Consider the following 72,089-nt stretch of genomic DNA (forward strand, 5'->3'; position numbering starts at 1 on the left):
TGAAAGAAGTTGCCATGACTGATGTCAAAGAAGTTACTACTTGTATTCTCTTCTAGGATTTTGATGGTTTTTAGTCTCACATTTAGATCTTTCATCTATTTTGAACTGATTTGTGTATATGGTGTAAGAAAGTGATAAAGTTTCATTCTTCTTCATGTTGCTGTCTGGTTTTCCCAACACCATTTGTTGAGGAGACTGTCTTTTTTTTTCTATTAGATGTTCCTTCCTGCTTTATCAAAGACCATATAATTAGGAGTTTATTTTCTATTCTGTCATATTGATCTAGGTCTCTGTTTTCATGCCAATATCATACTGTTTTGATTACTAGAGCTTTGGAATATGACTTTAAGTCCAGAATTGTGATGACTCCAGCTTTTCTTTCCTTTCCTTTCTTTTCCTTTTCTTTTTTCTTTTCTTTTCTTTTCTTTTCAGTTTTTATTTATTTATTCATGAGAGACACATAGAGGCAGAGACACAGGCAGAGGGAGAAGCAGGCTCCCTGGGATTTCGACCTGAACCAAAGGCAGATGCTCAACCACTGAGCCACCCAGGTGCCCTGCTTTTCTTTTTCAAGATCACTTTTGCTATTCAGAGTCTTTTGTGATTCCACACACATTCTAAGGTTGTTTGTTCTATAGCTCTATGAAAAATTCTGTATGTATTTTGATAGGGATTGCATTAAATGTATAGATTGCTTTGGGTAGTATAGACATTTTAAAAATATTTGTTCTTCTAGTCCATGAGAATAGAATGTCTTTCCATTTCTTTATGTCATCTACAATTTCTTTCATCAGTGTTTTACAGTTTACAGAGTACGTGCCTTCCACCTCTTTGGTTAGGTTTATTCCTAGGTATCTTATTATTTGGGGTGTATTTTAAATGGGATTGTTTTCTTAACTTTTCTTTCTGTTGATTCATTATTGGTGTATTGATATGCAACAGATTTCTGTACATTGATTTTTATATCTTGTGACTTTAATGAATTCATTGATCTGTTCTAGCAGTTTTTTTGGTGGAGTCTTTCGGGTTTTATGTATATGTATCATGTTATTCCTTATCTCTGTGTTAAGGGTCCCAGTCATGTCTTCCAATCTTTCCTCGTGTCCAGTGAGTATATTTATGATCATTGCTTTAAATTCTCTATCAGGCATGTTGTTTCTATCTCTTTCACTTAGACCTCTGGCTGTCGTCTTGTGCTGTTCTTTTATTTGGGATAAATTTCTCTGCTTCCTCATTTGTCTCCTTCTCTGTGTCTGTTTCTCTGTGTTAAGAAAGTCAGTTGTGGAAAAAAAAAAAAGGAGAGTCAGCTGTGATGTTGGTAAGCATGTAGAGAAAGGTGAACACTCCTGCACTGTTGGTGAGACTGCAAACTGGTACAGTCGCTCTGGGAAACATTATGGGTTTTTGTTTTTTGTTTTTTGTTTTTGTTTTTTTGTTTGTTTGTTTTTTCTGGGAAACATTATGAAGGTTCCTCGAAAAGCTAAAGATGGAGCTACCCTAGGATCCAGCAATTGCACTACTGGGTATTTACCTAAAGACACAAAAATAGTAATTCAAAGTGATATAGATGCACCACGATGCTTATAGCAGCATTATCTATAATACCCAAATTATGGAGATGGCCCAGTGTGCATCAATTGATGAATGGGTAAACAAGAATATATATATAAGGATAATATAGACATAGATATAGTGGAATATTACTCAGCCATAAGAAAGAATTAAATCTTACAATTTGTGATGAGGTAGATGGAGCTAGACAGTATTGTACTAAGTGAAATAAGGCAGTAAAAGACAAATACCATACTGGAATTTGTCTTTGGACAAATTTGGAATTTAAAAAACAAAACAAGTGATCACAGGGAAACCAAAGAGAGAGAGAGGCCAATAAGGAAGAGACTCTTGGGAATCCCTGGGTGGCTCAGCGGTTTGGCGCCTGCCTTTGGCCCAGGGCACGGTCCTGGAGTCCCGGGATCGAGTCCTGCGTTGGGCTCCCTGCATGGAGCCTGCTTCTCCCACTCTACCTGTGTCTCTGCCTCTCTCTCTCTCTCTCTCTCTATGTCTATCATGAATAAATAAATTAAATAAATAAAAATAAATAAATATAAAAATAAAAATAATTTTTAAAAAAAGAAAGAGACTCTCAACTATAGAGAAGAAACATGGTTACCAGAGGGCAGGCAGGTGAGGTATGGGTTAAATAGATGATGGTAATTAAGGTACTTGCTTTTTTATGATGATGAACATTGGGTATTGTATGTAAATGTTGAATCACTAAATTGTATACCTGAAATTAATAATGGTTTAACATGTTAACTAACTGGAATTTAGATAAAAACTTAAAACAAAAGGTCAGCTCTGTCTTCTGCTCTTCAATGTAGTGATTTTATGAAGAAGAGGTCTTGGAGTGCCTCGCAGCACAGTGTCTTCTGTTTACCAGGATCTGGCCCTTCAGGACATATCCTAGGTTCCTAGGGTGTTGCTTACATCCTGCTATTTTGTCTGAGTCAATTTTCCTTTCGATTAAGTCAACAGTATGCCTGTCATAGGCTGTGCTTGCTCTCTATGGTGTTAGTGGGACCCAGCCAGGCCAGCTTTGGGTAGGGCTTCCCCACTGGGGAACTGGGCAGCAGAGCGGCTATGTTAGCAGAATATGTGCTGGGCCACTAGTCCTATGCTAGATCCCTGAAGCCCTGTGGAAGTTGGGCCTGTGCACCTGGATGGCTAGGGGCACAATGCTGGGCACGGAGTGTGACAGTGGCTGATGGCATGGGTGTGGAGTGGCCGTTGGGCTCCAGCTGTGGTAGCTGTTTACCTAGTGGTAGACACAGAGTGCAACACGGCCTGGGGCACCCACCTGAGTGCAGCAGGGTGGATGTGTGCAGGATGGGGTGGCAGCTATGCACAGGTGCTTGGGCAGGGTACCCTCAGGACTTGAATAAAATTTGACCTGAGCTTAAGTCCGAGGCCAGCAGGGTTGGAGTGAGTGAGTCCTCAGGAGAACCTGTGAGCAAGGTGCACTGCTAGCAGGTTAGGTAGCAAGTGTCTGTACAGCTCCACCTCCTGCAGGTGTCCTGTGTTTATCCTGGGAGTGGGAAGGAAAATGGCACATGCTGGTTCTCCAAGAAGTCCCCTAACAGGCTCAGAAGTCAGTGGGAACAGATCTGTCTCCTGTTGGCCGCCGGCATCCTATAAACTGCCGGTTTTATGCTTCCTTTCCTCCAGGCTGCTCTCTCTTTAAGGGAGGCAACCCAGCCCTCACAGGCCTTTTGGCTTCCCAGGGCTGAGTCAGCACTGTTAAAGCTCCGCTTCCAAGTTCCACTGGTTATAGAAGCTCACAGACTCCAGCCCCTCTGGGGTTTTTTTAATATGTAAATTTATTTTTTATTGGTGTTCAATTTGCCAACATATAGAATAACACCCAGTGCTCATCTCGTCAAGTGCTCCCCCCAGTGCCTGTCACCCAGTCACCCCCACTCCCCGCCCATCTCCCCTTCCACCACCCCTAGTTCATTTCCCAGAGTTAGGAATCGCTCATGTTCTGTCTCCCTTTCTGATATTTTTTTAAAGCCGAATGTGATGGAGATTAGTCTCCCCCGCGGGAGCTTCCTGCTGGGGGTGCCTGATGCTGGGGCTCTCCATGCGCCTCGCACCTTGCTCCTCCCGCAGCCTCCCTCGGCCTCCCTCGGCCTCCCTCAGCCTCTGACCTTCCTAACCTCTCAGATGCGACTTCTTCTCCTCTGTAGTTGGTTGCAGAGTTAGTTCTGCTAGTCTTTGGCCAGCTGTCTGATTTATTGACTTGGATGTGGCTGAAACCCAGATGAAAATGCAGGATGAAGTGAACTCAGCTTACTCCTACTCCACCGTCTTCCCAGCTCTTCTCCCCTGTTCCCGTTAATCGATCAAATAAATGCTGCTATTTGTCCCCGTGACATCTGGTCGTTCTCTCTATGCCTGTCCTACCCGCGCTGGTTGTTCCCATGGCCCAGCCCATGTCTGGGCTCCCTTCTGCTGCCTGGGCCTTCCCCCTCCTTATGGAACAGGCCCTGCACACTCCCGTGGGAATGAACACATCAGCTGCTGCCTTCCCCACCTCCCTCGCAGCTGGGGCACAGCCAGCCTGCCAGCAGACGCTCCTACACCCACGAGGGGACCTGGGGCACCCTCTCTGTGGACACTTAGGCAGTTTCAGCAAGAATGGTTCTTAGGGAAGCAACAGTAGCAGTGATGGTGGTGGTGTCCAGTGTCTGTCCAGGGTCAGTGGGTGGGGCAAGCCATTCTGCGGTGTGATTTGGGCAATGTTTAATTTGCCTCCAATCTTAATTCTCCAAACCCTGAACAGTTCAGTGAATTTCCCAACACTCTCCTATATAATTGTTTTTCCGTTTAAATTAGCCCGATGGGTTTCTGTTGCTTGCAACAATGGCACAGCCAACAACGTACGGCCAATATACCTACTTGTGATATTTACTCTTTCACGGTATTGGAATTAATGTAGTTATAAATTCTGCACTTTTTTGGTATGTCTTTTATTAGAGTTCGATTTGCCAACATATAGCATAACACCCAGTGCTCATCCCGTCAAGTGCCCCCCTCAGTGCCCATCACCCAGTCACCCCCACCCCCTGCCCACCTCCCTTCCTACCACCCCTTGTTCGTTTCCCAGAGTTAGGAGTCTCTCATGATCTGTCTCCCTCTCTGATATTTATTTAATATTATACCATGTGTATTTTTCAGTTTAGCATAATATTTTATCTTTCTATGATGATGCTATTAGTATACATAATAATATTATAATACATGTTAATTATGTATAATAACATTATATATAGCTACTACTAGTGCTGCTGCTGCTACTACTACTACTAATAATAATAATTTTAATTCTTCTCCTTCCCTCTGATCGGCAGTTTTACCAGCCTAGTAGGAGTGCTGATTTGCATCTCATCCATTTATGGGGGATCAGGCTTTCCTTTATGACAGATGACTTGCAACAAACACAATGTTGAGTGTAGGGGACAGAGAGAAGGTCATGATGCTAGAGCTAAAAGAGCTTTAGAGAAACTCTAGTCCAAGTTCTTCACTGCTGGTTGAGGAATTTAAGGCTAGCAGAGGGAATTCATTTGATGGGGTAACTCAGAGAACCAGTGTTGGAGGTAGGACCAAACCCAAACCTGCCCGCTCCATGCCAGAGCAGAGCTTTTTTTTCATTAGGGCTGTGTGTTTCCTACAGAACAATGTTAAACTTAGTGCTCTTATCAGGAGCACTCAGGACACTGGGGTCGGGATTGGATGGTATGAGGTAGGCAATATTGGCACTCAGATTTTTTTTTTTTTTAATTTTTTTTTTTTGGCACTCAGATTATTATCCAAGACTCTAAGAATAAGGTTTAATCCTTCTTTCTATAAATATTATCCAGGGACCATCACAGCACCGACCACATACCAGGCAACTGATTAATCCATGTTGAGTGAATGAAAGAAGGACAATACTAGGCTACTCAAACCTTGTGATAATTCTATTTTTTAAGTATTTATTTATTTATTTATTTATTTATTTATTTATTTATATTTATTTATTTGAGAGACAGAGTGTGTGCATTCATGGGCAGAGGGACAGAAGGGGAGGGAGAAGCAGATTCCTCACTGAGTGGAGAGCCTGATGTGGGCTGGATCCCAGGATCCCAAAATCATGACCTGAGCTGAAGGTAGACGCTTAACCGACTGAGCCACCCAGGTGCCCCTACACCTTGTGTTAATTTAAAGATGACTGATATCACATATTGCAATGCATAGTAGTGAGATGTATTAGTAGTAAATAACATAATTAACTTAAAAGCATTAATTTGATTCTCCCGCTAGTATAGTCATCAGTCAATAGGGTGAGTTCTCTTTGAAGCTCTGTCCATGCTGCAGAGTACCTGGAATGAAAGGTGTTAGCTTAGCCACTCTCTAGTTTTTCAATTCTCTTTTTAAATATAGAGAATCCGTCTATTATGTATATAATGGCTGTGGCATGGGGCTCCAGAAAATACTCCCTTTCAGAAAGCAGGTAGTTGCCATTTCTGTATTTATGTAGCACTGTTTATGTGGTAGGGTTTATGTTAAGGAATTCAGTAGGCAAAATAGACATAGTCTCTGCCTTCATGGAATTTATAGTCTCATGGGGGAGAAAGGAATTAAACAAATCAGATCCTTACCACAAATTATAACTATACATGTTTTGAGAGCTAAAAAAGAAAAAGAAGGGATGCAATGAGAAAGTAGCAAAAGATGCCTATTTTGAGGGGGGGATCAGGGAAGAATTCTTTGAGGATGTTGCTTTCAGAAAGTTGTCTCTGAAATTCAAACCAGAATAAATGAAAGTTTTTGATCATTTTAATTGCACAATTGAGAAATCATCTCAAGGACGTCTTGCATGCAGTCAACACTCAGTACGTATCAGTGATCACTATTGTAAGTACTTCCACATCCATTACCTCACGGTCTTGTCACAATGATACAGACCCATGAGTAGGCTTGTTGAGTATCGTTATTACCATTGTGCAACTGAAGATTCATCTGAGGCTCAAGTGGTTAAGTGAAATGGGTCATTTCACTAGTCAAAGACACGTCTGAGATTGAAACCTAATTTTCCTTACTGACTGCTACATCAGGGCTCTTTTCTCCAAAGCTATTTTGGAATGGAGTCTGCAGCGGTTGGGTTCTATGCATCATCTTTGTGAGCATGCAAATTGCTTTGGGGAGCCTCTCTCACAATTCTGAAAAGCCGTCAAGCCCTTGTACTGAGCTCTGGGGTGCTCCACGTGCACCATGTTAAATTCAAGGACGGTGTGAGCCTTTTGGGAAGCATATGGAGTTGGGCACAAAATGCCTCTTCCCTTTCCCTTCTGACGCTGTCATTTCTTAAAGATTATCATAAAACTAATGACAGGATAAGGCAAGAAATCACATTACACTTTATAATGGGCTAATTAGGTAAATATGTTAAAAACTGTTCCCCATAGTGCCATTTCATGGCTGCACTGTTGGTAATCAGCACTTGTCTTCAAAGTGTCAGAATTTTAAAAGCAAATCTGCCACTTTGCTGGGTTATGTCACATTAATGAAATGAGTTAAGTGGAGTACTGGGAGTGCTCTGCCTCTTTGATCACTCAAGTCCTTTGAAGGAATATTTTGAGGCTAGTACTTTGGTCCTGGCTTATTCTTTGAGCATTTGAGTAAACATAAAATCTTTTTAAGAGATCCCTCCAGGAATGCCTGGGTGGCTCAGTTGGTTAAGTGTCTGACTCTTGGTTTCGGCAAGAAACCAACCACATTAGATTGTGATCTCATGGGTTGTGGGATCGAACCCCTCCAGGCCTCCCCACCCATCAAGCCCCTTGTGGAACCACACGTGGAGCCCCGTGTGGAGCTCTGCACTCAGTGGGGAGTCTTCTTGAAGACTCTCTCCCTCTGCTCCCCTCATTTATGCACTCTCTCAAATAAATCAATCAATCTTTAAAATGAATGAGTATAAATATTTGGGGAAAAAAAAAGCTCCTTCCAGCCCCAGATATAGAGTTTCTGTGCCTAGAAGAGATGTTTATATGCCTGTGTTGGGGAGTTGTGGTTCAGGTGAGATTTTGGAGGTCAAGATGGGCTTTGCTGGCTCTGAATCATCCATATACACCAGGTACATCCATCCATGTACATCATGTTCCTAGACAGATAATGGGCATAATAAGATTAGAAACTAGCGGACCTATTTCCCAGAAAGGGAGCAAAATCTATGACACCGTTTGTCTTCAATATGCTTTAGGTTGCAAACATAAATAGCAAGGATAGTAGATTGTGGGTGACTGGACCATACAAAGGCAAGAGTGGCAATGAGGGAGCACTTAGAACACATCCTAGGCTCAGGATACTTGATGAGCACTCTCAGGCCCACTGTCAGCTCATCCTCATGATCTGCTAGAGTTCCTACTTTGCAAACAACAGAGGGTCACTAATTTGAGCAAAAAGGAACTTAATAGGAAGTATGATGAAGGTTTGGGAATAAGTAGGACTGGAGGAGTTAGAGATGCCCAAAGGGTGAAAGTTGTAGTCTTTGTCATTGGCCAGCAACAACTGAGCCACTGCTACCACTGCAATGGACAACTTGAGTCATTCTGGATTCTAAATATCCCAAATTCTGGGGCACCTGGGTCGCTCCGTGGTTGAGTGTCTGCCTTTGGCTCAGGGCATTATCCCGGGGTATCGAGTCCTGGGATCGAGTCCTGAGTTGGGCTCCCACTGCCTGTGTCTCTGCCTCCCTCTCATGAATGAATAAAAATACAATCTTAAAAAAAATTTAAATAAAATAAAATGATTAGCTCTTACATAACTTTTGCCTAAAGAAGAATTTATTATTTTGTCATAAATGAGATATTGAGCATTCATGGGTGACAGTAATTAATAATCACATATTTTGTAGGGTCAGAGTTTAAAAGATTCCCATGAGCTCTTTTGCTCCTCAAACACTCTTGCAGAATTCAAGGCAGGGAAGAGATTTGAATCTTTAGGCCTGTTCTGGAACTAAGAATACATTTCAAAAAACTTTTCAATTTATTTATTTATTTTTTAAACTTTTCAATTTAAATACAACTGTGGCTCAGGTGTTTAAGTAGCCTGCCCTCTAAACTCACACAACTAGTGCAAAGTAAGACTGGAATTTGAACCCCAGGCTTCTAGCTTCTCATTCAGTGCTCAACCCTAATGTCCTCTTGGTCACTGCAGGCGAATTGCTGCCTGGTTAGGTTCTCTTCGTCCCCATCCTAATGGCACTGGGAAGCCAAATATCACACGATGGGTCCAGGAGAGGGTCAGAGGAGGCTTAAGTATGGAAACAACAGGTCAGGGAGCAGGTGCTTGATAGTAGGAGGAGGCCTCGGGGACGCAGTCAGGGTCTGCTGGGCAGGGCCTTTCTTGACCTCAACCTGTTTACTGGGCCTGATAACTCCTGCTCTAAACGCTTACGAGGTAATTAGTATAAAGTTAAAACTGGATAATAGTAGGAAAGCCCTTTACCAAAGCTCATGCCTATACATAAGGCATGATTGTTACAAGGGGCACTGGGTGGGAGGAAAAATATTTCCATTCCTGGAAATATAATTCAAAATACTATCCTGGGAATGGTGGCTGAGAAAGGACGTCGTGTGGACAATATCTCCGTGTACTGCTTTGTCCAACACGTAGCTGGCGACCTCGGCCCGCGTCTTGACGGTATGTTTCGAGGAGGCAGGGGCTTTGCCATGTGCACATACCCAGCAGGCTCACGTTATCAGGCTAGGCCGCTGGAACACATCCTAAAGGGAATTTATTTAAAGTGGGATGAACATTGCACTCTAAATGCAACCAAAATATTTGTTTGAAACTTTATCTTACGAAATAAATATTGAAAGCAAATTTGTCTTATACAATCTTTGTTGGTTACAGTCACGCACAAAAGAACAAATCCATTTTTCTGAATATCTAACTAATAACTAACTACAGAAAACATCTTAAGGAGATCAAGCTCTGCCAAAAAAGTTTTAAGAGTTATCAATTTCCCTGAGAGCTTCTGAAGACGTCTTTCTCTTTGGTCAAATCATCATTTTGTGGTCTTTTCTTCCGCAGTATCTGCCCTAACTGTGCCTTATCCTCATTCGTCATTGATTTAAGTGGAATTCAAAGCAGTCTCCTTTGTTACTTTCATTGACTTTGTCAGTCTTGCAGAAGATGCAGGATTTCCCAATTGCATTTGGCAATTGATCGGCATTGCATTTGCATCGTATTGGCAGGCACCCGCCACACTGGATCATCCGGGATCTTCTGAAAGATACTCCTGGCTACTGTGACTGGTCTGGAGTATGAGCTTCTTAGTGGGTCAGGAGGTTCTTGTCAGACCAGTTTTTAAAAGTGATCAGGTTATTAAAGAATTCACCATTTGTTTCCGTTTGGAATCTTGTAACCAACTGCATAGACTCCGACAACAAACAGTCAGGAGAGCATATGCTCCTGCACTCTGTCCAGGCTGGGCCAGATGGGGAAGGTGGTGCCAGCATGTCATTAAGAGTGATATTAGGATCAATGCACTCCTGAGTGCTAATTAAAATAATCTATTTTCTCCTGTGACCTTGGGCAAACCATTTCCTCCTCTGGATTTATGTGTAATATATTCGAATTTCAGTACAGCTCTACCCATCTCTGGACAAACACTGGTTCTCAGCTCTCCGGCCTCCTCCCTGCGGGCTTCCAGCTCTGGCCTAGGCCACAGTGCAACCACAGTGCACGTGGTTTAGGAGACTGTGATTTTTGATATATCAGGGGACGTGGAAGAAAATATGAGAAGCTGTGGGACGAGCACCTGGATGTTTGTTTAGGCAAAGCGCCAAGGGGAGCTTCATACACATTTTGTCTGGTGTGGTCTGAACAGGTTACAGTCAGACCAGAGAACTAGATCCAGAGGGTCAATAGGATTCCACGGAGTAGATGTTGGACATTTTTTTTTTATCGTGGTAAAAAATTCATAACAAAATTTGCCATTTTAATTATTTTTCCACTTTTAAGTGTACAGTTCCATGGCATTAGGCACGCTGACACTGTGCAGCCATCGCCACCGCCCTTCTCTAGAACTTTCTCTTCACCCCAAACTGAAACTCTATATTGTTTAAACAACAAATCCTCATTTCCCCTCCCCGGCTCCTGGTAACCACTCTCCTGCTTTCCGTCTTTATGAACTTGATTACGCTACTTACGTTATAGAAGTGAGATCAGGCAGTATCTGTCCTTCAGTGTGACAGCATTTCACTGAGCATAATGTCTTCAGAGGTCATCCAGGTTGTGACATGTGTCAAAATGTCATTCCTTTTTAAGGCTGAAAACTATTCCATTGCATGCTCATATCACAATTTTGCTTATCCATCCATTCAGCAGACACTTGGTCTGTTTCTATCTTTTGGCTTTTGTGAATAATGCTGCTATAAACACGAACTAGGGGTGGTGGAAGGGGAGGAGGGCAGAGGGTGGGAGTGACTGGGTGACGGGCACTGAGGGGGGCACTTGACGGGATGAGCACTGGGTGTTATTCTGTATGTTGGCAAATTGAACACCAATAAAAAATAGATTTATTATTTTAAAAAAATGTGTGTGCAACTACAGGCTTCAGTCTGCTTTCAGTTCTTTTGAGTTAGCTTTGGTTTTGTCAAGCTTAAACCCTAAAATATGTTTGCTTTCTCTCATTTGAAAATATCTTTGAAAAACTGGGTATAGGGGAATCCCTGGGTGGCTCAGTGGTTTAGCGCCTGCCTTTGGCCCAGGGCGCGATCCTGGAGACCCAGGATCAAGTCCCACGTTGGGATCCTTGCATGGAGCCTGCTTCTCCTTCTGCCTGTGTCTCTGCCTCTCCCTCCCTCTCTCTCTCTCTCTCTCTCTCTCTCTCTCTATGTCTATCATAAATAAATAAATAAATAAATAAATAAATAAATAAATAAATAAACAAACAAACAAACAAACAAATAAATCTTTAAAAAAAACTGGGTATAGAGTGATATTAATCTGTATGCTGGCAAATTGAACACCAATAAAAAATAAATTTATTATTAAAAAAAATCTTCCTTGAGAGTTAAAGCTCATGAAAGAAAAGACTCGAGGGTTCATGTGAACTTCCTCCATATGTCTTGGGGAAGAAGAAATTAACTTAGAAGTGTTCTCCAGAAGGAAGGGGAACGAGACCTTTCAGGAGCCAGTTTTCAGAGGAGCTTGCTAGGGGTTAGCGTTATCCTACAAGGGCCTGGACAGGCGAGGTAGTGAGTAAACTGTCAGAGCCTGCATGCGGCGTGTGGAAGCTCCATGGTGCTCCCATGACTAGGTGTCTCCAGATATTATCACCCTTCTCCCCAATCCTTTCTCCTTTTTCTGAAATACTTCCTACTCATGATTGTTCATCTTGTACTTGATTTCATATTCTGCTGTGTAGAGCCCTAATCACCTAATGTATGTAAATCTTTGACTTCCAATGTTGGCAAGACTTCCATGCATACGTTTCTTCAAACTCTGTGAGCCCAGTCAATTTATTGAAATGTCATGTGGATGAGAAATTGGAAATGTTATATGAGGGAGAGGGAGAGAGAGATTCTATCCTAATGCTCTTTGAATGGAACAGGAATAGTCTTGTTTCCCTATTTCCTTTCTTTCTTCTTCTTCCAGGTACTTCTGATCTTTTACTATCTTCCATTCTTCTTTCCTCAAGGAAGAAGAACAGATAATTATTCACCTGTGATATCAGGGAATCATTATTAGTCCAAGAAGCTGCCCTCCAATCCTTCAGGGAGTGCTTGTGTTAGGGGAGATTGTGCATATAAAGCTTTCTAAATGATGTGGCTAGAACTCCCCCATGTCTCCCGTTAGCAAGGAGAGGGCTTGTTTTTGGAGAGCTGCCAGTGAAGCATTTCAAAGATAATTGGCAAATGATGTCTTAGAGACAATGCAAAAAAATTCACTGAATTTTCCTAGCCTGCAATTGGAAGCAGTCCCCTCTCTGCAAGGCAGCCCAATGGCTTATAATAATCACCTATGGAAAATTGTATTTTCAAGCCCCAATTAATTTCCTACCCACTGGAGATTACGAAAGGACTGTCAGCCAGGAAATAAAAATAACTTGATGGAGTGTCTTTTTTTTTTTTCCAACAGAAAAATCATGTTGTTTCTTTTGCTGTTTTCAAAACAAAACAAAACCCTGGATATGGGCCCAGATTATGGGCAGGACTGGAGCAGTGGCATAATAATAAGGAGAGAGTGGTCTGCTCATTTATACATTTGATCTATTGACTGATCTGGAGCATAATTAAAGGCTCCCTTCAGGTTGTCTGCTGGAGCATCGCTGAGGCAGGAGATGCATGGCTCTGGTCAGCGGCTGCCAAAATGCTCACCTGCCTCAGGGCCAAGTCTGAGGAGTGGGCATCTCCTGGAGGCAGGTGTTGGCTGCTGGTCCCCATTCTCTGGCTTTTCTCATGAGTTTTATTCTGGTCTCTCTATGCACAGTCTTTGAGACGTCCTCATGGTCTCCTAATTTCAGCTCCTTCACAGGCCGACCCCGAGACAACCGTTTGAGTGCAGGTAGCTTCCAAGGAAGAACAACGAGGGAATGAGAGAGCAAGACCAGCAAGAAAAGAAAGACGAAGAGCTACGTCGTGCTCGGGTTACCATTGTGGGCAGCTGGGGCTCACCTCGTTGGGAACTCTGATGACTTTTTGGAATATCCCGCAGAATGTTTCCCCGGGGGGCTGGGGAAGCCCGAGTACCTGTTTATCATTCCTCATGGGTCAACTGGCTGGCGCTTCTGGCTCCCCTTGCATCCAGGGACCAGAGAACATTCTCAGGCAGAGACCCAGAGAGCCACCAACATGAACCGGAACTGTCGGTGAACACCTCCCTGGATAGGTTGAGAGGATGCAAGTGTGGCAACGACAGTTACGGCGCCTTCTCCAGCTTCTCGTCTCCCAATTATCCCGCAAACACAGGCCCAAACAGAGCTCCCCGGTCCCTTCCTACATTGTCGTTTTCCTCTCTCTGGGACATGTCACTACCTTGTGTAGCTTCTGCAGTTGCTCATCTGTAAAATGGGGTGATGACAGCTTCCTGTTGGAGACACATCTTGATTTGTCTGTCCAGCTCTTTATCTTTTCTAGGAAATAACCCATCTCCCCTCCATAGTTGGGGAGATGTTGCTCTATCTTCCTTCCAGCCACATGATTTCCCCGCGTGTCCCTACCCCCTGGCTGCAGGGGATTGGTTCATCACAAGCTGGGCCAACTGAATCATTTCCCTAAAAATTCATGCTTGGGGCTGAGAAAGTGCTGGCCCACATCAAGCTTGGGAGTTGTTAGCGGTCGTATTCCGTTAGATGAACTAGGCCCAGGGTGAGCTGCTCTACTGCTGTGAGGCACAGGAGAGGAGGACAGATAGGAGGTGGAGGAACAGCCTGGAGGGGGTGAAAGTGTGCTTCCAGTTCTTCCCAGAGGTCATGCAGCGTCCTTGCCCATGGTGTCTACTAGAAAGCTCTCTTTCCTCATCAACATTCTACGTTACACTAACTGAAGTGAATGGGAGGAACAGGGATCCCACTTGAAATAAATGTACTCAGTGTTTACGGAACCCTTATAATAGCCCTACGAAATGGAAGTGCTTAGCACAACGCTTGGCATACGACCAGCCCTCAACACACGGCAGGTATTCTTATTTTTAATAATGACTCCTGTATCTCCAGGCCTACCTGACCTCACCTTGACTTTTGGTAGTTTCCTGATAAATGTCTCCAATCCCCCAAACTCAATACAACTGCTTTTCCCATGTGCAATACCACACTCATTTTATATAAATGATCACCACATACCCAGCCTGAGAATGTCCTGCACTCTTTCTTATGCCCCACAGCCAATCAATTGACACATTTAGTGGATTTGCTTCCATAGATATTTCTCAAGTCCATTCATTTCTTTGCACTCATGTAACTACCACTCTGGTCCCTCCCTTATCATTTCTCATCTGAATTACAGCAACCATGTCTAATAAATCTCCCAACCACCAATTTTTCCCCTTTCAATATGATGTTTTTTTCAGGCTTTCTGTTAAGGCAGTGGAGTCCTGTGTTCACATCAAATCTTACAAGAAACTCCAATGTATAAAGCACACAAAATTGAAGCTACTCTGGTTAAAAAAAGGAGAATGGAGGATACTTGAGCCCTTTCTACCCAACCTGCCCCCCATACTTTGGCCCTTGTCCATCTCAGAAGATGACATGGGCAAAGAGAGAAGGAGGAAGAGCATTCAGTCCCAAAGATATCAGGGAGAAGAACATTCCAGACAGAAATAACACTCAGTGCATAGACCCTAAGGAGCTGAGCAAGTTTGAGGAGCAGCTGGGAGGTCAGTGCAGATGGAGCAGCAGTCGGGGAAGGACACGGCCCGGGCATGCAGGATCTTCTTGGACATTGGGAGAACTTCGGCTTTTACACTGAGTGAGATGGGAGCCACTGAAGGACTCTGAGGGCAGCTGTTAATTGTTCGCACTTGTACCCTAAAAGGATCAGGAGGACAAAATAAATAAACAAACCAACAAAAAGCAGAAACAGTCCCACAAATACAGAGGACAAACTTCTTGTTGCCGGGGGCGGCGGGGGCGGGGGAAGAGGAGGATGGAGGAAGGGGACTGGGAAATACAGGCTTCCCATTACAGAATGAATATGTCATGGGAATAAAAAGCACAACATGGGGAATATAGTCAATGGTATTGTAATGACGTCTGGGGACAGATGGTAGCTACACTTGTGAGCAGAGCGTAACATATACATTTGTTGAGTCACTATGTTGTGCATGTAAAACTAATGTAACATGTGTCCGCTATACTTCAACTTAAAAAATGAAAAGAAAAAGTAAAAAGAGAGGATCACTTGGGTCATCAGGTGGAGAACAGACTGTAGGGAGGTGAGTATGGCAGCAGAGAGATGTGTGAGGAGGACCAACCCAGTGGCAGGGGAGATGGGGCTCCAGATTCTGTGTGTATTTTGGAAGTGGAACCAACAGTATTTGGTAAGGAATTGTTATGTGGAGTGTAAAGGAAAAAGAGGTATTAAGAAAAATGGCACTTTTTTTTTTTTTTTTTTTTTTGCCTGAATGAGGCAAAAAAAAAAAGGATGAGTTCCCTTTAGTGTGGACAGAGAAGGCTGCAGGTAGAGTGGGCATTAGGGGCCACAGTAGTGACTTTATCACAGGTGAATTTTGCATAATACTCTAGTGACAATACCTCAGACTTCTTTTGCATGAAAGTATGATACCCAAATATCTGGTTTCAAATATCAAATCTATTAAGAGAAATATTCGCCTTTCAGAAAAATTTAGACTCAAGATTGATTTAAGTAGTGAAACAGTAAACCCTCATAGCATACCTAAAATGTGACTCAATTTGACATAGATTTTTAGAAACACAGTTATTACATAAAGGTCAGTCAAAGTAAGTAAAGATGAGGCTGAGCAGTGTTTGGCGAGAGTGGCGGCCTCACTGCTTCATTACACACTGACCTTGGCAGGTAGCCTCAGGATGTCCTCCTATTCCAGAATGTTCCGCTTTTATCCTCAATAAAATGATGAGCACACACCACAGGTAATGCCATGCAGCAGAGAAGAACCTTCTCAGGGGCTTAGGTAGAGGAGGCTCCTGGCTGTGGCAGCCAGAGTAGGACACTGTACACTTTGTAGACATTGAATCTACAAATATTCATGTTTTTAATCAACTGTAGAATAGTTGTATTGTTGCATCGACAGCATCACACAGCCAATGTCTGACACATAAGCATAACCATTGTCCCCTGAGAATGAATTAATGAGTGATCATTGCCCTAAAGGCACTCGCAGAGGGGATCGTGATAGCCCACACTGGTCTCACCTGCTTTCCACGCTCAGCCGCCGCCTCATGGTGTTTTCGGATAGGACTGCTGACACTGGGCATCCTTCTCTGTTCACCTTCCCAGCTCTACCTACCGGGCGTGCTTTCAGCAGCAAGTCACGGGAAAACCTAACTAGAGAACCTTAATTGGGAGGTGAACAGCCAAGGGATTGGACAAAAAGGATCCAGGCCCTTCTCCAGCTCTGTTCTGCCATCCTTAGGTTGGATTTCATCCTTTCCATTATCACCTCATGTTTCAAGACAACAGATGCGCTTTCAGAAGTTGCATGCGTATCCCAAGCGGAAGGAAGAGAGAAAAGACAAAAGAAAACAATAACCATATCTATTTCCTTTTATTAGGAAAAAATATACTTTTTTTTTTCCCAGAAACTCTGAAGCAGACGTCCTTTTAGGTTTCTTTAGCCATAACTGCGTTATAAGACTGACTTTCACAAAAAGGAGTCTGGCCAAAAGATTGGTTTTTGGCAGATCATGTTGCTGCTTCAACAAAACCAGGGTTCTGTTAAAATGGGGGAAATAGATATTAGGTAGGCACCTAATAGATGTGTTATACCAAATGGACGTTAAAGTCCTTGGCTCCTGGGTCCATGTTTTCTACTTTGGTCTTTATTGAGAACCGCCAAATACCACAGAGAGAACGAAGCACTTATTGGCCGGGTGGATTCCAGTGACAGCAAGCCAGGGAGTCTGTCCAAGGCTACAAATCCTGAAAAGTTTGTCCTTTTGATCTCTGGTACTTTCACTAACAACCAGACCTTCACCTTGAGATGAAACCACCGTGCTTCTGCCAAAGAGTGCTGCTTGGCTCGTTAAGGGCTCCCTTTAGCTGCCAAGACTCATCATCAAACTATCCTTGACAAATTTTAATTTTAGTTAGAGTAATTGGCCTAATACAAATCAGACTGACGGCCAGCTCTCAGAACAGCCTCTAATCGTTCATAGTATCCATGCTACCCGAGGGATTCAAGATGACATCGCCAAAGATAATTATTAGAGGATGTAGGAGCTAATAATGAGGGCTAATTAAAGGTCTTGTTTCATGTATATTTCCTGCTTAAAGGAAGGAGATAGGGAGCTCTTGAGAGAAGCAATAGGCTTCTGGGGAAGGTAGCTTCCCTTAGAAATTTAAAATGACGTCAAGATTTTAACTACAGCAAGTTTCTGCACAGGGATAACCCTCATGAAGAAGAGAGTATAAATATTTAAACAACTTGGGAAAAACAGATTAATTAAAGGGAAAAGGCTCCCATGAGAAGCAGTGTATCATATTATTAAAAGCATAGGTGTGGCGTAAACGGACCTGGATTCGGATTCTAGCCCTAACACTAGTTTTTGACACCTTAGGCAATTTATTTTATTGTTATTATTTAATTATTATTATTATTATTTATTATAACCCCTTGTAGTTGGTTTTCTAATCTGGAAATTAATTTAATCTGGTAGGCGATGGCGGTATCTTCACCGAATTGAGGTAAGAGCTGACATGAGATAATAAATGAAAAGCACATAGCCCAGAGCTTGGCAAATGAATGTTCAGGGTAATTCCAAGGGACCAAAAGTGATTCATTTTGACTACAGCCTCGCTGGTCACAAGGGAGAGCATCAGGGGCCGTTGTGGTCATGGCAGGTTGAGATTCACTTACAGAAAGGCCTCCAATGCCGAACTCAGAGGGGCAGGAAAAGGAGCGGATCTGAAGGCAGATTTGTAAAGTGTGGGTGGCCCATTCTGGGGGGTTATGCCCTGCGGGGATCCCGGAGTTACAGAAGCAGAGGCCCCACAGGGAGCATGTCAATTTACCTTTGGAAACAGCTTAGACTAAAGCCTCTCTCTGCTGGTGGAAGTAGTGGTTGTACGTGCCCTGGCACATGGGACTGGTAGCTTTTCTCCTCTTTCAAAGAGCAAAGCTTATGCTTCTATTGTTTTGTTTTGTTGCTTCCTCTCAGTCATCTCCTAATTACCTCTGCACGTCGTGAAAATATCATTGAGTGGCGCATGGGAAGGTTAAGAAGTTCCATCAAATGTCAGAATGTGCCTGCCCTGTCTTCTCCTGCAGACTCCTGCCTCCTGTTTTATGAGGTACACCGGGCACAGACAGCAGTCAAAAATGTGCAGGGAGTTTGAAGCCCAGATTTGCTGCTCCCTGAGTAGTTGATAAATCACATGCTTGTCTCCTCCTCTCTACCAAGAAGATTTTCTTTCAAATGAAGTGCATGACCAGAGTCCAAAAGGGAGCCTCTCAACACAGAACAACTTAATGGAAGATGGTGGCTAATTGGTCAGCCAAGGACTGTCACCCCTAGAACCCCTGGGGCCAGAATAGCCCACCTACCTATTCAGAGCAATAACAGCTGCCCCATTAGCATTCCTTCCACTCCCTCTCCTTCACTTGGACCAAAGCTGGCATCATAAGGCGAGTTATGAACCAATGATTTGGTTCATGAATTTTTTATTTCCTCCTTGCTCTTAGTTTAGAACTATCAGCTACCCCTCCTCTTCCTCTAGGGCTCTATTTTTCTGTGACAGCTCTCCCAGACTAAGGCTTGGAGCCCTGGAAGTGAAGAGACCACCTTGAGAAATGGGACTGTCCTTCACTGCCCTGTGGTTGAGGGGTGACAAGGGAGAAAGCGTCTTTGGCACGATTCAGGGAGGGATGGAGATCAGGGAGGAATGGGAGAACTCACAAGTGGTGCCATGACCCTCTCTGTGGAGGCTACCCAGTGCTGGGTGCACATCCTCACAAATGACCTCAGATGGTCTCTTTCATGGAGCATGCCCAGAGAGTCCCCTGGTGATTACTAGCTTCCTGCCATAGCTGCTAAAGCCCATTTACCCACTGTTAGTGAGGAATTGCTCACTTCAATTACCTCTTCCCGGCACCAATAAAGTGTATATTGGCAGCTCTGAGCTCAGCCACACACGCCTTTTCATGGAGTAGCTCCAATTTCCATCCACAGTGATTTTATTATGGCAAAATATTTTACTTCTGATTAACCTGAAATGGTTTTTAAGTCTCTTTTTGCATTGAGAGATCTGGGGAAGTCAGTGAATGGGTAGGTGGGCCATTTTGGGCAACAAATACAATCTTGAGATGGGGATTTGATCTAAAGCTCTTTAAATTCCTCTCCCAAGATTAAAATTCCTTCTCACTCAGTCCTTCCTGTTAGTTGAAATTTAACTGTTTCTTCACAAAATATCCCCTTAGGTCTTTATGTCGTAGTACAGCCTTCTAACTGCCTGAGGGTTTTCTCTGGAGGCTAGAATTTACTCTTTAGAAGGCCGAATGAGCAATATAATGCTCTCCAGGAACAGTAACAATGAAGGATGGCTTGAGTAGCTGTAGAAATACCCTAGTCCCTTTTTCCCTCCAGTAGATAACCCTGAAGGGGGTGATCTACACTGGCTCTTAAGGTTCCCCAGAAAAATCAAGCTCTAGTTCCCTGAAGTAGTAATTAGCTCACTAACTCACCTTTTATTGGTTGCTTCCTACTCTATCTTACTTTTCTACTACCTTCCCTGTTTCCTGGAATTACCTTCTGAATAAAATTCTTGCTCTTGAATCTTTGTCCCAGCATTTGTTTCTGGAAGAGCCAGAGAGAAAAATGTCATCAAGAGGAATGAATATCTAGTCTAGGTCTCGCTACGGTAAGAAAGCTCAGATTGGGGATAAAATTTCTGAATTCTAGAGTAATGCTTTACACCAGACATATAACAGGACTTGATAGAAAATAATTCAAACGTTGGCCTCAAGGTTTAGCAAATTATATGTAAAGTCTTCCTAAAACTCATTATGAAATTACATTAAGATGCGGGGAGATCTTTGGCCTGAAGGTGCCTAACTATTTGACTTTAGACACAATGCTGAAAGGGATGTATCATTTCTTGCAATTCATCAGGTCTGATCATTAAAATAACCAGTGCAGACAGATCATAATGGGAAGTCATATGTCTTGGCAACTCAAGCCGATTGGGTGAGGATCAATTGTTTTTTTTAGTAACTTATTTTATTTAAATGCAATTAGTTAACATATAGTGTATCATTAGTTTCAGATGTACAGTCCAATAAGTCATCAGTTGCATATAACACCCAGTGCTCATCACATCACATGCCCTCCTTAGTGCCCATCACCCAGTTACCCCATCCCTTTACCATCCTCCCCTCCAGCAACCCTTAGTTTGTTTCCTATAGCTAAGAGTCTCTTATGGTTTGTCTCCATCTCTGATTCTGTCTTATTTTATTTTTCCCTCCCTTCCCCTATGATCCTCTGTTTTGTTTCTTCAATTCCACTTATGGGGGATCCCTGGGAGGCTCAGTGGTTTGGCGCCTGCCTTTGGCCCACAGCGCGAACCTGGAGTGCCGGGATTGAGTTCCGCGATTGAGTTCCGCGTCGGGCTCCCTGCATGGAGCCTGCTTCTCCCTCTGCCTGTGTCTCTGGCTCTCTCTCTATATATATGTCTGTCATGAATAAATAAATAAATAAATCTTTAAAAAAAATTCCACATATGTGTGAGTGAGATCATATGATAATTGTATTTCTTTGATTGACTTATTTCGCTCAACCTAATGCTTTCTAGGTCTGTCCATGTCATTGTAAATGGTAAGTATTTAGACTCTATATACACCACATCTTCTTTATCCATTCATCTGTGGATAGACATCTGGGCTCTTTCTATAGTTTGGCTATTGTGGACATTGCTGCTATAAGCATTGGGGTGCAGGTGCCCCTTTGGATCATTACATTTGTATTTTTCAAAACCTTAAATGTTAATCACTGTAGTTGTGTCATAGACTACAAATATGAAAACATTTCTTTTATTACTTTTTTAGCTTCATCTCTGAACGACAGAATATATAAAATGTTGCTTAGAAATACTGGAAAACAAGAATTAAAGAATATCAGAGTTGGAAGAGCAATGGGAGATTATCTAGTTCTATATTTTTATTTTCCATAGAGAAAATTATGACCCAGAACAAAGAAGTAACATATCCAAAGTCACACAGAGATAGAGAAGGTACAAGACTTTGGGTTTTCGGACTCAGTTTAGTCTTTTCCTTCTCAGAAAATCATAAACAGTCCTCTATCTCTCCTTTCCCTCTCATCTTCCATAGTCCACACAGTGCATGGACATAGTAGAGCTATAATGCATAGATTAAAGAAGCAGGAACAAATGGTTAATTTTAAATAATTGACTGATTACAGCAACTTCTTGCTAGACACGTCTCCAAAGGCAAGAGAAATAAAAGCAAAAATCAACTATTGGGATTTCATCAAGATAAAAAGCTTCTGCACAGCCAAGGAAATAGTCAACAAAAGTAAAAGGCAACCTATGGAATGGGAGGAGATATTTGCTAATGTTTTACCAGATAAAGGGCTAGTATCCAAAAATCTATAAAGAACTTATCAAACTCAACACCCAAAAAACAAATAATCTAATCAAGAAATGGGCGAGAGACATGAACAGACTTTTCTACAAAGAAGACGTACACATGGCCAATAGACACATGAAAAAATGCTCCACAGCACTCAGCATCAGGGAAATACAAATCAAAACCACAATGAGATCCCCTCACTTTTGTCAGAAAATTAACAAGATAGGAAATAACAAATGTGGCGAGGATGTGGAGAAGGGGAGCCCTCTTGCACTGCTGGTGGGAACATGAACTGTGCAGCCAGTCTGGAAAACAGTGCGGAAGTTTCTCGAGAAGTTAATAATAGAGCTACCCTATGACCCAGCAATTGCACTACTAGGTATTTAGCAAACACATCCTTGTCTACACTGACATAGATTTAAGGAAGATAAAACATAATTTGACATGTGAAATGACATTGCATTGTTTTAATTTTATGTCTCTATTTTTTTATTTTTTAAAAAATATTTTATTTATTTATTTATTTATGAGAGACACAGAGAGAGTCAGAGACACAGGCAGAGGGAGAAGCAGACTCCTCTCAGGAGCCCAATGCTGGACTCGATCCCGGGACCCCGGGGTCACGCCCTGAGCCGTAGGCAGGGGCCCAACTGCTGAGCCACCCTGGCTGCCCAATTTTATGTCTTTAAATATAAGTGATAGTCACCATGGTTGTTATTTGTTAATTGGTTATTTTATTTCTTGTTTCTTCTGTGAATTCCTTTCCTTTTTGATTAGTAAACACTTTTATGTATTAAGCCTTCTATGTATTCCATGTGTTGCAAATATCATCTTTTGTTTTCCATTCTGATTTTAGTTTTACTTTCTGTCACTCCAAAATTTAAAATTTTAATGTAATCAAGTCTGTCAGGATTTTCCTTCATCGCATTTAGTTTTCATGTCAAAACTGATGTTTTTTTTCCTAAGGCAATAAATATACTTACTTGTGTTTTTTCCTATTGCTTTAAGAAAATTCAGCTTTATTGTTTATTTGTCTTCTAAGATATTTAAAATGTACATGTTATGTAAAATGCTAAGATATTTAAAGTGTGCATCATGGTGATCTGATATGCCTATCCATCGTGAAGGGATTCCCTACATCTAGTTAATTAACACCCCCATCACCTCACATATTTACCTTTTTTTTTTTTTTTTTGGTAAGAACATTTAAGTTCTACTCTCTTAGAAAGTTTCAATTTATAATTGTTATCAACTATAGTCAACATATATTATATTAGATCCTTAGACTTCATTGATCTTAAAGCTGAAAGTTTGTACGTTCAATTTCTCTTCCCATTTTTTAATTGGATTTTTTTCTTTGGCTGTTGGATTGCAGGAGTCCTTTCTATATTTTGGATGTTAACCCTATAGCAGATATATTTTCTCGCATTACAAAGGATGTCTTTTCATTTTGGGGGCACCAGGCATGTGCACAAACTCCTTCCAGGGAGATACATACCAGTGACTGAATTGGGCCAGAGGGGGAGTGCGGAGAAGGTATCCACTGGCCTCCCTCATCTCCCTCATCTCTCAGGTGCAGTCAGCTCCCGGATGTGTGATAAACAAGAAGCTTGACTCTGCAGTAACTTCTGAAGTATGCAAATTGGGCTCTTTCAGGGAAAGATTGGGAGGTGGGTCTTGCGGTCTGCCCTTTTGGTCTGAGTGGGGGTGGGGGGAGTATAGCCACAGTTGACCTTCATGAGCTTCTTAAGAATGGCTTCTTGCTTTGTTATAGTCTTAGGGGTCTCGTGGGCCAAGCCTCTTTGCCTTTCAGAGCTAGGTGTCCTGGGGCCTGTGGCTCCGGTGGAAGATTTCAAAGTTGGGGTTGCTAGATGTTGGATCCAAACCTTTGCTCCTCAAGGAGTAGTAAGGAGTCATGGGTTCCCTCCTCATTTTGTTTCTGTGTGGGGAGTCGTCCATTTAATGTGTAGCAGTTGCCCAGTTAGTTTCTGGATTCCTTTCACAGGGAGTTGCTCCATATGTATCTGTAGAGTTGCTGTGTCCATGAGAGGTGGGGGGTTCAGAAGCCTCCTGGGCTGTCAGGTTGGACCAGAACCTCTTCCTAGTTTTTTAAAATTTTTCTTTTCTTTTATTCTCTTTTCTTTTCTTTCTTTCTTTCTTTCTTTCTTTCTTTCTTTCTTTCTTTCTTCCTTTTGCATATAAATATTTCATCAATTAAGAATTTATTTTGGAAAAAATGAATGAGTCATGAATACTTTTAATTATTTCTTTTCTGAATCATTAATCTGATGGCCCAACTCTGTTAATTGAACAATCCAAGTTTCCTCAGTGAATTGAAATATTTAATTACCAGGGCCACTTAGGACTATTTATATACTCTATTTTTTGACAATTTGACTATAATGTGTACAGCTGTAGACTACTTTTTTTTTGTTTTTTATTTTTAGCTGTAGACTTCTTTGAGTTTATCCTGTAAGAGTTTATTGAGTTTCACAGATATATAGGGAAAAGGTTTTCATAAAATTTCAGAGGTTTTTGGTCATTATTGTTTTAAATACTCTTGCTATCTTTCTCTCCTCCCCTGTGACTTCTCTTATGCTTACGTTGGTGTGTTTGATGTTGTACTACAGGTTTTTGAAGCTCTTCAATTTTCATCATTTCTTTCCTTTCCGTTCCTCCCTACATTGTTTAGAATCTTTAAGGGTGGCCAATATCCACCTCCTCACCTACCCCCGGAATGTGCTGTTGTTTTAGAGTTACTCTTTCTACTGATGGGGAGACAGTTTCAATGGCTTTCACTTGGTTTTCTTCTTTATAATCTCTCCTATATAAAACATGGAACTCCATTATGGGTGTTGGACTCGCATGGGAGTTAGGCACCCTCTGTATGTGAGCATTCTCTCGGTGGGCTGACCACTGGAAGATGACCTGGACAGCACTTCTGGCATCTGGGACAAAAGGTCCTCTCTTTGAGGGGGATCTATGTGGTGTATTCTTGAATTTGTGTTTGTCACATAATGTGATTTCATTCACTAAAAACTTTTATATACATACCTGAATATAATACACACACACACATATATTTCCAAATATGTAAGAAAGTACTATATTATAAAGCATATTAATTAAGGAATAATTAAAACTACCTGTTTTTGTCTTAGTTTAGGTTCCTACAGAAGCACACTCTAATTCAAAGACTTTAGTTGACATTTTATTTTGGAGATGAATTCAGGAGGCACAAAAGTGAATGACTAGAAAAGTGAGACAGAGGTATGTAAATGAATGAGTTATTAGGGATCCATCTGTCCAAGGCCCTGTGAGAACCTGTATGGAATATACCTGGACTTGTCCATCAGAAGGCAGGGAAATCAAGGCATTTATTCCTTTCTATCACTATTGGTTGAGGATTATCCCTTGTGCTCTGATGCTTGCAGATCCAGTTTACACCCCCACTTGGTGGAGTTGCTCTGGTGTTGCTGGAGAAAGTCCTCAGGCAGAGAAGAAGAGAGGTGCAAATGCTTGAGACAGGAGGAAATCATCTGTCACACTTTCAGGTGACCTCAAGTGAACTGAGGGAATTGAGCCATCACTGGTATCTGCTATCATCTTGTAAATGATTCTGGAAAGACTAAAGTCTCCAAATATATTGAAATAGGAAAATAATTTATGTAAACTTCCACAAGCTAGCTCTGCATGGTGGCATGGATAATTTGGATTGAAGGTCAGTTTCAGGTCTTGTACTATTCAGATATATGACGTCACCATCCAGAAATATGTGGAAACTTGAGCAGTTGGCCCAGCTATACCATTTTTTCCTCTCAGTAGTCACAGGAATGCTTGGTTAGGTCCAATATGTGACCAGCAGGACCTTGGGTACATCTCTAGTGTTGGGGCTCTTGCCCCTTGGCTTTGATTTAGAAACATGTCCAGCATCATGTCTTTAGTACCTATTAGTCAAGAATCACTGAATAACTGCCTTTTAAATCACGGATTCCCCCGTTCTATTTTCTATCATGATTGAATTATAATTAGAAAGCTTTCTTGATGAGAGCATCCTTTAGAAAAATTAAGAGAAAGTCTGTTTTTTTTTTCAAAAAAAAATTTTATTTGAGAAAGCATGTGAGAGAGGGCATGAGGGGGTGGTTAGGGACACAGACTCCCTGCTGAGCAGAGAGCCAGACTTGGGGCTTGATCCCAGGATCCTAAGATAGGATCTGACCCAAGGCAGATGCTTAACCAACTGAGCCACCTAAGTGTCCCAAAAGAGCCTCGTTTGTGTATGATTTAGTATGAAAGGTAGACCCAATGGCTATGGTAGATAATTCAGGGGGGCTAGAGAGAGAACACAGGTTGCTTTCCTTGTGGTCTATTTTCAATATCTTGGATTTAGGCAGGCTTGCTTCAAACACTTTCCTTGATTTCTAAGTGTTCACATGAGTGCTTACACCTGTGAGTGTGCATCACAGTACCACACTGCCTGGGGGAAGAGCATCAAGCCTCCAGGATGGGTCATGACAGTGCAGGAGCCTTTGTGATGCAACAAAGATGCAGTTGGTAAAGAGTCTAATGAATCTGGCATTTTCAACAAGGAAACTGTGTATATCACATCTCCTATTTCCCACTTACTATATTTCTTTCAACTTCACAAATGGAAAACTTGAGTTGACCTCATTCTAGGGCTCCATCTGTGATCTCTGTCCACAAAAGGATGGGGTTGATTAGGAAGCAGAGAGGAAATGTGGTAAGGGTTAACTGAACGCTAGCTCTTTCCACAGAGTGATAAATTCCCTGAGTGGAGACTTTTTTGAGATTCTGGAACTCTGTGATGCCTTTTTTTTTTTTTTTTTGTGACGACTTTTTTTTTTTTTTAAGATTTTTATTTATTTGAGAGAGAGAGAGAGCGTGCGTGTGCACATGAGCCCGGGGGAGGGGCAGAAGAAGAGGGAGAAGCAGATTCCCAGCTGAGCAGGGAGCCTGACATGGGGCTTAATTTCAGGACCCTGAGATCATGATCTGAACCAAAGGCAGATGCTTGACTGACTGAGCCACCCAGGCGCCCCTCTGTGATGTCTTTTTAATCATGCCACCTTCTTTTCTGGGAAAGGCATGGTGATAATTTGTGTGTGGAGCTCATGACTTAGCCGCTCCCTCAGCAGATCAAGGACATTTGCTCCATATGTTTGCTTTCATTATTAATAGCATGTTCACATTTCAGATGAATATCATGCCAAATTAACCTAATTATGCATGGCAGCTAATTTTCTGAGTGATAGGCAAGTCTTTACGGACTTTTTTTTTTTTTTTTTGTTAATTGTGGAGAACATTCAAATTGCATCTGTGAGGTTTTGGTAGAGATAAGTGAGAGAGAGATAACAATCTGGTGGGCTTCCAGGAGGAATCCTCTAAAAGAGGGAAGAGCTGTTGTCCTTTCTATTTAAGGAGCTCATCTGGGCATTTAAGGTAACATCCTTTTCCAGACTTACTCCCTATTTTCTTCCCTTTGTATCCTATTTGCTCTGTCTCTGAATCACAACCCAATCAGGTATTTTCCAAATAGGTTTGCCTCGGCTATTAACTGGAAACAATTGCTAATGGTTACCAGGAATCAAACTGAGAAACTCTCTGGGACTGTGTCTCATTTGAGAGGAAACAGCGTGGCCAGTTTATGATGTCTGCTCATATTTGCACACTTTTTCACTGTTCTTGATCTCCGAGGTCTCAGCCCTACTCTTGCCATCATCTTTTCCCATCTGGACAATGCCAATGCAATCCTCATTACGTCCCTGCTAACATGTTTGTCCTACCCCCACTTCCACACAGCTGCCAGATACCTGCTCAATCTTGCTAGGAATACAAGGACTTGGGGGTGCAATTCTTCATTAAGTAGACCTGTCCTGTGTATTGTGGGTGGTTTAGCTCCCTGGACTTCCCTAAATGCCAGTAGTATATACTCAAATCATTGTGGCAATCAAAAATGTCCCTACATGTTTCCAAATGTCTTCTTTCCAAATGTCTAAGGGGTGACCATATTATGACTGTTGAGAATTATTGCCAACATAATATTTTATAAGAAAAAAATCTATCTCATCCTTGGTTAAAATCATTTAATGATAAAAAAAAAAAACTAACAGTGAATGTTTCTATGACGTTAGCATTTTTCTTAGGATGAATTCCAACTCTTCACCATGACATTTAGACCCTGTTTGTTGATTGTGTTTCAATCACCCTGACCATGTATTCCAGTACCATATCAAACCTGGAAGCCCTGGGGCCTTTTCTCCATATCTGTTTCTATGCTTGGAGCGTCTGTCCCATCCCTTCTCCATAATCCTAATTTTCCCATATGGGCTCCTTCCCTTCCTTCAGGTCTCAGCTTACCTATCATGTCCTCAGACACCTTACCTGATTCTGATCACTTTATATAAGTAGGCACCCCTTAACCTTCTTTTCTTCTGCCACTGCCTCATATTTGTTATTTTTATAGCACTTTCTCAATTTGCAATCCTGCATTCATTTATGTGTTGACTTTATTATTTGTCTTCTGTCACTAGCTCCATAGGGCAGAGATGAAGTCTATTGGATTCATGACTCCATGACCAGGATGATATCCGGAGTTGGCCGGTGACCGTGGAGACATCTAACGGGTTTGAAGGGATCTTCTACAGAAGGGAGTTAATTTCCCAGATGTGTCAGGGGGATACCCAAAGCATTCCTACCCTAATTTGGTGCAGCAAACTTGGCAGTAGGAACAAATGGATGGTACTCTGGTGCCTAGTTACCAAAAAGCCTGAGACAGCCCTCCCTAAGTGGCAAAGAAAAGCACTTTTATATCTAAATTTGGAAATAAAGAGGACTTTTGGGTCTGAAGGAGATGTGTGGATCAGAGTCACTGTGGATCCACTGCCTCCTCCTTACCAAGATTCAATAAGATTCAGTGCCCTATCTTTCACCTCCACTCTGGGATACTTGAGATCTCCTATCCAGAAAAATAAGGTAAGTAGGAGAAAACACTTTTAATCCTGAAATTTTTGCATTTACTTGGCAAAGAATGGGTATATGTGGAAGTAACTAGATTAAGTTTATGCACCAGGCAAAATGGGAACTTAACTAAAAAATTGAGTTCAGTTATAGAAAGTTACATTTTTGCACATTGAGTTTTATGACTGAAAGTTCAAAACACGTGTAATGATAATAAATGTTAATAACGGCAATCCTGATTTATACTTTATAGACCTTTATATAATCATATCTGTTTGGTTCTTACAATGACACATTGAGTTTGTGCTAGAACTGGGCTCTGGGTCCAGGTGTTCTCTTTCTGGCAGCCTCTCTCCTTGTTACCAGGCTCTGTGCTGCACCCTGGAGCTCTCAGGGAAGATTAGAAATTTAGATAAAATAACATGAAGCTTGTTTGTTTCGGAATCCAGAGTTGGGTGCCTGCCTAAATACCCATTGCGTGGATCTGCCTAGAAGAGGTGGGTGGAGATCTGGGATCTGCAATTGACATTTACTGGAGTCTTCTGGGCCACCAGAAGCTTAAGATAACTCAGCACTTCTCCTTGACTTCACTTAACCAAGCTCCAGAAGCAGGGGTGGCTGGCTGGGTTACTAGCAACCTTTCTGGCAGAAGAGTTTGAGACTGAGAGAGTGCTGTTGGTAGCTATGGGCTGAGACTGTATAGCAAACAACCCCTTGTTGAACTCAGAGACTTGAAGGAGGCTCCTAAACCTCTCAGTACTTGTGTGCCCCACAGGGGCCCAGATGGAGCATTGCTCTGTGTGAGCCTCTCATCAGGCCATGGGCACCCATTAAGCTGCTGATTCTAGCACCAAATATTACATGTTATTGCCAAGGCTCTCTCAAACTTGGGGTTGAATCTTGAAATTAATACTAATCTTATCACCAAAAAGAACATTTACTGAATACTATATGTCAGGCACCAACCTAAGCCCTTTCCTGTATTAGTTCATTTAATTCTTGTAATAATGCAATATAGGAGATAATCACTATTGCCTTTATTTCACTGATGATGAGACTTTTGGAAATAATATCCAAAGTCACACAGCTGCCCCTTGATCTGTCTGGCTATAGAGTGGTATTCTAAATCACTTGCAATCATAATCATGGCCATCACAGTTGCCACTATATGTCAGTACTGTGAGAAGTGTCTTATGACTAAGGGAAGCTCTACCATTACATTGTGGGTAGGCCGGCAGACTTTCACGGACAACACATTGCTGCTGACAAAGCCCTAGTGTCAATTATTGACACCTGAGCTGGATTCATCAGTATAAGAATCAGAGGTGTGAAGATATCACAAAGGCCTGAGCTGTCCTTCAATTTGTGGCTAGACTTGGGCTTTGGGAAGGGGCTGATAAACCTGTGTTGCTGCTCCTGTGAGCAGAGCAGAAGCTGCGTATCCACTTGGCTCTCTGGTTGAGGCGCCTGCAGTCACTGAGAAGTCTATAGGCAGGGTAATCCAGAATTGACTGATTTATCTCTGAAAACTGATTATTTTGCCTACTGGGTATTGCTATCCCCATTTGACAGATGGAGAATGTGAGACCCAGAAAACTTAAGGGAGGTATCTGAAGATGTATAACTAGTAAGTAATAGTCCTGTTTTGATGCTGGTGTAATCTCCATTTCTCTGATCCTTAATTATTGCCAACCTCAAAAATTTCCTCCTTTAATTTTCTTCCCTTCAGTATAACAATAAGACAGACCTAAAGGGCTTGCGTAAAACCATTTGCCCTCCCAACATACACACATATGTCTTCTATGTGATATTCGAATGAGATTTATTTAAATAATATGTCCTTAGGGACTTTACCCTGCTTTCCAAATGTGTCCACAGAGGAATTTGGGTGGCTAAGGTTTCCTGGTACGCCAGTGGTAACAGTTTGCAGCAATGTTTTGCAGATCTGCTGATCATCAGAATTATCTGATGAGTTTTTGAAAAATAGTCATGCCTGAGCCAACCAACTCCAGAGTTTTGGCAGAAATCTGTGTTTTTATTGTTGCCACTCTCTTAAAAATTAAATTATTAAATTCCAACATAGTTAACACACAGTGTTATATTAGTTTCAGGTGTGCAATATAGTTATTCAACAATTCTATACATTACTCAGTGCTCATCATGATAAGTGTACTCTAATTCCCCATCACTTGTTTCACCCATCCCCCCATCCACTTCCCCTCTAGTAACCATTGTTTGTTCTCTATAGATAAGAGTTAAGAGAAATCTGTGCTTTTAACAATCCATACCCTCCATGGGTTTGATAGCTATTGATGAAGAGGACAGAGCCCTGGCCTATGAGCTTGGAGTTCTGGGCTCTTATCAGTGTCTCTCAGTGATTTGCTTCTTAATTTTAATTAACTTAATGTTTTCTGTGTCAACCTTTGTTTGACTATCAAATAAGGGGAATTGGAATAAATCAGGGGTCCCAAACTGGCTTTTGGTAGGATCCATTTCCAGGCCTATGTGTTTTGTTAACCCCTATGGAGAGGTGATCCTAAAAATACCTCACAAGTGTAATGCAAATGCTGATCAAGTCAACCAGACACTGGCCATGGTGCTGAAACAGGATCCTCCAGGTGACCTGTTGTTTATATGTTAACCCTTTAGTCGCTGGATGATGGAGCAGGCTGACATTCTGGGGTAGGCAAAGAGTGCCAGGGTAGTGGTGGGAGTCATTTGGAGGGCCTGCTGTAATGACTGCTTACCAATTTAAATGTAAAGGGACAAACATTATATGGTCTCATTCATTTGGGGAATATAAAAAATAGTGAAAGGGAATAAAGGGGAAAGGAGAAAAAATGAGTGGGAAATATCAGAAAGGGAGACAGAACACGAGCGACCCCTAACTCTGGGAAATGAACTAGGGGTGGTGGAAGGGGAGGAGGGCAGGGGGTGGGGGTGACTGGGTAGTGGGCACTGAGGTGGGCGCTTGATGGCATGAGCACTGGGTGTTATTCTGTATGTTGACAAATTGAACACCGATAAAAATAAATTTATTATTAAAAAATATATAAATAAAAAAATTTAAAAAAAAAGTAAAGATGTCACTACTTTAACAACCCTTACAGCACAGCAGGTGAGTTCTAGATGACTACTAAATGTGCAGTAATTTTGTTCTTTTTTATCATTATCACTTGGTTTTATTATTGTTAAAATATTAAATTAATTATTAGTACTTAATTAAGTAGACGGGAAATTTTCATTTATAAACCTGGATATACAGCTTCTTTTGAAAAAAAAAAAATCTGGCCACACTGGATCTGAACTTCTGCCTGGCAACAATTACTTGTGATTGAAAAGCATTGCTGCCTTGAACCCAGCAGGCATTCTCCAGGTCCTGACAGAGCCTGACCAGCTACTTCATTCATTTATCCTCCCTGCTGGCTACTATAGACATTTGATTTTGTGGTTCCTTGTCTAATAAGGTCCTTTCTAGCCTTAAAGCTTGAGGGCTTTTTTATTCTTTTGCTCTCCAATACTATTCCTGAATGAAGTGAAATGGACAGGCAGATAGGAGATGTACTGAAAACTGGACCCTGTAAGAAGTCAGTGATTTTAAGGTGATATTTGAAGCCTATTAAAGTTGATGACATCTCTTTAAGCTATAAATTGCCCCCTGTCAGGAGCTGGGTGAGGCAGGCATTTGGTGCAGATTAATCCCAAGAATGTTTCATTAAAATCTCTGCATAGCCAGCAGTGGGAGGTGACATGCTGACTTGACTTGTACTTTTTCCTGAGGTGACATGCTTGTCCTTTATGCCACAAACTCTATCTACAGCTTCTCCCACTTTCAGCCTCAATTATAGGAATGGCTTGTCGATTTGACTTTAATTCTGAGTTACCTCCTTGAGACAGTGTGCTGGCTGAGGTCAATGCTTTCTGAAGTCTTGTTAAGTGTCTGTCACAGGGCTGACAACCTTGGAGGCTTTCACACTAGAGAGCGAGTCATCTCTGCCTTTGCAGTCCTGACTCAGACAGAAAAACAGGACAGACGTTACCTCTCATCTGGTAGCCTTTCCTCAAAACCTGATTCCCAAGTCTTTTCTCATTTTCCCTAAGTGAAATACAAAGGTCCCAGAACCTGATTTTGTCCAAGAATCAGATGTATTGCTGAATCTTCTCAGTGAAGGGTGGGCTGTGTATTTTACGTTGAATAACAACATTGACAACATCAACAATAATAACGCTTTCTCTCTTTTTCCCCTCAATTATTGACTGAACACCTATTACCAGACACAGTCATGAATAAGTCATCTATACTCATCATAGGCTTACTGCCCTAGGAAAGAGGCTGTCTTAGTTCAGGCTGCCCCAGAGGCAAATACTGAGACAAAGATCCCAATGTCTATTTGGTAGATGCAGGAAACAGAGGTGGGAAGGGAAGGCAGTCAGTAAAGGGCATCCTCTTAAGTCAGATGCCACAGTCAACAGCACAGTGAAGCTTAAACCTGTAGGAAATTGAGAAAATATGTAAAATACACACCTCAGTATTTTCCCTCCCAAGGGGTAAGACAGTTGGGGTATTTACACACCATCTTTAGAGGATCGTTGGTTGAGGACTTCTGCCAGAGGCTATTAATTTCTTGGCATTTCAGCAGGCTACACAGTAGCCTTTGGTTTCCAAGAAAACCTCTCAAGACCTGAGATACAGAAATTGGCTGAACTCCCTAAAATCACAGAATGCAAGGGATATGGGTGGGGCACTGACAATCTGCTATAAAAACAGACATTAATCAAATATTGTACTCTAAAAACTACAGAACACTTATGAAAGAAATTGAGGAAGACACAAAGAGATGTGAAAGCATTCCATGCTCATGGATTGGAAGACTAAATATTATTAGAATGTCTATGCTACCCAGAGCAATCTATACATTCAATGCAATCCCTATCAAAATACCATCAACATTTTTCAAAGAGCTGAAACAAATAATCTTAAAATTTGTATGGAACCAGAAAAGATCCCAAATAGCCAGAGGAATATTGAAAAAGAAAACCAAAACTGGAGGCATCACGATGCTGGACTTCAAGGTTTATTACAAAGCTGTCAGTCATCATGAAGACAGTGTGGTCCTGGCACAAAAACAGACACATAGATCATTGGAACAGAATAGAGAACCCAGAGATGGACCTTCAGTTCTGTGGTCAATTAATGTTCAACAAAGCAGGAAAGAATATCCAATGGAAAAAGGACAGTCTCTGCAAAAAAAATGGTGCTGGGAAAATTGGCCGGCCACGTTAGAAGAATGCAATTGGACCACTTTCTTACACCAGACACAAAGATAAACTCAAAATGGATAAAAGGCCTAAATGTGAGACATGAATCCATCAAAATCCTAGAGGAGAACATAAGCAGCAACCTCTTGGACCTTGGCCCCAGCGTCTTCTTGCTAGATAAGTCTCCGAAGGCAAGAGAAACAAAAGCAAAAATCAACTATTAGGACTTCACCAAGATAAAAAGCTTTTTGGGAAGCTTGGTTGGCTCATTGGTTGAGCATCTGCCTTTGGCTCAGGGAGTGATCCTGGGCTCCTGGGATCGAGTCCTGCATTGGGCTCCCCGCAGGGAGCCTGCTTCTACCTCTGCCTCTGTCTCTGCCTCTCTCTGTGTCTCTCATGAATAAATAAATAAAATTGTTTTAAAAAAAGATAAAAAGCTTCTGCACAGCAAAAGAAACAGTCAATAAAACTAAAAGACAACCTACAGAATGGGAGATAATATTTGCAAATGTCTTATTAGATAAAGGACTAGTATCCAAGATGTATAAAGAACTCATCAAACTCAATACCCAAAAAAACAAATAATCTGTCAAAAAGGGGGCAGAAGATGTGAACAGGCCTTTCTGCAAAGAAGAAATACAAACGGCTAACAGACGCATGAAAAAAAAAATGCTCCACACGTCTCAGCATCAGCGAAATACAAATCAAACCCACGATGAGATACCACCTCACACCAGCGACGATTAACAAGCCAAGAAACAAAAAATGTTGGTGAGGACATGGAGAAAGGGGAACCTCTTACACTGCTGGTGGGAATGTGACCTGGTGCAGCCACTCTGGAAAACTGTGTGAGGGTCCTCAAGAAGTTAGAAATAGATCTGCCCTACGACCCAGCCATTGCACTGCTGGGGATTTACCCCAAAGATACAGGTGTAGTGATCCAGAAGGGCACCTGCACCCCAATGTTTATAGCAGCGATGTCCACAATAGCCAAACTACAGAAAGAGCCCAGATGTCCACTGATATATGAGTGGATAAAGAATATGTTATATATATATATTGTGTGTGTGTGTGTGTGTGTGTGTGTGTGAGTAATGGAATATTACTCAGCCATCAGAAAGGATGAATACTTACCATTTACATCAGTGTAGTTGGAACTGGAAGGTATTATGCTGAGCAAAATTAGAGGAAAATCAGAGAAAGACACTTATAGGTTTCACTCACATGTGGAATTTAAGAAACAGAGGATCATAGGGGAAGGGAGAGAAAAATAAAATTAAATCAAAGAGAGAGTCAAAGCATAAGAGACTCTTAGCTATAGGAAAGAAACTGAGGGTTGTCGGAGGGGAGACGGTGAAGGGATGGGGTACCTGGTTGATGGGCACTAAGGCACTAAGGTGGGGGCATGTGATGTGATGAGCACTGGGGGTTATATGCAACTGATGAAGTATTGAACTCTACAGCTGAAACTAATGTACTATATGTTGGGTAATTGAATTTAAATTAAAAAAATTAACTCAGGAAAATGCACAAAATGGTTACTGTGATAAGGATTTTAAGGAGAGATGCATTTGTTAGAAATCCGTCCTGGTCAGGTTTATTTGAATAAAAGCTTTATAAAATAAATAAATAAATAAATTAATTAATTAATTAATTAAAAGCTTTATATATGTAACTTATTGGATCTTTTAAAGCTCCATGAGATTGAATAACTTGCCAGTCAGGGGCAGAACCAAGACTGGAACCTCGAAGAGGGAGGAAATCATCCTTTTTGCCTCTGCTTTTTCATGAACTCTTAGAGCAGGTCTCTAACCCTCAAATGCCTCGGGAGCTAATAGAAATATTTGGCCACAATTCCAAGGATTTTTATTTCATGAGCTGGACACAATTTTTCCATGACTAATTATGCACCAGGCTCTAATGTTGTTGTTATATAACCATCTGCAACAAAAATACTCAGTAACAACGCATCCAAAAAATTATAGTGCCAAAGAATTAGGACCAAATGGAATGTCATGTTTCATAGTGAAAACAAATCCCTCTCTGGACATGGACATCTCGGGAGAATAAATATTTGGTTTTGGATGTTACCCAAAACTGGGTAACTTAATGGACATAAAGGAGATACTTATAGATTTTTTTCCTGGATAAACAATGATCAGATAACAGTTCATTAGATGTCTCAGCCCTGGGGGAGGGCAGCTTGAAGAGAACCAAGGTCATTCGTGGCCACTTGTCTATAAACAGACACCAGCTTAGTTGTGTTCCTGTTGCACTGCTGGTTTTAAAATCAGTGGCTAAAAGAAAAATAATAAAATAAAATAAAATAAAATAAAATAAAATAAAATAAAATAAAATAAAATCAGTGGCTAATTAGCAAGTGTGTAGAGTGTCTCAGTAGAGTGTCCAAGTTTTTCTTTAAAGTAACATCATTTTCACCCGGGGTGGTACTGAGAACTTTGAAATTAACATCAAATGCTCTTAATTTGCAATGTTTTTGTTTGAAAATAGCAAGAAATTATGACTAATCTTTGACAAGTTGAATCCTTCATTCAGCTGTTTATATATTTTTAGCAGTGCATGGAATAGGCTTGTTAATGGCTCCACCATTTGTAGCCTGTATGGATTTCTCACTTCCCCTAAAAGTCTAAAAAGGAGACTTTTTTTAGTCTTAAGTCTTTAGTCCTCTTTTTTTTTTTTTTAGTCTCCCTAAAAGGGAGACTTCTCTTCTCTTTCTCCTTCTCTGCCTCCCCCATTTCCCTCCCTTCTCTTTTCCTCTACATCCACTGAGCATCTACTATGATCCAGGTACTGGGTCCCAGGAATACAATGACAAATCCTTCCTTTGTTAGAGTTTTCAGTCTGGTGGGGGGGAAGGGGGGAGATAAGTGCACAGATAATGATGTATGATGGGATGAATGCTATGAAAGCAGGACAAGATAGTGCAGGCCTAAGGCTAGGGTAGCATTTTAGGAGGCTCCCTTTGGCTGTGATAGAGAGTATGGACAGCAGAAGGAAAAGGTGAGGGACACCTGGGTGGCTCAGTGGGTTAAGTGTCTATCTTCAGCTCAGCTCATGATCCCAGGGTCCTGGGATTGAGTCTGACATCAGGCTCTCTGCTAAGCAGAGAAGCGAAGCTTCTTTCTCTGCTCTGCCTGCCTCTCCCCTGCATGTGCTCTCTCTCTGACAAATGAATAAATAAAATATTCTAAAAAAAGAAGGAGATGGGATCCCTGGGTGGCTCAGCAGTTTAGCACCTGCCTTTGGCCCAGGGCTTGATCCTGGAGTCTCAGGATCGAGTCCCACGTCAGGCTCCCGGCATGGAGCCTGCTTCTCCCTCTGCTTGTGTCTCTGCCTCTCTCTCTGTGTGTCTCTCATGAATAAATAAATAAAATCTTTAAAAATAAATAAATAAATAAATAAATAAATAAAAATAATGAGGCTTAGAAAGCCTGATGTGGTGATGCTGGTGTGAATTGATGGCAATGGTAATGGAGATAAAAGAGAGATCAAAGAGAAGTTTAGAAAGCAGAATCAGCCTGTGTGTGTGTCTTAGGGTAAGGAGGGGGATGGGTGCTACGTTTCAACTGAGATCTGGGACCCAGGAGGAAAAGCCGGTATGATTAGAAGGAAAGGTGATGAGTTAGGTCCTGGGAATACATGAGTTCTGACTTTCTTACTAAGCTTCAGGAAAGCCCCTCGATCTCCAGGAACTTTATTTTCCAGATTATCTGTGAAGTAGAAATGGGAATAGAATAGTACCTACATTCTATGAGGATTAGATTTTCACTTTATGTGAGAATGCTACACAAACTGGCATCGTTCTCCAGGTATGGATTGTTCTCCAGGGGTATGGATTGTTCTCCAGGGGTATGGATTGTTCTCCAGGGGTATGGACTGTTCTCCAGGGGTATGGACTGTTCTCCAGGGGTATGGATTGTTCTCCAGGGGTATGGATTGTTCTCCAGGTGTATGGACTGTTCTCCAGGGGTATGGACTGTTCTCCAGGGGTATGGATTGTTCTCCAGGTGTGGAGGATTACTTTTATTACAGTGTCATCTCCAGCCTGTTCAATGCAGAGAATAAGTCAGGAGACAAGAATGTGAGTCTAGTCTTTGCCTCTTGCTAGTAGTTGTGTATCATTGCAGTAAGATATGGTCCATTGGGGAGATTAATTTATTCCCTTGCCACCACCTTGCCCCCATCTGCATAATGAATGTTCTGGCAATTTATGGCCTGAGTATGGCTTGAGAATATATTACGTTAGAATCACACAGTTTAAAAGAGCAATTTAGTTGGCAACAGTCAAAGACCAATTTCACATAAAATCTTTCATCTTGAACCACCATTCCCACGTGCAGTGGTCAGCTGACACTCAGTGGAGGCTGCTCACGGAGGCAGGGTCTCCAAGTGCAGCCTGGGACCCACTATTCCCCTCCATGTCGGGTCCCTGACATTGAATGCTATTGGTCATTTTTCTTTCTTTTTTTTTTTATTGGTCATTTTTCATTGTACATCTGCTGCTACTCTTTTCACTCCTGACCCTTTTACTGTTCCCATCTTGGCTTTGCGTGTTTTGGGATTTGTGATCCCCTAAATACATGGTCTTGTCTTAAGTCACATCAATCTTTTAAATTCTGCAATTCTGTCTCTAAATATCCTACAGCTGGCTTCCTACAGACTTTGAATCTCTGACAATGGTTCCTATGCCATGTTTCTGGAGTGAATGACTGCTTTTTGATGATGCTCCCTCAAAAGCCACCTGTTCCACTTATCTAGGTGGCTAGATTAAATCATAGAATAAAGAGGAATACACCAGACAGGTGCATCACTTAGATTATCCTTTCTTTTTAAACCAACGAGCTCTAATTCAACCTGGCTTTGGTGGAAGAAGGAATTTATTGAGTTCCATGATGGCCAAAAAGACTAGTCAGTTGAACTCTTGATCCAGAGGCTCAAAAAATGTCACTGGACTCAGTTTCTCTCATTTTCCTGGCCATTCTTTTCCATTTCAGCTGCATGATCAAATTCCATTAATGGCAAGATGGCTACGAGGGGCTCAAACCCCTCATTATTTAAGGTTCAAGTCTTGTGGAAAAGAGAGTGTGCTTTTCTTCCTAAAAGGCACACTAAATGCTTATTGTCTCTCTCTGGCCCTTACTGAGCCATGTGTCTGTCCTTCAGCCAGTTGCTGGGGCCAGGGGAATGTGATGCTCTGGCTGGTCAGTCCTATGTCCCATGCCTTCTCCGACAGCCACAAGTGTTGTCAATTCCCTCTGACATTCATGGACTGAGGAAGGGAAGGGGGTATTTCCTACAGAAAATTTTTGGCAGAATTATCCAAAGAAGGGAGAATGGGTGCTATATGGATGTTGTCTATCAAAAACAATATATGTCCTTTCACTGTATATGGGTCTTCTGTCTAGAAAAAAACTGGTCAGAAGGCTCTAAGAACTTAGAAACCACTGTCCTTAAGGGTGAGGGGATCATAGTACTTGAATCACTAACAGTGGAGTAAGTTATTCTTAATGGATAAAAAATTATTAAAAATTTAGTAAGCCATTTTCAAGCAGCACAGCACCACATGAACTGTTTGATATTAGAAAAACTGAGATATTTTTAACGTTTCATTTCTCAGCAGGTTGTTTATAGTAAACAATTTAGGTTTTACAGCCATATACTATCTTTATCACATAGTCTGCTTTTCTCTCAACTACTTAAAAATGTAAAGGCAATTCTTAGCCCTTGGGGCAATACAAAAATAGGCAATGGGCTGGATTTGGTATGCACTCATAGTTACTGGCCACACCTAGACTCTATATGATGTGGATTATTTATTGAACAAAACAGAAAAATGTCTGTTATGAGATCTCAACTCTAGTGTATATTTAATTCTCAGAAAAAAATCTTTACATAGATATCAAATTTAGTACAATTTTAGAAATAAGGGGGGAAAAAAACAAGTAACTTGTGTCTGAAATCACAAAGCTAGTTAGAGGAACTGCAAAGCTCGGACTCCAAAGATCATGCTTCTAACCCAGTGTCTTACTCCTGTCGCTTGCTATGCCTTTCTCCAGGATGAACCTGGAACATATGGCTTCAAGTCAATTAATTGAGCAAAGATAATGAAGAAACTATTTGTGTGAGGCATTGTCCTAAGTACGGAGGAATTATGGTGAACAAGACATCTGTGATTCTGCATATGGGTTGTTTGATACCTTGGGAGTGAGAGAAATCCCCAGGAAGTTACTTGAAAAGACAAAGAGCCAGGGCTAAACCCTGAGGAACTTTGATAGGTAAAGCTGTATGGAGGAGATAGGGCACCTAAGAGAAAGGGATTGAGAGAACATATAAAGGCCAGGAGAACACAGTTATGGGACCTAGAAAAATGACAAAAGTTTCTAAAAGGCCATGTGACTGGGGACTAAAATGTAGCCATTGCATTTAGAAACATGGAAGCAAACAATGCCTTGGTAAGAGCTCTTTGGGTGGGGTTGTGATGATGGGGCCAGCTTGGAGTAGATCGAAGAGAGAATGGGAGCGACAGGAGATGGGGGCGATGGTGTAGATACCTCAAATCCTTTTTTCTTTTTCTTTTTTTTTTTTTTAAGATGGAGAGGAAAGCAAAGGAATAGGACAAATGCTGAAGGGGTAGGTGTAGAGTTTTTTGTTTTTGTTTTTTAAATATGGGAGAGGAAAAATAAATAAATAAATAAATAAATAAATAAATAAATAAATAAGGAAGAGGGTGAGCCTGGGTGGCTCAACAGTTGAGCGTCTGCCTTTGGCTCAGGGCATGATCCAAATTCAGGGATTGAGTCCCACATCAGGCTTCCTGCATGGAGCCTGTTTCTCTCTCTGCCTATGTCTCTGCTTCTCTCTGTGTCTCTCATGAATAAATAAATAAAATCTTTTGAAAACAAATATGGGAGAGACTAAAGCATTTTTGGATATTTATGAGATGTATACAAAAAAAAGGGATGACGAAGATGATACAGGACGGGTAGGAAACAATAGAGTCAGTGGGGTACCTTAGAAGGATGAAAGAACTCATGTTCATAGCACAGGTCCAGGAGTGGGCCTTTCATATTTAGGGGGAAGAACTTCTTCCTCAATTGAAAGGGAACAGAAAGAGGAGAGCCACTGAGGCAGCAAGGATTATAGAACTGGTATATGGGAGATGAGAGAATCTCTATCTAGTGACTTCTCTTTTCTCCTGAGAATGACCTATTTCTCTAGAGTCCAGTGTGATTTCTCCTGGGCCCAGAAGTCTGGAAGGACTGTGTTCAGCCTGCACAGGATAAGAGAAGGAGACACTGACTTGAACGCATGCAAATTGTCAACTATTCTTATTCTCTGCTGCAAACAATCCTCCTTATGAGTTTGACAGAAAGAAGCTTTTTTTTTTTAAAGAAAGAAACATGATGTCCAAAGCATGATATGCTCATGTCATAGGCTGACAGCCCTTGGGATGTTTACATTGTTTGTCAGAAGCAGTGAGCCAGGTGTCTAACATCCAAGGTCTTGGCAAAAGAATTCTTAACTGCATGGGTCTCCTTGAGTCAAATCTACAAAATATCTTTAAAGGAATCAAGGTATAGCAAGTACAAAACCTAACCCCCGAGCCAGGCACACGCAGTCTGCACTGGACGGGTCCACCATGCTGCTCACAGCACAATCGGTCTCTGCCACATGGATCACCTCATTGACAGATGAGAAATGAAATATTCCTGATGAGTTCAAAAGTGACTCCTGCTATTGTTAAGACTGGCCTTAGTCCTTGGAAAGTCAAACACAGAAGATTAGTTCCTTATAGTTTTCAGATCATCTCATCTGAACTGTCATTCTGTTAGATATAAAAACAGAAAAAAATATTAAAATTAGTTTTATGCTCCAGTCTGCATTGTTTCTTGATTTTATGGAAGTGCAGGGTACAAAGGACAAAGCTCTGAGGAATTGAAAGAAAGGCTTTAGCCATGTGGGTCATAAAGTCCTAAAGTTAGAGATGACCTCAGAGATCCTTGATTGAACTTTTTCTTGATACAAGAAAAAATAAGTGAATAAAGGGGAAAGGAGTAAAAATAAGTGGGAAATATTAGAAAGGGAGACAGAACATGAAAGACTCCTAATGAATGAATTAGGGGGGTGGATAGGGAGGTGGGCAGGGGGTGGGGGTGACTGTGTGACAGGCACTGAGGGGAGCACTTGATGGGATGAGCACTGGGGGTTATTCTGTATGTTGACAAGTTGAACACCAATAAAAAATAAATTTATTTAAAAAAAAAGAATCCCCTCTTGATCAGTCTCAACACAAGGCCAGTCATCCTAGCCTGCGTGTATCGGTGATGGGGCATTCATACTGCTGTGGTCTCTATTTCCAGTTTCAGAGAGTTTTGGTGATGATAGAATTCTTCATGTAGAGTAACTTCAGTTTTCCTGTAACTAATTCTGTGCTGCTAAGTTATGTGGAATAAACTGTATAACCCTGATACAGAATTTATATTCTTATATTGGAAACAAGATATCTTGGCCTTCATGCAGTATAGCATAGCAATTGGGAGCATATGGCTGTGAATCATTCAGAACCTGAGTTTGAATTGCATCACAGCTTTTATGGGTGGCATGACTTTAGGCAATTTATTTCTTCTCTTAGAATATGAATTTCACGCCTATAAAATGGCATAAGTCTACTGCCTGCCTTATAAGGCTGTTGTATGGCTTGAGTTTATAATGAACATAAAGGTCATAATACAGTGCTCTGAAGTCCGACACTCCATCTGCCATAATATATCCACCATTTTTCTGTGGAGTGACCTTGGTGCATCTGCTTCCTGAAGAGATGTGATGCACCTCACGAGGTTGTTGGGAGGTTAGATGTAAACTGCTTAGATCCATGCTTGGCCCATAGTAAGTAATCAATAAATATTTCACATTTGTTGATAATTGATCCACTAATTAGATTGATTATGAGTCAACTAATAATTCATAGTAATTAATGTCATATCATTATTTACAGAATGCTGGTACTTAGTTCTTATGTCTTTGACTAGATATTCAGCAGGTATGATATTTGTATTAATTTCTTATATAGCAATAGATAACTGAATATAGTATCCCAATTGGCCTTCCCATACCTACTCTTGTTGTCCTTTGCACTATAGCCAAAATCTGCTGATTTACTAACATATAAATCTGATTATTGCTTAAACTATTTATTTTTTTAAAGATTTTATTTATTTAGATTTTGTTTATTTATTCATTAGAGACAGAGACAGAGGCAGGGAGAGAAGCAGGCTCCTTGCAGGGAGCCCGATGTGGGACTTGATCCCAGGACCCAGGAATCCCCTCCCAGCCAAAGGCAGACGTTTAACCTCCTGAGCCACCCAGGAGCCCTGCTTAAACTCTTTCCATGACTTTCCATTGCCTCATTATAAAGTCCAGTGTTCCCAACATTTGCTCAAAGAACTCTTCTGATCGACTCTCCAGCCTCCTCTCCCACCATTTCTCTCTTTGATCTCTGTGCTCCACCTAGCAATTCTTTTCAGTTCCTTCTGACCCCATGCTCATTCTCACTTCCAGGCTTTTGCACTTATTATGTCTCCTGCTAGAAGCTTCCTTTCTCCTTACCCTTTACCTGGCTACCTTGCAGTCATCCTCTGTGTTTAACTTAATTATCACTCCTTATTCCTCAAAAAGTTAAAAATACAACTGCCCTTATGACCCAGCAATTGCATTACTTAGTATTTATCCAAAGATACAAACAGTGATTTGAAGGGGCACCTGCATCCCAATGTTTATAGCAACAATGTCCACAACAGCCAAACTGTGAAAAGAGCCCAGATGTCCATCAACAGATGAATGGATAAAAAAGATGTGATATATATACCATGGCATATTACTCAGCCACCAAAGAGAATGGAATCTTGGATTTGCAACACTGTGGATGGAACTAGAGGGTATTATGCTGAGCAAAATAAGTCAGTCAGAGAAAGACAAATACCATCTGATCTCACTCATATGTGGAATTTAAGAAACAAAACAGATGAAAATAGGGGAAGGGAAGGAAAAATAAAATGAGATAAAAACAGAGAGGAAGACAAACCATAAGACTCTTAACTATAGGAAACAGAGTTGCTGGAGGGGAGGTGGGTGGGGGCGACGGGGTACCCGGGTGATGGTCATTAAGGAGGGCACTTGGTGTTATATGCAACTGATGAAACACTAAATTCTATCCCTGAAACTGATAATACACTAACCTAAACTAGATATTAATAAAAAATTTATAAGAATTATCACTCCTTAAGGAAATCTTTCTTTTCTGACACAATCCTATGGGCTAGGTTAACAGCTGCTCTTCTCACTTTCATAGCACCCTATGATTTCTCTATTATAACACTGATTTTAGTATGAAGATTTTTAAAATTTACCTTTTATTCTTGCTCAGTTGAAGGTCTGTGATGTCTCTCTTGTTTGCTTCTTGCTCTTCTACAGTACCTAGCACAGGGCAGGAACATAGGAGGGACTCATTGGACAGCTGTTGAAAGAGTAAAGGAAAATTCAGCTTCTTCCCAAGGGATAATTGGCTGTTCAAGTAGTTTATGGACACTTCAAACTCAACGTATCCTACACTGATGGAGACCTGAGCCTTCAAGTCTCTGTTGGCCAGGCCCATCTATGACTTCATCTCTTTTAACTACAGGGAGCTGTAGTTTGTAGGTAAAGTAGTATTGGAAACAAGACTGGATAATTTGGATAGAAGAAAAATGGTGCCCTGGGGAGCCTGAGTGGCTCACTTGGTCGAGCAGACGACTCTTGGCCTCAGCTCAGGTTGTGACCTCAGGGTCATGAGATTGAGCCCCATGTCAGGCTCCATACTATGCATGGAGTCTGCTTGTCCCTCTCCTTCCCTTCTGTCCCTCCCCCTCTCCATGGATAAATGGATAATATCTTAAAAAAAAAAAAAAGGAAAAAAAATGATGCTCCTTTCCTGTGGAGTGTTGGATGTTGTTTGGGGAGAATGTCAGGGACCAGTAATCTTTGTCCATTTTACCACCACCAAGAAGGGACTCTTCATTTCTACAACATTCCAGGCCCATTGAGGCAGAGGATGCCAAAAGAGACTATCTGAACAGAAGTTCAGTTTCAACAAATGCCTTCCTTTCCTCAGAATTTTTGGTTTCGTGAGAGGTTGGTCTTAGTCATGGCTTATGTGGAGGACTTGGGAGATATGAAATAGTGTCAGTTCTGAAGTTAATCTGAAGTTAATCTAAAGTTAATCTTCCAACAAAATTCTACAAGCAAGTCATGGAGGCCAGCATTTATAGACCAGAATGAACAATTTCCACAATATGTGACACTTAATGAAGATTGCTAGGGACAGTGCAATTGGGATTTTATATGGAGTGTTAATATTTTATGTACTTACAAGAACAGCTGATAATTAGCATACAAGCAGATCCAAAATTGTGTGTGTTGAGGCTGAACCAGGAGATTGCTTATGTGGGAGGCAGGTCATCCTGTGTTGTGCCCTGAATATTTCCCAAATCCAAATAACCCTCATTGTGCAGATGCACTGGACCTGCCACTTGGCCTTGTCTGCGTCATAAAAGAGCCTATGAAACACATTGAAGAGATGGCACAATGTTGTAGACGTGCTGCATAGGCATGGGCAGGATGAGGGGGAGGGACAGCCACTACTGATCAGGTTATGGAGGAGAGCTGGCCTCTGACATGGTCTACAATTTCTGGTAATTAGAGGATATGTGGAGTGTTGATCAACTTTGTCTTTTTGAGTAAAATCTAGATGTGTGGGCCTCGTGCCCAGAAAATACAGCTGGTCTCAATAAAATATAGAACAGTTTCCTGTTAACATGGACAACCTGCAGTTGAGTATGCAGACATAATCTTAATAATGATAATTTCAGTTTCTATTCCACCCATCTATTATTCATTCATTCATTCAATATTAGATATTTACTAAATATTAAAATAGCACATGATAATTAAACTCAGCCTAGGCTACGTTAATGCTACAGTGAAAAAATGGCCCCTAAAATTTCAGTTCATTTTAAGTTCATGTCCATCATGGGCTGGCTGTAGCTCTCCTGCATCATCTTCGTTTCAGGACCAAGGTAGAAAGAGCAGCTTTTATCCGAGACGTGCTGGCTTCATGCACGATGACACTGCATGCGATGACCCTCCAAGTTCTGTTGGAAGTGGCTCCTGTCGGATCACTAGCCTAAGCAAATCACGATGCCCCAGGTGTCAGTGGAGCGAGATGCACAATCCTCCTAGACTTCCCTCTCTGTGGTAGCCGAAGCACGGATATTTTGAACAAACAATAACATTTACATTAGTGTGAGCGGCATGAGCTTGGACAAAGGAGTCCCAATGGCAGAAAGATTAGTTTTGATGAGTGGTTTGGCTTATTTCACAAGGAGACGCCGTGGATTGTGAAGAACTTAAATGAATCTGCAAAGAAGTGCATGTTATCAGACGCATTGCCCTGAATTTTTTTGGCCAAAATAACAGTTACTCCGGGCTCGGACTACTCCCAGCACTGATTTCCAGGGTTTACACAGACTGGGTTTTGTAGAAACACAAATATTCTGAGTTCATTAGTGCACAGAGGCAGATGGGGAGCCAAAAACTTTTGAAAACAACTTTTTTTTCTGAGACTTCCAAGTCCGACGCTGAGTTTGCTACTCTCCCAGGATCATATCTTTTGACTTCACTTATGCAAAGTTTTCATACTTGCAAGCAACTCACTACTAAAGGAAGTAAAGCCATGAATTCTTATACTACCGGGTTTAATTAAAGTAGTTCATTGCTGATATCCAGTGTAAAACTGGCCAACTTTATTAGCCATCCTACAGAAAAAGTGATACTGCACTTTTTTTTAATAGAATGAGTGGGATTTTATTTATACTTCATGTAAAACAAAGTAGCCAGCATAATCAGACAGTAATTTGTTATTTCCAATGTAAACATTTTAGGAGCAGTAGTATCAAAAGTGAGCGCTAATTAGAGAGCTGTTAGAGAAAATATATAAGTGGTAACAGATTGACAAGCTACACCAAACAGCAGGCTATTTATAGCTCCTTGCTGTTTCTAAATTCTATTTTGTTTAACAGTCTTTGGACAACGCATATGAGGGGAAAGCTTCACGACTTGATTTGCAGTTTAATTTCTGTAAATACAACTAAACCTTGCAGACATGATTGCAATGCAGCTAGCTGTGATAATTAAAAAAGTATTATTAACTAGATGACTTTCTGACTGTGTCATTTGAGATTCTAATATCTTTTGTGCCCCGTCTCCCCAAAGAGAGGATAAATCCAAGCATTATTTAATTATGGTTTTTTACAATAAAGGGCACTTTAATCAGCAACCTCTCAGGAGCTCTTGCCTTGTAGTCATTTATTCAAACAATGAAAAAGTCAAGAAATATTTATGTGCGAGAGGAGGGGTGGTGAGTCACAGGCACTCACTTAGACCGCTGTTGACACTGTGGACGCTTGACCTCTAGTTTCATTAGCAAAACTGAAAATGATTTGCTGACAACTATATAGACTTCTGGATTTCTTAGCAAAAATAAGAAAAAAAAATAGCCCCTATTGGGAAAGGAGAGATGACTTATAATGTGTAATAGTTAATCTCCTCTCCCATGGTTATCTCTTATGAAAACAACCGCCAGGATCCATTAAGTGGCGGAGAGAAGTGAATGTGTGTAAAAAGGGAGAAAGTCAGGTTTGCTAATCGCTTTTTTTAAAAATTGAGAAATGTCTGTTCATGTCTTCTGCTCATTTCTTGACTACTTTTTTTTTTTTTTTTTTTTTTTTTTTTTGGTGTTGAGTTTGATAAGTTCCCAATAGATTTTGGATACTAGCCTTTTATCTGATGTGCCATTTGCAAATATCTTCTCCTATTCAATAGGTTGTTTTCTAGTTTTGTTTACTGTCTCTTTTGCTGTGCGCAAGTTTTTATCCTGATGAAGTCCCAGTAGTTCATTTTTGCTTTTGTTTCTCTTGCCTTTGGAGACGTGTCTAGCAAGAAGCTGCTGAGCTCAAGGTCAAAGAGATTGCTGCCTATGCTCTCCTCTAGGATTCTGATGGATTTCTGTCTCACATTTAGGTCTTTCATCCATTTATATTTGTGTGTCGTATAATAAAGCCAGCCTACCTTAATTCTCATTCTCCACATGTGGCTACCCAATTTCCTCAACAGCATTGTTGAAGAGACTGTCTTTTGTCCATTGGATATTTTTTTCTGCTTTGTCGAAGACTAGTTGACCGTAGAGCTAACGGTCCATTTCTGGGTTCTCTATTCTGTTCCATTGGTCAATGTATTTGTTTTTGTGCCAGAACATTACATGTCCATCGACAGATGAATGGATAGAGAAGATGTGGCATATATATATATATATATATATATATATATATATATACAAATATATATATTCGTTGCTGATATCCAGTGTAAAATTGGCAAACTTCATTCACCATCCTATAGAAAAAGTGATGACTGTACATATATATATGTAATATATATATAATATATATATATATTACTCAGCCATCAAAAAGAATGAAACCTTACCATTTACAGTGATATGGACGAAACTAGAAGGTATTATGCCAAGCAAAATAAGTCAGTTAGAGAAAGACAGATACCAGATGATTTCACTCATACGTGGAACTTAAGAAACACAATAAATGAACATAGGGGATGGGAAGGAATAATAAAATAAAATGAAAACAGAGAAAGAGGCAAACCATAGGAGATTTAAAGACTCTTAACTATAGGAAACAGACTAAGGGTTGCTGGAAGGGAGCGGGTGGGGGGATGGGGTAATTCAGCGATGGTCATTAAGGAGGGATCTTGATGTGATCAGCACCAGGTGTGTTATATGCAACTGAGGAATCACTAAATTCTCCTGAAACTAACAATACAGTTACCCAAATTGAATTTAAATAAAAAATAATTTAAAAATTGAGATAAAATTCACACAACCATTCCACCATTCACCATTGTAATCATTTTTAATTGCAAAATTCAGTGACTATTAGAACATTCACAGTGTTGTGATACTATCACCACTACCTAATTCCAGAATATTTTCATTACTCAAAAAAGAAACCACATCCCCATAGGTACTGCTCCCCGTTTATCCCTCCTCAAGCTCTGGCAACCACTAATCAGTTTTGTGTCTCTATGGATTTGCCTATTCTAGACATTTCATGTATAAGGAATAATAAATATGTGGCTTTTTATATCTGACTTCTCTCACCTACTGGGTTTTCAAGGATGATCCAAGTTGTGAGATGTATCAGATTTTAATTCCTTGTAATGTTTGAATGGTGTTCCATTGTATGGAAATATCAAAATTTGGTTATCCATTCATCAATTAACAGACATGTGGATTGCTTCCCTATATTAATTTTACATTTTTAATTTTTTAATTACATTTAATTACATTTTTAATTTTTTTAAAGTTGCTATTCAATTCCAGTTAGTTAACGCACAGTGTAATATTAGTTTCAGGTACAATATAGCAATTTAACATTTCCATACAATACCTGGTGCATCAGAAGTGCATTTCTTAATTCTCATTACCTATCTAAACCCATCCTCCTGCCCACCTGCCCACTGGTAACCATTAGTTTGTCTCTATAATTAAGAGCCTGCTTCTTAATTTGCCTCTCTCTTTTCTATCTCTCTTTCCTCATTTGTTTTGTTTCTTCAGTTTCACATAAGGGTGAAATCGTATGGTATTTTTATTTTTCTAACTTGTTTTGCTTGACATAATCCTCTTTAGCTCCATCCATATCATTACAAATGGTGAGAATTATTCTTTTTTATGGATGAGTAATATATTGTGATAAAATATCTCTATCTCCATCATCTATATCTATACCCATTCTTCTTTATTCTTTCATCAGTCCATGGACATTTGGGCTCTTTCCATAACTTATCTATTGTGATAGTGCTGCTATAACCGCTGGGGTGCATGCTTTGAATTAGCATTTTTGTATTCTTTAGGTAAATACTAGTAGTGTGATTGCTAGATCTCAAGGTAGTGCTGTTTTTAACTTTTTAAGGCACCTCCATGCTGTTTGCCAGAGTGGCTGCCCCAGTTTGCATTCCTACCAACAGGGCAAGAGGTTCCACTATCTCCACATCCTCTCCCACCCCTGTTGTTTCTTGTGTTGTTGATTTTATCCAGTCTGATAGGTACGAAGTGATATCTCATTGTATTTTCTATTTGCATTTTGCTGATGATGAGTGATGTTGAGCATCTTTTCATGGTCTTTTGGCCATCTGGATGTCTTCTTTGGAAAAAAATGTCTATTCATGCCTTCTGCCCATTTTTCATTTGGATTCTTCGCCTTTTGAGTATTGAGTTTTATAAGTTCTATAATTTCTTTATATACTTTATATACTTTGGATATTAGCCTTTACCAGATACATTTATAGATATTTACAAATATCTTCTCCCATTCTGTAAGTTGCCTTGTAGTTTTGTTGATTTTTCCCCTTCAATGTACAGAAACTATTTATTTTGATTAAGTCTTATTATTTTTGCTTATGTTTATCTTACCTCAGGAGAAATATCAAAAAAAAAAGAAGCTGGTATGTTTGATGTCAAAGAGGTCACTTCAGGTTTCACATTTAGGATGTTCATCCATTTTTAATTGATTGTTGTGTATGGTGTAAGAAAGTGATCCAGTTTCATTCTTCTGCATGTGGTTGCCCAGTTTTCCCACTACCATTTGTTGAAGAGACTGTCTTTTTTCCATTGGATATTCTTTCCTGCTTTGTCAAAGATTAATTGACCATAGAGTTGTGGGTTCATTTCTGGGTTTTCTATTCTGTTCCACTGATCTATGTGTCTGATTTGTGTCAGTGCCATACTATCTTGATGATCACAGCTCTGTAACACAGCTTGAAGTCCCAAATCATGATGCCTCCAGCTTTGTTTTATTTTTTCAGGATTTCTTTGGCTATTCAGGGTCTTTTCTAGTTCCATACAAATTTTGGGATTGTTTGCTCTAGCTCTGTGAAAAATGCTGGTGGTATTTTGATAGGGATGGCATTAAATGTGTAGATTGCTTTGGGTAGTATTGACATTTTAACAATATTTGTTCCTCCAATCCATGAGTCTTTCCATTTCTTTGCATCTTCCTCAATTTACTTCAGAAATGTCTTACAGTTTTCAGAGTACAGATCTCTTACCTCTTTGGTTAGGTGTATTCCTAGGTATCTTACTGTTTTGGTTTCATTGCAAATGGGATCAATTCCTTGATTTCTTTTTCTGTTGCTTCATTATCAATGAACATTAACATTAACAATGGGCAACAGATTTCTGCACATTGATTTCGTATCTGTGACTTTGCTGAATTCTTATATTAGTTCCAGCAATTTTTTTTGGTGGGGTCTTTTGGGTTTTCTACATAGAGTATCCTGTCATCTGCAAATAGTGAAAGTCTGACTTCTTCCTTGCTGATTTTGGATACCTTTTATTTTTTCATAGTCTGGTTGCTGAAGCTAAGGCTTCCAGAACTATGTTAAATAGTAATGGTGAGAGTAGACATTCCTGTCTTGTTCCCAACCATAGGGGAAAGGCTGTCAGATTTTCCCCATTGAGGATATGGGTCTTTCATCTATGGCTTTATAATGTTGAAGTATGTCCCATCTATCCCTACTTTTTTGAGGGTTTTTTTTAATATATATATCAAGAGTGGATGCTGTATTTTGTCAAGTGCTATTTTTGCATCTATTGAGAGGATTATATGGTCCATATCCTTTCTTTTATTAATGAGGTGTATCACATGGATTGATTTGCAAATATTGAGCCCCTCCAATAGCCCAGGAATAAGTCCCACTTGATCCTGATGAATAATTCTTTTAATGTACTCTTGGAATTAATTTGCTAGTATCTTGCTGGCAGTTTTGCATTCATGTTCATCAGAGATATTGGTCTATAATTCTGCTTTTTAGTGGGTTCTTTGGCTTTGGAATCAAGGTAATACTGACCTTATAGAATGAGTTTGGAAGTTTTCCTTCCATTTCTATTTTTTGGAACAGTTGGAGAAGAATAGGTATTAACTTTTCTCTAAATGTCTGGTAGAAAACCCCTGGGAAACTGTCTGGCCTGGACTTCTGTTTGTTGGGAGATTTTTTATTACTGATTCAATTTCTTTGCCAGTTATGGGTCTGTTCAAATTTTCTATTTCTTCCTGTTTCTGTTTTGGTAAGTTGCAGGTTTCTAGGAATTTGTCCATTTCTTCCAGGCTGCCCAGTTCATTGGCATGTAATTTTTCATAATATTCTCTTATAATATTTTCCTATATTCTCCATAGTGTTGATTGTAATCTCTCCTCTTTCATTCATGATTTTATTTTTTTGGATTCTTTCTCTCTCTGGTTTTTTTTTTTTTTTTTTTTTTTTGATAAGTCTGGCTTGGCATTTATCAACCTTATTTTTTCTCTAAAAGAATCAGCTCTTAGTTTCATTGATCTGTTCAACCATGTTTTATTTGTTTCAAATCATTTATTTCTGCTCTGCTCTTTATTATTTCCTTTTATTAATTAACTTATTAATTGCTGGCTTTAGGTTTATTTGCTGTTTCTTTTCTAGAACTTTTAGGTATAAGATTTAGTTGTGTATTTGAGACTTTTCTTCCTTCTTGAGGTAGGCCTGTATTGAATATACTTCCCTCTTAAGACTGCCTTTGCTGAATCCCATAGACTGTCATGTTTTCATTTTCATTTACTTCACATATTTTTTAGTTTTTTCTTTAATTTCCTGGTTAACTCATTCCTTATTTAGTAGAAGGTTCTTTAACCTGCATGTATTGTGGTCTTTCCAAAGTTTTTCTCATGCGTGACTTCAAGTTGCATAGCATTGTGGTCTGAGAATATCTTGGAATGATCTTGATCATTTTGTAATTGTTGAGGGCTGATTTGTGACCCAGTATGTGAAATATTCTGGAGAGTGTCCCATGTGCACTCGAAAAGAATGTGTATTCTGCTGCCTTAGGAGGAAATGTTCTAATATATCTGTTAAGTCCAACCCATCCAGGGTGTCATTCAAAGCTATTGTTTCCTTGTTGATTTTCTGCTTAGATGTTCTGTCCATAATGGTAAGTGTTGTGCTGAAGTCTCCTACTATTATTATATTATTATCAATGAGTTTCTTTATGTTGGTTATTGGTTTATATATTTGGGCATTCCCAGTTAGAGGCATACCTATTTACAACTGTTAGATCTTCTTGATGGATAGACCCCTTAATTATGACATAATGCTCTTCTTTGTCTCTTGTTACAGTTTTTTGTTTAAAATCTGGTTTGTCTGATATAAGTACGGCTGCTCCAGCTTTCTTGTCACATTCATTAGCGTGATAGATGGTTCTCCATCCCCTCACTTTCAATCTGCAGGTTTCATTAGGTCTAAAATGAGTCTCTTGTAAGCAGCATATAGATATGTCTTGCTATTTATTCATTCTGGTACCCTATGTCTTTGATTGGAGCATTTGGTCCATTTACATTCAGAGTGATTATTGATATGGTATTGATATGATTATTGATATGCCATTGTGTTACCTATAATGTTGCTGTTTCTGATAATGTTCTCTGGTCCCTTCCAGTCTTTGTTGCTTTTGTTCTGCCTTCCTCAAAAAAAGAGTCCTTCAATATTTCTTGCAGGGCTGGTTTAGTAGTCATGAACTCCTTTAGTTTCTGCTTGTCTGGGAAACTCTCTCTCCTTCTATTCTGAATGACAGCCTTTCTGGATAAAATATTCTGGGCTGCATATTTTTCCCATTCAGCATGTTGAATACATCCTGTTATTCTCTTCTGGCATGTCACATTTCTATGGACATATCTGCTGTGAACCTTATTTGCCTTCCTTTGTGCATTAAGGACTTTTTTTTCCCTTGCTGCTTTCAGGATTTTGTGAATTTGACTATAATATGTCCTGGTGACGGCTAGCTTTTGTTGAACTTAATGGGAGTCTTCTGTGCTTCTTGGATTCCAATGTGTGTTTCCTTCCCTAGATTAGGGAAGTTTTCAGCTATGATTTGCTCAATTAAACCTTCTGCCCCTTTTTCTCTCTCTTCATCATCTGGGATCCTATGATACAAATGTTTTTACACTTTAAGGCATCAGAGTTCCCTAAGTTTACACTCATGAACTAATAACTTTCTTTTCCTCTTCTTTTCAGCTTCATTATTTTCCATAATTGTATCATCTTTATCACTGATTCATTCTTCTGCTTCATCAATCCTTATGATCACTGCATCCATTTGATTTTGCATCTCAGTTGTAGCATTGTTAATTTCAGCCTGACTAGTTTTTTGTTCTTTTATCTCTACAGTAAGGGATTCTCTGGTGTCTTCTTTGCTTTTTTCAAGCCCAGGTAGTATTCTTATGATTATAGTTTTAAATTCTGGTTCAGACATCTTACTTATGTATGTTTGATTAAATCCCTGGCCATCAATTCTTCTTGTTTTTTCTTTTGGAATGAATCCTTGTCATTTTGGAGGTCAAAAAAAAGCATACATTAAAAAAATAGTAAAGGAAACAACAAACAATAAAAATAGATAAAAAATAAAAATAATAATAAAAAGGAAGTTAGAACCTAGGTGTGTTTTGGTCTGCTTGTTAAGAGAAACTTGATCCAAAAAATAAATAATAAAAAGATTTTTAAAAATCAAAAAAAATTTTAAAAATTGCCTTTCCTGTATCCCTCTCCTTCCTAAATCTAAAGAAAGTAGATTCTGTTTCCACTGGAGCTGAAGCTTTGCATCACTCTATGATCACTAGACTTGGTGTGTGTGAGTGGTTTGTTTCCACCTTCTGCAGGATGGGCCTCTTGCTCTGATTCTCCAGTAGGCTTGCCTGCCCTAGTGGAGCTGCATTGGTAAAGTACAAGGATGGGGCCTTGGTATAACCAGCTCTGGTCTCCACTTGGTGGTGCTGTTTGTCTCACTGAGTAAGGTCAGTGCTAGTGGGTGAGGAATGAAAATGGCTTTTCCCCACTCTCTTGTCTCCAGAGCAGGGACCTCATACCTAGCACTCCTCAGTAGACCTCACAGATGAGCAATCACCCTTCCTGGGATCCAGAATTCTGTAAACCCCTACCTTCATCCTGTCTGTGTCTGAGCTGCCTGCCAGGTGGCCCAGCACTACTGTATTTTATCTCAGACAAGGCTGTGTTTCAGAACTCCAAACTTCAGAGACCTCTACATTATGGACCCATGCTGATCCTCTGGGGTAGGGCCTCACTGAGCTGTGGTTGGTGTCAGCTTTTCCCAGAAAATGGTTGCATGGCCACGCAGTGGTTCAGAGTTTACTATAAATTGCCACACAATCCCCCTGCTAACGTTTGCTGCCCTCAGCCTGTGTCTTTGTTCCTATGCTGGGGAATGAGGCAGGTCAATGTCACTTGCCAGGTCTTTTGCCCCTGGAGATGCTGTATCACCTCTACCCCACACCCCAAACAGGGGGTCTGTTTCTGTCCATGTGACTCAAGAGATCCTCAGAACATGCTTCCTGCTCCTGAGCCTCCACCCTCCTTCCCCACTGGAGCCTGGCTCAGCTTGCCAGGTGCAACTCTGACAAAGGTGCTGACCTGCAGAACTTCAGACTCAGTGCTCTGCTATTTATAAAAAAAACAAAACAGGGGATCCCTGGGTGGCTCAGCGGTTTAGTGCCTGCCTTTGGCCCAGGGCGCGATCCTGGAGTCCCAGGATCGAGTCCCTCGTCGGGCTCCTGGCACGGAGCCTGCTTCTCCTTCCTCCTGTGTCTCTGCCTCTCTCTCTCTTCCTCTATGTCTATCATAAATAAGTAAATAAATAAATCTTTAAAAAAAAAAACAAGCAACAAAAAACAAAAAACAAATACTTGTGGTATTTCAACCATCTGCTTTTTCCCAGTCAACTGTTTTGGGTAAGAGTTTTTCTTGTGTAATCCCCTGCACACATTTTTACTCTTTTTTCCTCTTTCTCTCTCCCTTTTTATTTCACTCCTCTCTTTGGGTCCTGGATCCCTCCCTTCCAAACGTCCATGGCCCATCACTCTTTTCTTCCCCAGGCCTACTCTCCACAATTCCTACCTTCTATGAAGTGGTTGTTTTTTCTGCTTGTAGACATGCAGCTTTGTTCTCTCAGTTCTCAGATTGATTTTATGGGTGTTCAGCATGATTTGATATTTATCTAGCTGTGTTTGAGGGAGGAGGCAAGCTTAGAGTAGCCCTACTCCTCCATTATCTTTAACCCTCCTCCAACAGTCATTTTAAATTACCAATTTTTGGTGATTGAATGTTATTTGTATCAAAATAATGTTTCTTACATTAAAAGGTAAATTTTAAAAAGTGAATTAAACTTTTAATTTTAAAAGAAATTATAATTTGTTCTAATTAATGTAGTATAGAAAACTTTCCATGAAAAATAAGAATTTCTGTTTAAATTATGCTATAGATTTTTAATTATATATAACTGAAATTAAGATGCTTTGGGGAATTAATACATTGGCCTAGAAAATCCAGTAACCCAGCACTATCCCAAGCTAGATGTGCAAGATTACTGGATTTTTTTTAAAAAAAGATTTTATTTATTTATTTTCATGAGAGACACGGGGGGGGGGGGGGCATGGGCAGAGACACAGGCCGAGGGAGAAGCAGGCTCCATGCAGGGAGCCCGATGCAGGACTCGATCCCAGAACCCCGGGGTCACGCCCTGGGCTGAAGGCAGCACTAAACCGCCGAGCCACCCGGGCTGCCTGATTACTTGATTTTTATTCCTGAAAATTCAATATGCACATTTGTGTTTAATACTTAGGTTCTGAAGCACTGGTAGTCATAAGTTGTCCAATTTTATTTAGACCACTCTTTTCTGAATTTATCTGATCATAGATGGAACTGAAACCTCAACTAAAAATGATTTAAACAATACTGGACTTGTTTTCTTAATGATAAAGTAAACAAAAATAGGGCAGTTACAGAGTTAATTCAGTGGCTCAACAATGATTTCAAGAATGCAGGCTTTTTCATGTTTCTATTATGCCATCCAGAGCATATTGGCTTATTCCATGGGTTTCCACCATCAAGGACACAAAAATGACTGCTGCTGTTCCAGGCATTACCCATAGACACAATACTTTTCAGCTGCAAAAGAGAGATTTTTAAATGTACTTCTTTGTATCAGAAAAGAAAATTTTCCTTAAAAGCAACCTAGCAGACCTCTCACATACTATTGCGAGAACTGGGTCACATGATCCTCCACCATTTATTTGTTTAAGGGTGGGCATGTGACCTAGTTCTAGCCAGTCTCTGAAAAGGTAAATGAAATAATAAAATAATTACGAATGGTTGGTAGAACCACCCTTTGGAGCCATTGAGTTACTTTAGCCCTTCCTTCGGCAGAATCGTTGCTCAACAAAAAGAAACAAAGATGAAATTGCGCTTGGGAGGCAGTCCTCAGCATCTCCCAAATCTGTTCCTTGTCTCCAGGGTTAAGAAAAAGTGAAACAGAAGTTAGGAAACCCAAAATTCCCTCTTTGTTAATAGTACCTTTAAGAACATTTTTTTCCCTCCATCTTTGGCTCAATTACCTAGAATTTGGCCATCAATACTTTAAGCCATTTGCCATTCATCATTTCCTCTTATATCTTTTCCATTTTTACATGGAAATGCAGGAAAGCCCTGATACCCCATTACTGACAGAGCCCATCAGGGTCTGTTTCAATTAGTGATGGGGCCATATGAAACACCCAGGAACCAGGACTCCTTTCTGGGTAAAAATGGAGATTTCTGGACACTAGCTCATGCAAGCTCCTGACATAAGTAAAGAGAAAGGGAAAACCTGGTCAGATTTGCACATTGTGTAAGCAGCAATGTCCCTTGACCTGCTTGCTTAATCAAAATCTTTTCCATCTAGGAGCTACAGAGTACAACGTAAGCGAAATAAATCAGAGAGAGGAAAAATACCATATGATTTTACTCATATGTGGAATTTAAGAAACCAAACAAACAAGTAAAGGGAAAAAATAGAAGACAAAGAGAGATGCAAATCAAGAAATAGACTCTTGGTATGCCTGAATGGCTCCATGGCCTTTGGATCTGCCTTTGGCTCAGGGCGTGACCCCGGGGTCCTGGGATCAAGTCCTGCATTGGGCTTCCCCCAGGGAGCCTACCTACCTCTGCCTGTTTCTCTGTCTCTCTCTGTGTGCCTCTCATGAATAAATAAAATCTTAAAAAAAAAAAAAGAGAGAGAACAAACTGATGGTTACCAGAGGGGATGTTAGTGGGGGCATGGGTGAAATAGGTGATAGGGATTAAGGACTGTACTTACCATGATGAGTGCAGTGATATGGATTGTTGAATCCAATTGTTGAATCACATTATTATACACTTGAAACTAATATAACATTGTATGTTAAATAATTGGAATTAAAATTAAAACTTAAAATCTCTTCCATCCAGATAGACCTGGAGAATGTCTTCAAATATTCTCTCTCTCTCTCTCTCTCTCTCTCTCTCTCTCGGAAAATATAGAAATGCAGTTTAATCAGAAAACCCAATCTTATGTCTTCCATGAGGGGTGTAGCCATGGACCTGTCTCCAAATTGGAGTTGAGTGAAGGGAAGGTAAGTGGTAATTGTACAGACACTTCCAGCCTACCCCCACCTTTGGCCCAGAGTCCTGCCTTCTGATGCTCTTCATGCCAGTAGCCACCTGGGACCAGGAAAATGGGGTGGAGCCTTGAGAATTCACATCTGAGGTAACTGGCTTTCTCACTCATGACCCCCAAGCTCTCCAACACCAATATGCCCACATAAATGGGCAATGCTCGGCATCTGGGATTGGGCAAGATATAGCCACCTGGGGCCCTCCTTTGGTGTTCAGGCAGGGATGGGACAGTGGGAAGACTGTTCTCAGAAGCAAAATTTAGGGATGTCTGGGTGGCTCAGCGGTTGAGCATCTGCCTTTGGCTCAGGGTGTGACTCCGGGGTCCTGGGATCGAGTCCCCCATCAGGCTCCCTGCATGGAGCCTGATTCTCCCTCTGCCTGTGTCTCTGCCTCTCTCTCTCTCTCTCATGAATAAATAAATAAATTTTAAAAAGCGAAGTTTAGACAGAAGGAAGCTCTCCCTCCACCTCTGTCAGCAGGTGGCCCCATACCAGGACCCTGAAGCCCCAGATCAGACTGCAGGGTCCTGGGGCCTCACCAGCTCTTTCCCAGGATCCTGTAAAAGTGAGAAGCTGAGAAGCATTAGCAGCCTTGGTGTCCCCAGTGTCACGTGGAGCTCCCCATGTACCAGGCATGGTAAGGTAGCCACGGTGGTGAGCTGAGGAAAGACACCGTGCTGGGCTTGGTCAAGTGGGCCAGGAGAACTGGGTAGGGGTAGACAGGGGCTAGTGGAGGAACTCAGCCACACAAGCTCAAATGTTCTCTTGAACACCTATGGGCAGGTGCAGCCTGCTTAACTCATCATGTTAAGAGTCATTTGTGATTGAAGAGTTAGGGTAGGTTCTCTAGGTCTTCACTAAAGACTGTCTAACTGGCCCTTCATGGGAAGGATGAGCAGGACTGCCATTTAGTCTTGTTTCCTGGTTGGATTGCAGGTCATTTTTTTCATATGTGCTATAAACACAATTTTGTCTTTTTTTAAAAAATAAACTATTTTATGCATTTCCATTCTCAAAGGTGATGGAAATTCCAGTCAATCAGGGTTTTTGCACTTTCAAGGTGTTGAGTCTAGTTCTGAGGGGCTTCTATAGAGTTAAGGGATAGGGTTCTCACCGTGGCCATTGTCTACTTGGCCTCTTCTGAGCATGTCTTAGCATAGGTTCCCCCTGGAAGCAGACCTGTGTGTGTAGGTTGTTTATTTGGGAGCTGATCCCAACCAATAAACAACATGGGGAAGGATCAGAGAGAATGGTGTATTATTGAGTTGGTCACATTGCAGGCAGTAGAACTCAGTCCCATCAGGGCACTTTGAGGAATAGGAGAAAGGCCTCCCAGAACTATTTAAACACTGACCATTTCTTAAATACTTTCTCTCTCTCTCTCTCTCTCTCTCTCTCTCTACATTGGTTGAGGCTTGTTTTGAGGGTGTGTGCAAGTGCAAGTCTCCTTTCCACTTCTTGGCTGCTCCTTATTCATGCTGCTGGTCCAGGCTATCCTTTTACTAGCCTCCACCCTCCCCTTGCTGGCAGTGTTGGAGGAGTTTGGCACATGAAATGAAGGAAGTGTAGTGTGCACTTGGGCCAAAATGCTGTCAGCCAGAAGTGGGTCAGAGTTGCAGTGAAATCAGAGGTGAAGCCAAGTGGGTATGAGACAGGCACATAGGGTGACCTAGTCAGCATACGTGATCTGCGTGCCTGTCTGGGCCCTGTCTCAGGGTCTTAAGTGTCTTGTGCCAAATACCACACAAGGTAGGAGAAGGCTCTGTTCTGGGCTCTGAGGGTGATGGTTTTGTGTTCACTGGAGCTCTATGAGCCTGCCTCGTAGTCAGGCTGGACATCCCAGACAGATATTATTTCTTTTTTGAGACATCCTGGTTCTCACCAGAGGAAGCAACCTAGGTCACCTTTCTCTTGGAAACCCCCAAATCTCTGGCATTTCTATTTTTCTCTCTACTTGGATCAGCACAAGAATTAAGGAGGCTGTGACAGGGATAGTGCCCTGACACTCTCTCAGCTATCCCAAGGTCCTGGTGTTTCTTTGTTCAACAGCAAAGGACCTTTTCTAAATTTCTAAGTTCTCAGGGCAAAAAACTCCCTTCTCTGATTGCTATTACTCCATGCCTGGACTTCTTTGTGGCTTAAACTTTAAGATTCAAAAATGAAGACTTGACTCCTGCCTTGGGCTAGCTTCCTCCGAGATGCAGACTCTGAGACCAGGATTTAAGTGCAAGTGCAGTTGACCCTTGAACAATGCAGGGGTCAGAAGTGCCTCCACCTGCCACCTGCATTTGAAAATCCATCTAAAAAAAAGAAAAAAAAGAAAATCCATCTATACCTTTTGAATTCCCCCAAACTAAATGAAACTCAAGTGCTATTGACCAGAAGCCTTAACGATAACATCAAGTTGATCGATACCTATTCTATATATGTAGTATATACTAGACTTTTATAAATAAGTAAGCGAGAGGAAAGAAATATTATTAAGGAAATCCTAAGGAAGGGGTGCCCAGGTGGCTCAGTTGGTTGGGCATCTGCATTTGGCTCAGGTCATTATCCAAGTCTCCTGGGATGGAGCCCCTCATCAGGCTCCCTGCTTAGTGGAGAGTCTGCTTCTCCTCCCCCTGCTCTTGAGCTCTTCATTGCTCTCTCCCTCTCTCGCTCTCCTTCTCCTTCTCAAATAAATAAAATCTTAAAAAAAGAAAGAAAATCATGAGGAAGATAAAATACATTTACAGTACTATACTGTATTCATATATTTAAAAAAATCCACATATAAGTGGACCTGTGCAGCTCAAGGATCACGCGTAGTTTATATGGGGGTGGATTCCAGGAAGCACCATAGCGTAGTGGGGAAGTGAAACGGGAAGTCAGCAAAGTGTGTTATCAAACCAGGAACCACTGTAGGCACCTGGGGTTTAGTCCTACTGGAGAACACGGGGGCTAAAGGGGAGGCAGCTGTTCATTACTCGGTGGAAAACTGTTACTTCCTCAACACTTTGGGGCTTCCCTGATATTCAGCTCTCAGGTAAAGAAATGCAATTATGGAACCAACAGTGGAAAAGGTGAAGCTCTGAAGGACGGAGATAAGGCACCCACAGCAATCTTGCTCTTTCTCATTCATCCATCTGTCCTTTCCCTCTGGCAGCTAACAGAAAATGACCTTCTTGTTTGGAAGGGTCAAAGGAAGGGGAGACAGTAAAGTTCTGTGGGGAAAATGCTCAGTCAGTATGCTAAAATGTTATCCCAGTAATCTTACTTATTGAGAAAACAAACAGCATCTTTTATGGGCAGAAGCACCATGTTTTCATATTCTATTCTTAGGGTCTGGAAAAGTACAGAGTGATCAAGTGTTCATGGTGCCCGCGGGGGCATGGGGCCGTCAGCCAGTGCATGGGCACGTGTATTCCCAGTTAAAGGCTCGGTGACACGCTCACTTTTCAGGTTTAGGAAGGTGGTTCAGCATTGTGGTTAAGAATGAGGCTCCGGTAAGCTGGGCCTCAGGGCAAGCCCCGGCTCAAGCTATACTTGCTCTGTGAACTAGGGCAAGATGCACAATCTTGTTGGATATAAAGGCTCCAAAGCCTCAATTTCTTTTTCTCTAACATAATATAAAGCACCTTCCTTATAGAGTTGTCTTGAAGATCAAATGAGGTAACACATTTGGATAATGTATTGGCACAGGCAGCATCAGGCCCACGGTGGATCTTCTATCAGTGTCGGATATAAAGGCCCATTTTCAGCTGATAGGGATTGGTTGTTTATAGCCAGTGTCTCTGCAGATTATTGGGGGGGTTTTTGTTTGTTTGTTTGTTTCTTTTTTTTTTGGTTATTGTTATTAATGGGAGTAGAGGTATGTTATTAACTGAAGGTCTGTGTCTCCCTAAAAATTCCTATGTTGAAGTTCTAACGCCCAATGTGACAGTATTAGAGGCGGGGCCTTTGGGAGGTGGTTGGTAGTTAGGTCATGAGGATAGAGCCCTCATGGATGGGATTAGTGCCCTTGTAAGAAAAGATGGGAAAGAGAAGGTATCCAGGAAATAATTATTGAATTAAATGTTCTATGGATAGAGATCAACAGGGGTGATATTTTAAGTTAAAGCATCCTCTCTTCTCGTCTCCACTGGGAATATCTTCCCTCCTTTATCTCTGTAAGTCCGAATCTTACTCATTTTCTTGTGACCAGATCAAACAGCTGAAAATAAGAGCTGGATGGGATCAACTCTAATCCAACTTCCTCATCTAAAAAATGAGGAAACCTAGTCCTGGATCCAGGAAATGATTCGATCAAAGAGCCAGACTCTCATGAGGCATTTCTTTTTATATATATATATTTTTTATTTATTTATTCATGAGAGACACAGAGAGAGAGAGAGAGGCAGAGACACAGGCAGAGGGAGAAGCAGGCTCCATGCAGGGAGCCCGACACGGGACTCGATCCCGGGACTCCAGGGTGGCGCCCTGGGCCAAAGGCAGGCGCTAAACCACTGAGCCACCCAGGAATCCCCTCATGAGGCATTTCTGACCCTACTCACCAGCTATATGACCAGGCCTCCCTGGAAATCCTCCCTCTCTCCAGTCTGAACTCTTGAATTTTCCAGTTTACTGGGTGCTTCCTATAATGTGGACATATCCTGAAGAGTTTACATGGATGATAGCATCCCTAAGTGGTAGATGGGGCTATTACCCCCATTTTGTAGATGAGGAAACTGAGGCTTACCGAGTTTAAATTACTTGCCTAACATACATAGTGGGTAATTGGTGGAGCTCTTAACTGTGCTTCAGATTTTCTTTTTTAGTTATAGTCTCCCCTGTGCTGTGACTCCTCTAGACCTTGTGGGTTGGGTATTACTTCAGCATCACCTCTCTCCCCCGTGACTGTCTCTCCACAGTGACAGGCGGACACTTAGTAGGTGCTTCGCAAATGTTTGTTGAGTGAAGGAAAAGACACATGGGAAGGTGGGGTGTGTTCACAGTTCATATTTACTTGGGAAGATAGGGGGAGGATTGGCAGATATTATGGTTTTGGGTATAAGCTAACAAGAAATTCACAAACACTTACAGTGAAGCTAGGATGCCTGTCCCTAGATAGGAGGGTATTTCTCCACTCCTGGGGCTAAATAGCATCTTTGCAAATTTCCGTGGCTTTCCCCAAATCTTTCCTGAAAATTCTGCTTGGCAGCAAATCTAAGTGCATTTTCTCTTAGCTTGGGGGGAAGTTTCACCCAGATTTACCATGTAATTCACCCTAAAAGCTCTATCATCTTTATTTGCATCAGAGGGCAAATTTTCCCACCTACTTATCCAGAGCATGTAACCAGAAGCTTGAAGTTTTCCGCATAGTTGCTATAGACTACCTGTTCATCATTTAAGTCGTGTGACAATTTGAGGAAACGCTGCACAGTTCCTGAGCAATGTCACCTCCACTGTGACCTGCCAAACCTATTAATATGTGAATGAGAGCATAATTCAACATCAACAGTAGCTTAATTTCAGTTCTCCTGGAGAAAAGGTCCCTGCAAAACACTACCTCTGGCAACTTTGCTGTAGGCTTTGATTTTATTTAAGTGGATACTCCTTGTTGACAGAGTACATTGAGGAACCCACATCTGCAAGCTAAATCCACAGACATAAAACATCAGCAAACTTTCAGGAGGGAAGCCTTTGAGTCTAGAAAAATTGTCACATTCAGTAGGCAAATGTGCATTAGTTTTTAGTTGCAGGAGATCATCCACATTTTAGCTCAAATGCTCTCAATTTATGCAGGAAAGACTCATTTAAAGACTTGTGTCAATAGCAACATTATGAGCATAGAGGCAGCTTAAAGGAAAGTATGGCCTGTGTACAATACCTGGGGTAATTCTGCATCTTGTAGAAAACTTGAGGGTTTTTTAAAAAATTTTTTAAAAAGCCAAATTAACTGATTTCAGGTTTTCTCTGAATGTAAGTAATACAGACTGTCCTTGCATTCAACGCCAAAGAATCTTAAAAAGTAAAACCCAAATGTTGGTCATGGAATTGCTAATGGAGGTGGTACTACCTGATCTTTCAGTGTAAAATGCTGGCCTTTCCCCTTATAAGTTTATCCTTCCTTCCATCCTCCCATCCATCCTTCCACTCGTCTTCTCATCGAAACCACTTGTTTACTCATCCATCCCCCCACCCATCTGTCCATCTTCCCGTCCATCCCTTTATATGTCCATCCATCCATCCAAGCTGCATGTGTTGCATTGGAGACTCCTTTCATCCAGGCAGTGTTCCAGAAGGTGGGTTGATAAAGACAGATAAAACCCTAATCTCATGAAATTTCATTCTGGGGTATGAAGGTGTAGGGAAGGTGTGGGGTATGAAGGTATGCAGATAATAAATAAATAAATAAATAAATAAATAAATAAATAAATAAATAACTTCAGTGTTAAAAAGGTTATGAATAAAAATTAAACTTGTGTCTTATGAGAAAGTGACCTGTGGGTGGGGTGGCACTTTAAGTGGAATGAATGGAGGAGACTATTTGGAGGATACTGACTTTTACCCAATATCTGAATGATAACAATGATGCATTATTAAAAGTTCTGAGGAAAATGCCTTCCAAGCAGAGGTCAAACCAAGTGCAAACGCCCTGAGATGAGATTGTGCATAGTTTCTTGAAAGAAACTGAGTGATCTAAGAAAAGTTAAAAATGTGGAGTTTAGATATCTCCACATGGACAAAGAGGAGAATCAGGGTGATAGGAATGATTCTCATCCAAGCACTTCCACCCAGAATTTTACTCTTAGAAACAATTTCTTCAGGCTTTGGCTATTTTCCTCATTTGGTCGCCTGATGGCGATGTTGCATCATGTAATTTTGCTAGGTTTCTGGCCCTACTTGGGTTGGAAAGTAGGAGTGAAATTTTGTCTTTCTGAAACTGGGACTAACATGTCTTCCCCAGTTATGCTAGTGGGGAAATTCTTTTCCAATTCTTTTTCAATAGGAATGATTTTATTTGTTTATTAACTTATGCATGCATGCATGCAAGAGAGAGCAAGCACAGAGGAAGAGGGAGAAGCAGAAGCCCCGCTGAACAGAGAGCTTGTTGCAGGGGTGGATCCCATTACGCAGAGATCATGATCTGAGCGGAAGGCAGGCACGTAATCAACAACCAGCTGCGCCATCCAGACGCCTCAGGAAGGATTACTTTCATTCCAAACCTAGAAGAGGGTTGCCATGGCAGGGGCCCCAGACCCTTTGTGATTCTGGAATTCCCAAACATCCTGTTTCAGTGAAGCTGCCAAGTGCCTCACCTTACCCTACAGCAGAGTAGGGCACTCACATTGGTTTCTGGGGAGTGGGAAAGGCTGGGAAGCTCTTTTCTGGAAGAGCAGGCATGATAGCCACAAAATTAGTAAGATACCGACCTTTCCCTCAATAATAAACCCTGAGAACTGGCTGCTATGGGGCTTGGGGAAGATTCCTTCCACTCCCCGGGTTAGATAATTATCAAGTCATCTTCATATCCTATTTAACATTGTGCCATGGAAGGACCTGGATCCTTAGAGCTCTAGAACCAGCATTCCTGGCACAATCTGCTGTGCTTTGAACAGCAGCTTACTCTCTACTCCACCTTGTCCAAACAGAGCCTTACAAGACCCCTCTAGGCTGTGAAGTCTGTGGGCCTGGGCAAATAAGTCCCTGCTAAACCATTTACCAGTTGTGTGAGCCTGGGCCTGTCAAACACCTCTCTGAGCTTTTGATTCTTCCCTTGAACAAAAGAAAATTCCTTTCTCATGGGAGGAGTATAAATAAAGGTGAAGGCACCATGTAATTGCCAATACTATGTTAATAAAAGTATAACTGCCATTATTCTGGATACATTTCCCTATTGTATACTTGCACCTAATTTATAAAAAGAGAGAATAGAAAGCAAAAATGCAACCAGTAACAATAAACTAAGACTTCACTGCACAAGCTTACAAGCCAGAAGACTTGCAGGTGGCAAGGGAGGAAAGGACACACCTGCTATGATGTGTTTGGCATTTGCAGGTATTGTAAAATCGAACTATTTGTTCCTTTATTTTAAAAATTATTTTTTACTGTGATATAATTCACATAACCTAAAAAATTCACCATTTAAAAATGTACATTTTAGTATATACATAGAGATGTTATCTAATTCCAGAACCAAATAAAACCCCATGCACTTGATAGTGTCCCCCACGTCTCTGAGGTTCTGTTTATTTTTCTTCGTTCTTTTTCCTCTCTGGATCTCAGGCTGGATAATTTCAATTGCTCTGTCTTCACATTTGCTTAATTCTTCCTCTGCATGCTCAAATCTGCTGTTGAGCCGCTCTAGTGGATTTCCCTTTCAGTTATTGTGTTTCTCAACTCTATCATTTCTACTTGGTTCCTTTTCATAATGTGTCTGTATTGATATTTTCTATTTGATATAATTCTTATATATATTTTAATTTATTGACCTGATTTCCTTTAGGTTTTTGAATACATTTAAAATTATTTTAAATTATTATTATTTAAATTAAAATTATTATTGATTTAAAATATTTGTCTAGTGAGTCCAGTATTTGCATTTCCCTGGGGACAATTTCTATTGTTTTTTTTTGTTGTTGTTGTTGTTTTAATTTATGGGCCATACTTTCTCATTTCTTTGCATGTTAAGTATTTTGTTGTTGAAAACTAGATATTTTAGGGATCCCTGGGTGGCTCAGTGGTTTAGCGCCTGCCTTCAGCCCAGGGCCTGATCCTGGAGTTCCAGGATGGAGTCCCACATCCGGTTCCCAGCATGGAGCCTGCTTCTCCCTCTGCTTGTGTCTCTGCCTCTCTCTTTCTCTGTATCTCTCATGAATAAATAAATAATCTTTTAAAAAATAAAAAAAATAAAATCCTTTCAATTAAAAAAAGAAAACTAGATATTTTAAATAATATAATACAATGCAGCAATATATGGGATTGCATGGCTGGAAAGGAGGTGGGACTAAGGTAAGTTAAAACGCTATAAAGCTCCCTGTTCTTACTGAGATTCAGCTGTTTTTCTCTTATAAATGCTCCCTGGGTTGCTACAAGCATTGAGCTAGTTTTTAGAGCTCTGAAAAAGTTCATTCTGACAATGTTTGAGGATTTTTTCATTGCTTTTATGGAGGAGTGAGGTCTATAACTGTCAGAGGTCTATGCTGTATCATTTTCACTGATGTTCACTTATTCTTTTCCTTTTGATGTTGCTATGAGCCCTATCTGGCCATGTTGGGGACAAGTCCACATAGTACCAGAGATCCTGTCAGTGTAGGCCAGTGGGAGTGATAGAACACTGATTTTGGCTACAAGATGCAGCCACCTACATCTTATTATCTCCTAAAGGTGCAGAAAAATCTCCAAAACAAAATTAACTTTTATTTTATAATCAATTTATAAGGGAGAAATATAACCCTAAATTAAGCCTCAAATAGAGGGTGCTCCAAAGTTATAGTTGCCATAATTACCAATTAAAGGACAGAAATGCCACTCTAGTCCAGTGTTGTCATTGGTTCATTCACTCAGTAAATTTCTGTTGAACACCTGGTATCCATGCTTGGTGATGAGGAAGAAACAGAGCTGGAGAAGATGTAATCACTGCAGTAATCTAGAGAGAGTGAGGGTGGCAACAGGGTGCCATGGGCTGCAGAGGGGTCCAGTGCTTCATCAGAGGAAGGGAAGCACAGTACCCTGGAGGGACCCCCTGAACAAAGTGGCAGCTGGACCGAATGGGTTTGGGCAAAGCCATTTTGGGGGTATTATATTCCTTACTCAAGGCTATCATCCATGCTCTTGCCTCACATACCTGGGTAACTTCTCACTGCAGAGAGGCCTTCCTGATTACCCAATCTAAAACAGCTTCTCCTTCCCCATTACTTCCCCACATTGCTTTTTCATTATCTTCCTAGAACTTCTTAGAACTCTAGATGAAGTCATCTGAAAATGCTGTGTCCACTTCTTATTTATTCTATTCCCCTTGTTCTCTGTCCCTACCTCTATTTGAATATGAATCCCCAAGACCAGGCACCTTGTCTGTCTATCTTACTCCTTTATCCTCAGGGGTCAGATCAATCCTGAACATAGTTAATGCCAGTAAATAGTTGTTGACTGAATGAATAGACTGATAGAAGAAATACGTTAAGGATTGATTTCCCCTGCTTGGCTTTCTCTGCCTTAATTGTATGCATCCCCCACCCCCACTGCTGACTCTGGGCCTGGCTCCTTTTGATGGAGGAACAGAGGACTAGCTAAGGACAAAGCACACTGACAAGTCCCTGAAACAGGCAGAGGGATATTCCTCTAAGGACTCAACTGCCTCGATGTTAATACTGTGCTAAGGGCAAAAGGCAATCCTAGCCCAACCCCGAGGATCCCGTGAGTCTACTTTAACATACAAAAATTCCTTTAAAAATTTCCTTTATCTCTAAACCCCCAAGATACGTGTTGGCGATCATCCCCCAAGCACATGGCCCACCCCCAGACATCTGAAGGGTCTCATGGCTCAGGTTTTATTAAACAGTAATAAGTGACCCTTTCCCAACAATAGCCAGCCCCCTCAAGGTCCTGGAAACCTTGCCTCCAAAATTGCTTGGAGAGGACACTATCTCAAACCCCTCCCAACTCCCAGGTATATAATCAGCCACCCCTCACAGGCCTGGGGCAGCCGCTGTTCCAGCCCATGCATCCTATTCCCGCGCTTTAATTAAACCACCATTTTGCACCAAAGATGTCTCAAGGATTCTTTCTTAATCATTGGCTCCAGATCGCACCCCACCAAACCTCACTTATATTCCAAAACCTCATCATCTGGTGCCCAACGTGAAGCTTTGAGTCTTTACGTCTGGACTCTATGCTTCGGTGCAAAGTTGGTAAGTACTTTCCTCTTCTCTTCCTTTACTCTCATTCCAGAGGCCCTTCGAGGAGTGCGGTCTTATTGGAACAGTTTCATGCTGATTGCTCAGGCTGTAATCCTTTAGCCTGTCCTACTCTACTGGGAGGAAAAAGCCTGCTTTTTGGCTAGAAGTTCATACCTGGCTGGAATTGTAATGACCCTGAAACTTGATGCCTTCTCTGTATTCCTGTCCTTATACAAAGTTGTCTGTCATGGGCATGGGACAGCCACCTAAGTCACCAGGATGACAGCCAATCTTAAGATTCCCATGTGAGGTTTCCTCCTCATTGATCTAATGTGATCTCCTCCACATCTCTGGTCTAGCCACTTCTGGCTGTGTGACCTCCACTGGGAGCCAGCCAAAACCAGTACCTGATTGAGTTAAACCCAACCGAAGACCATTTCTTAGGGAAGTTGGCTGTAAAGACTGCATGTGTTGGAATGTCGCTTAGCCATGATGGATTTCTATCTTTACTGTTTTCTGTTTTTGTCCTCTAATAAATACATAAACTAAAAAATTAGGCAATTCCCTTGTAAAACTTTCCTGGTGTTCCCATGGGTTAAAAATGGCAGGTTTTGCCTTCAAGGCAAGGCAAAATAATGACCTTCATAGCACGACCTTCAAGGCACAGTATTTTGGTCCATATGCCAGAACCCATCCATAGCCTAGGATGTGATGGGGAAGCGGGGCAAGGGCAGGTCTCCCTCCTACAGGGGACTTTAATGGCTGCAGTGATCATTGCAATTTTGTTCAGGGGACGCCTCAGGTCTCTTTGATACCAGGAATCTCTGACATATCCTGAGCATGGAATGTCCCCCGAGAGTTAGGGGGGATTTTCTCTAGTAATGGACCTTCTTTACTCTTCTCTCGGAACATAGGACCTCCTCTCTTCAGTCCCCAAGGACTCTCCCTTGGAGTGCCTTTTTACCCACTAGAGACAGTTAGGATTACAAAATTTAGGAAAGGACTGAGCTCTTCTAACAATGCATGGCCTCGGTAGGGTCTACCCATTAGATCGCCTCTGCAGGAAATAAGGGAAATGGCCCAAATGTGTTGGCTAGTAAACTCCTTCCTGACGTTGGATAATAATTATCTAAATAGGCCTCCTCCAAGTAACCCAGGGTGTTGGAAACACAGGCCATCCCAGATGAAGAGGACTCTGACTCTTACTCTCTCATTCTTCCTCCTAATAGATGTGGGGGCTTCTCCCTCACTCATTTCCCAGGCTAATGGCTATAATTGGAGCCAACTGTGGTTAGTCCGCCTCAGGTCAGAGACATCAAGGAATATTCCCAAGCTGCTGTTGAAACACTCTTTGTTTTGGGGAAATTCCCTATCCTCTCCAGCCTGACATGGACTGCTTCATTTCACTTGTTTGTGGAAGAACATGGCATTTACTCATCTGTCCAAGTGGATGAGCTCTAGAACCAGGAACCCTTTCTCTGCCTCTGGCTTTACTTCACCTCTTCTGACCCCCTCCCCCTCCTGTTTCAGCACCACCTTGGGTGCAGCCTACGAAACTGGCTTCTATACCATCCTTGGTGCCTCTGGCACATTGGCTCCCACCCTCTCTGTCAAGGAGCAAAGAAGAGCACCCCTGGAATTAACACCGCTCACTCCAGATTTCCCCACCAGTGTCTCAGGTAAAAATTGGCAATGGGGGACAAAGTGACTTTTAAGAGTGGGCCCAGGTGACTCATATTCAGTATTTAACAAGTTTGTTGGTTTAAGGTAGACCTGTCTTTAAAGTTATCAGCGTTAAATATGAAACTTCTATTTTATCAAGGTTTGCTAAAGGTCAAATAAGCTCATGTTATCTCTGCTGCAATTTGTTAGGAAAAAAAGATGAAATGATGGTTAATTGTCTGTCTCAAAGTTTTCATAAGCAATTGTTAAGACAGCTTTCAAAGTTTTTGGTAACCTACAACTTTAAAGTTTTGGTTGGATGGTAATTGAGATTCACTTCAGTAGGATAAAGTGCTAGGACATAGGTTTGTGCCTCATTGCAGAGAAACTAAGGATATTTGAGTCTGTTGGTAAATATGTTTTGTGCTTAATAAAACCATAAATTTGCCATCTAAAGAGTTTTGGTATAATAGCTCACAATTGGTTACTACTTAGTTTTCACTGGAGACTAAGGTTTCTAAGACTGGAAAATTCTGCTAAATGTAATTAAGACTGATGAAGAATAAGAGAAACAACTCTGTATGTAGAACAGTTGGAGATATTTAAGAAAGATCTAAGAATGGGAATGTATTTTTGTTAAAGGTAAAAGAAGGTAATTTTGTCCTAAATTAGTCTGGATGTTTGATAAGAAATGGCTTGGAACAAAATCTGCATGCAAAAGAAAGTTGTAGAAGGTCTGTGAAAGGAAGTCTTTGGAGAGGAGTTTTAGATATGGTCAGGACGGACTAGGATTGAGATGAATGGATTTAAA

At 41.1% G+C, this 72,089-nt stretch overlaps 1 long non-coding RNA gene across 1 annotated transcript; it reads right to left on the minus strand.

Moving 5' to 3' along the window:
- Positions 1–11,544: 11,544 nt before the first annotated feature.
- LOC112645625 (uncharacterized) lies at positions 11,545–45,607 on the minus strand. The gene is made up of 6 exons (XR_003127168.2): positions 45,494–45,607; positions 44,496–44,602; positions 19,994–20,041; positions 16,442–16,714; positions 12,930–15,076; positions 11,545–12,239 (listed from the first exon to the last, which is right to left on the minus strand). It is a non-coding gene; the product is annotated as an uncharacterized LOC112645625 (long non-coding RNA).
- Between the last annotated feature and the right edge of the window lie 26,482 nt (positions 45,608–72,089).

Source organism: Canis lupus, chromosome 1 (genome assembly GCF_003254725.2).
Source record: "Canis lupus dingo isolate Sandy chromosome 1, ASM325472v2, whole genome shotgun sequence".
Taxonomy (NCBI): Eukaryota; Metazoa; Chordata; class Mammalia; order Carnivora; family Canidae; genus Canis; species Canis lupus.